Genomic DNA, 60,948 nt, shown 5'->3' with positions numbered 1-60,948 from the left:
ACTTAGGTTTTAGGCTTTGGAGTTACCACGGATACCAATGGCAAGTCACCAGTAACGTAGAGATAATAACAAGTCCCCTCCAGAGGCAGATTAGCTATTCTCTTCACAAACCTTATTCCAGACTACCAACCAACTTTACTTTCCTCTGTTCATTATCTATGCGAAACCATGTTTTAACTTCTGGTCCCCTCTAGAGCTTCAATGGCAACTTTACCTAAGATTTGCTGCTAGCCACACTAGTGTGAAATTTCCAGCTTCATAGTTAAAGTTTGAGAAGTTTTAACAGCAGAAAGCCAAGCATAATCTTACAGAAAAAAATATCTCAGTTGACTACAAACCTCGCTTTGTACTTGCTGAATTTGTTTCTCGGCATCAGAATGTTTGTCTTTTAGATCTGCATACTCTTCTTCTTTCCTCTGCAAATCTTTTTTCAAATTCAGTACAAGGGCAGAACTCTCAGAAAGAATATTTTCTAGCCTTATGTTAAAAATAAAGAGACAAAGAACATTACTGTTACACATCTCATGGAAACAGCAATTACAGCTTAATCCATGCCCTGCCTGTTGGTTTCTATTTGTAAATAGACTCTTAAATCTATCTAGACCAGTGACAAGATTTAAACAATTACTTTTGAATTTCAGCTTGCTTCTCATAATCAGATGCTGAAGCAATAAATTATTCAGATGCTATTCTGAGGGATGTACAACAAAACCACCAGCAATCCCCATATTATTCTTTATTTCCTTGCACACTCCTGTTTTCCCTTGGAACTCAAGTAGCATACCAAAGCATCCTAAAGTAGTAGTTTGGCCATTGATAAGCATGCAGATGCATTAAGTCGAAGGGATGTTCCCATTAACTATTTTTAACTCTATTTCCTTCTCAAAGGGCTCTAACTTAACTCAGTGGTTACTTACGATTCTATACATTGCACTTTCTCCATTTCACTCTTTTCCTTTTCCCGAAGAGAGTGTTTCATCTGCTCCAAGCTGTTTTTAAGCTGCATAACTTCTTGAATCAGATTTGCTTCTTTGCTACTTAACTCTTCAACCTTTTTGTCTGCATTAGCAGACTTCTCCTGCAGAGTTGCTGTAACTGTCTCCAGATTAACAATAATAGATTCTTTTTCTTTAAGTAATTCATTGAGTTTTGACACATTGTCTTCCATTATCTTGGAAGCCTCCAGGCGATATTCAAGCTCTCTTATTTTTACCTCACAGTTGGCAACTTCCTCCTGAAACTGTGCAATCATTCTCTGATCTTCTGCAGTCTTTTCTTCAAACTCCTGAGTTTTCTTCTCTATTTGCTCATGTAACTGATTCACAAGATCATCTTCCTGACTAGTGTGAGTTGTAATCTCACATAGCTTCATTACAAGTTGACGATTATGATTTTCAGCATTATTCAGTCCCGCCTTTAGGTTTTCATTGTCTTGAAGCAGTGCTTTGATGTGCTGACTTTTTTGTGAGGAAACATCAACAATACTTCTGCATACTTCCCAAATCCTTTCAAGACTATAGTTAAAGGAGAGGTCCTGCACAAGATCTGAGATGGAAGAAGTCTGTGACTGAATGCATGCAGAACTAATTTGAGATGTCCCTGGCTCATCTTTTTCAGAGTCTGAGGAATCCTTTACACTGACAAAGTCAGTACCGATGGCGTGAAACTCTAAGTGACATTTGTATAATTCATCTAATTTGGTCCGCATTTCTTTTACTTGTGACACTTTATCAATTATATATTCTTTGGCAACTTCTATGTTGTTAGTTAGTTGGGCATTTTTGTTTTCAAGTGTCATATTTATAGATTTCTGTTCATCCAGTTCAGAAGCAATTTCCCGATAGTCAGCTTGACCCTGCAGAATTTGTTCACGGAGGACATCAGCTGTTTCTTCAGAAAAAGAAAGCTCAATACGCAGGCTTGTTACCTGCTTACTGAAATCTTCTTTTTTATTTTTTTCTCTTCTGCATTGTTCTTCAAGCACAGTTAAATGATGTTCCAAGATTTCAGTTCTTTCCCTCAGTGCTAGTACTTCCTTTCGGTACGCGGAGCACTTTTGTTTCATGTGTTCAATTGTCCTTTGCTCTACAGTGTTCTTTTTCTTTCTCTCATTTACAACTACTGTAAAACAAACAAACAAACAAACAAAGAAAAAAGGGAAAAGGAATGTAGCTCAGATTGATTAAAATCATTATTACATAGCAGTTCACAACACCAAGTAGCAACTTCTAAGTGAAAAACTGTCACAAATATGCAAGCCATGCCCTCACATCACATAGTATTTGATACTAGTGAAGGAATTCAAGTCCTCTGAACACGTATTCAGGTGCCTCAGATTTCTATACAGAATTAACAGCAAAAGGTTTTCAGTCTGTAAGATCACTTTTACCATGGCACTACTCAAACCTTCCACTCCACACCAGTAGAAAATCTTATTAGATTTAAGAAACATGGGAACGAGATAGATAATTCACAGCTATATTCTTTCTATCTTCCGTGCTTCAGCAATCCCTATAAGGCAGCCAGGAATCACTCCATCTACATCTAAATGGTAGATAAACAGTTCTCTAAGAAATTTCATTCCAACTCACAGTCCTCTTACTTTCAAAAGAAAGATAAAATCCTGGACAAGTTGATCACTTAAGTGTTGATATCTGTCTCTCTTATTCAGTTGATCTCTAAACAAAATATGAGGATTCCTACTTCTGTTCACACTTACTCTTTTGCATATAAAGTTCACTCATAAAGTTGTACAAATTTGCAGATTCAAGTTTCCATAAATATTCCATTAGCTTGGGGCTGTTTTTTTCTTTAACTGGTGAGCAATTAGCTAAAATCACATGCATTTTCTTTCTATCAAAAGCGACTTCTGCTGTATTTCATCATTGCTTTAGAATCCAGTTATGTCCATTCCATAATATGCATACTTTAAGTATTAAAAAAAATAAATATAAGTCAAGACTTACTAGGGATTGGGTCACCACAACAATATATTCCATGGTGATTCTTGTACAGTCCTTTTATTACTACAACTACAGAAATGCAGAATTTTATAGCACCCACGTGCAGCCTGCATTACATACAGATTCACATGTACTGCATGGGAACAGCCTCTTAACTCATCTAAGCAGTTTTATATACAGCCCTCAACTGATTTAAAAGTCATACTGAAGAAACAGCAGTGGCATATTCCACCCCAAACCAGGTTTTGGGTTTGATTGCTGCTCCCAGCAACACTAGTGAGGGGAATATGATTTATAAGTAATCTAAACACTTTATGCTGAAAACAACAAGCAAGCACTAAAGCAAGATAAATAAGACTAGGGAGAAGATGTGTAATGTTCAGTCTAGAAGCTCCTTACACAGGAAGTAGGGAAAAAGCATTATTACAGAGCATAGGGAACAAGACCTAAAAGCTCAGAGAATGGTGTAAATACCCTGAACTTGAAGCTGAGATAACCTAGCATCTCCTAAAACACTTTTGCTTGTGCTACTTATATAACTAATTCTACAAAAGAACCAGCACAACATACCTGTGCTCATTGTTCTACTGTGTATATTTAACATAGCTAAAGAATATATATTAAGCGGTTTTTTAAATTGGATGCTATTAATACTCACAAATAGAAGAAAATTTTAACATGATTGAATACTCAGTACTTCTTAACAGAAAACTTCATGCTGACATTGTGACTATCAGCTACCCATTTTAATTCCCATGTGGAGCATTGCTGTCATTAATTTTTAAATGAGAGCTTTGGTCATATGATTATAACAAACCCACTACTATTTGGAGTATGGAGGAGTCCACATCCCTCAGTCTCTGGTAAGATGCTTATATGTGATGCCATTCAGTGGTCACATTAGGATTCAATATTTATGCCAAATAAAGGCAGCAGGGACAAATCATCCAAGAACAGCATCTCATCCAAAGAAGGCCTTGACTTTCTCCCTTGCACATATTTTGCAAGAGGAATACAAGAAAGGAAGGGAATACAGCTAAGTTTTAGATTTTCCCTTCTACATTGTATATGCCTTCCGTAATTCTAGGAACACTGATGCTCAGCTGTGCCCAGAAGTGAAGTTAAATGCATCAGAGCTTATCCAAACCATTCTGCTCAAATATTACCCATGAGCGAGCAATTAGCAGGTCGTCAACAATTTTGATAGTTGCTTCAGGAAAAACAAAACAAACAAACAAAAAAAAACACTTGAGCAGCTGATGCTACTCAGAAAATCAGCAACAGCAGTTGAAACAATCCTACAGAAACTGCTTTAAAACTATTACCAAATCTGCAAGTGCATCAACAGATGAGGAAAAAGCAGCAAAAAGGAAAAAAATAGTGCAAAAAACTTTTATTCTTAAGCATTCAAAAATGAACAGCATAGGACCTTCTGAAAAAGGGATATTTACATAACAGTTACTTCTATTTACAGTTTAACACAGTGGCTTTTCTCCTTATACCATAAGGTACGCGCTTCACAGCCTTTTGCTTCCGATTCGGAATAGGAAGCAATTTATTGTTTTGGAAGACACCCTGTTCAACGATGGAAGAAACTGTACCTTTCTTTGGAGGTGGCTCTTCCACAGTAGGCTTATCTTCATCAGTACTGCGCTTTCTTCCCACTTCCAACTCAGTTTTCTCTTGTTTCAGTGCTTCAACTGAAAGCACTGAAAATTGGCTGCTTTCAGTTCCTTTATTAGTGTTCTCTTCTGCCGGTTCTGCTTTAATGGTAGTTAAATGGTAGGTAGTCTTTTCCTGTATTGATATAAGATCAGTTACATTGAAGCTTAACAAAAGGAGCACTTAAGTCTCAGTAATCTTCTGTAGGCAAATATTTACACAAAACCATACAGCTAAAATATTTACCCGGTGACTCTATAGACATCAGTTACAAATCTCAATAGCAGACAGAACAAGTACACCTTCAGATAATGACAAGTGCAATACTCGGTAGAGTATACAAGGGAAAGCAAGAGCCTAGCAGGTTACAAAGTAAAAGACTTGCACACAATCAAGAGTTTACCAGTTTATCAAAGAATTTCCTGTTTCCAAGAAGTCAACAAAATTACAAACATGGTCAAAGAGCAAATGGTCAGCTCTCATACAAGTTCATCACATCACACTTCTGCTAAGCTGCTAAAATCACTTTCATCGTGACAGATAGAATCCAACCTTAAAGCTTAGTCAGCTCTGTCACGCATATTTTAGATTGTGTCCTTGACCACAAGTGAAGCTTCCTTACTTACAAGATGACGATTGTTAAGCCATGCTGGCACTGCCAAGGACTGATTATTCATCTTTAGTAACTTATGAAAAGAAAAGCCTCAGAAGTGTTCAGGCCACACAATCTCACAGATAGAGTTGGAGCCTTGTTCTTGGAAGAAGTAATAGGTGAGGACATGACTACTCATCACAGTCAGCTTTAATACCATGGAAATACTAAGTTGCAGTGATGCAGACAGTCAAAGACTAAGGAGGGTCAAGTTGCTAAGCTTACAAGGTTAGAGATCTGAGTGACAGAATTAACTATAAATGTTTTCAGAGCTACTTCAGGCTACCAAACATCAAAAAATGCACAAAAACCACCAGAAGTTGTATGCACACATACTTAATCAAGCTAGTCTTCACATATTCAGTAGCTCGCAGTACATTAGTCAGGATAAAGTTTTATGGACTGCATAGAACGTGGAGATATCCTGACCATTCATACTCGTACTTCCAACTCTACTCAGCATACTTTTACTGTTGCTCTTCCTCTGATGTAGGAGTGTGAGGCAGGAGTTAGTGGAACACACTGATATTTTTGTTGTTTGTGTTAACAACAACTACCTTCAGATAAATTTGAATTGTTTACAATTTCAAGCGAGTACCAGCTACATACAGAAAATCAGTTTTCCAAAAATGTGTTGATTACAAGCATAGAATTAGTGTTTTTCTTTTTTTGTATAAGGCTATGGAGATGTGTAAAACTCACATAATCTTTTATTTTTTCTTCTGAATGAGATTTTAAGTCTTGTAGCTCTGTAATAATGTCATCTTTCTGCACCACGATGTCCATTAGCTCTCGAATCCTTTCATTTTGTGCATTCATTTTCTTAGAAAAAAAAATAAAAAAAATTCAGTCATCAGTTTCTAATGTAGTGTTAAGTAGCTGAATTACACAATGCATTAAAGGCAAATTCAGTTAAGCTAAGCTCGGTAAGAAATCTATTAATGGAGCCTACTGGAATAGCATTTTAAGCTACCACAAGTTGGTATTAAAACAATTTTACACAACATCTTCTTGATAAAGTTACCTCAGTTGCTTCTTTAAGTTGCTCATCAGACTCATCCAATTTAATCACCTGCATTTCAAAGTCTGTAACACACAGAAAAGGTTGTATTACATAAGTAGCCAATAGATAGTTTATTAAGTAATCAGTTTTTCCAGATATTCTAATGTTTAGGTAGCTTTTGAACAGATTAATTAATTTGCATGTGGTCTTCACTTATTGGGAGTGATTCAAAAGTTTTCTATATTTCTTGGAACGAAAACATTGCATCAACAAGACATAAAGAAGAGTAGAGATTACAATATAAAAGTAAAAATCAAGATATAGATATATAAGATATATTTAACCCCATACTTATGAAAGCGTAAAGCTGCTAGTTGCAGTTTAAAGGAGAGGGGGGAAAAAAGAAAAGAAATAACCAAAAACCGTGGAATTGCTGAACCTGAATATACACAAGGAACAAACTATCACTTATCTACAGGCTATGGTTCCAAAGGTAGAACATCTCCTCTAATTCCTACTCAAACTGGTTATTTCTCTTTTAGATTAATGAACTATTTCTGTCTTCTACCTTTCACATCGCATAACTCACCTCTGTTCTTCTGCATCAGCTCTTCTTCAGTTTTAAGTAGTTTGGTGTTTTTCTCTGTTAGCTCTTCTTTGGTCTCCATCAGTTCAAAGTTAGTTTTCTCCAGCTGCTTTTCAAACCAGCCAGTATCTTCCTTTGGGTCCTCCAGGGATACAATGGAACTATGTGCTGCCTCAGCTTGCTCTTTAATATCCATGACATCATAATGCACAGAATCAAGAATGCCCTCAGGATCAACACAGGTGTCAGGCACTATGCTATGTTCTCCACCCTGAAACGTAATTTATAACCAGTTAAAACTGGTGAATAGCTGACTACATAATAGCTGTTATTTCTACAGATAGTCTGGATAGCCACTATGAAGACAGCCATACAAGAAGTTTTTAATTTCAGCTTCAAAACCCACCTCACAAATTCACATACAACACGACAGTGATTCGTATGGGGGGAAGATAAATGGCATTCTAGTAACAGCTAATATATTTTATAGTATTTGATGACCACACTCCCTTTTTTTTTTTTTTTTTTTTTTTTAAATATTACCCCAGATTGATCTCCTTCAAATTTAACGTACAAGTTCGGACTCCCCTTTTCTTTGTATACAGCGTAAATTTTCATTTTGTGTTGCAGAAACAAGGAAAACGCCCAAATTCCCAAAGCTTTCTGAAACTGTTGTTAAGGCTCAGCAACTATTCCTGCTAGATGAAGAATAGATGTATCTTGCTCATCATACAGCAACACAGCATGCACTTCTTTGTAAACAGCCTTGTGTTTCTATAAGATGTGCCCATAACATTTAAATAGTAAAAAGGAAAATATTTAAGGAAAAAAAAATGAAAATATTTAAGAAAAAAAAAAAGAAAAATACCAGGGTGTCATGGTTTAATAATTTTGTAATTTTGCTATCAGTATTCCACATCATATCATCATATAAAGCATGAATAATTTTACTGCTCCCGAACACTTGCAGTATATCGATGATATTGTCGTGTGGGGCCATACAGCAGCAGAGATTTTCAAGAAAAGAAAACAGATAATCCTAATTCTTTTGCAAGCTGGTTTTGCCATTAAGCGCAGCAAGGTGAAGGGGTCTGCCCAGGAAATCCAGTTCTTAAGTGTAAAATGGCAAGATGGGCATCGACACATCCCAGCAGATGTGATTGAAAAAATCACTGCTATGTCTCCTCCCACCAACAAGACAGAGACCCAATCTTTTCTGGGAGTAGTGGGCTTTTGGAGAATGCATGTCCCAAACTACAGCCACATAGTGAGCCCCCTCTATCAGGTAACACGGAAGAAGAATAATTTCTCATGGGGTCCTGAGCAGCAGCAGGCTTTTGAGCAGAGAAAACAAGAGATAGCCCGTGCCGTGGCCTTGGGGTCAGTACGGACGGGACAGGATGTAAAGAACATCCTCTACACTGCTGCTGGAGAGAAAGGTCCAGCAGAGAAAGGGAGTTTGTGGCAAAGAGCTTTAGGAGAAACCCAAGGCCAACCCCTGGGACTTTGGAGTCGAGCATATAAAGGGTCTGAGGAGCGCTACACTCCAACTGAGAAGGAGATCTTAGCCATGTACGAGGGGGTTTGGGCTGCTTCTGAAGTAGTTGGGACAGAGGTTCAGCTCCTTCTAGCACCTCGCTTGCCTGTGGCCCCCCTGTCACGGACACAGGTAGATTTTTGTTTAAACCATGACAACTACCCAGAATGCAGCATAAGGGAATTTTTGCCTAGAACTCCGGAGGACTATTTGTAACTCAGAAAGGTCAGAGATAGAAAGTTCACACTGATTTCTGGGTCACCAGCCTCACAGCATTTTTGGTTTTTAAATGATACATAAAGTTCTCAATAGCACTGCTCTAGTCGGTAGTTCTTTCCCTTTCCGTGCAGCTTGCTCTGTGCATGGCTTGTGAACCGCTATTCAGGTCAGACAGCTGCAGCCCCAAAGACCTGCCATAAATGTACAAATTCTACCAGGATAATGGCTTGGTAGTGGAGAAACAGGATGCGCAGTCATATGGCTCTCACACATACCTTGTACAACCAGCTTGGCTCTGGACTGGGCATCACCAATGTCACAGGTGTACACGTCACTGTCACTTTTCTCCAGATTTTTTATGCACAGCTGCAGGTTTCGTCCTTTCTGTGCCCTCTTGTATTTCCTGCCAGGCCTGAGCTCAGCAATGCCTTTCCTCCATATGACGAAGGATGCGGCTTTCTCGCTCTGACATGTAAAAAGTGCACTTCCACTTTCTTCAATTTTCACATCTGAAAGTTCCTTGATAAAGTAATTAGGTTTTTCTGGAAGGAAAAAAAAAAGGATGTGGGTGTAGGACAAAGGGATTTGTTACCCCAACAAGTCCCAAGCATACAGAGGTGTCTTGAATCTCCTTTGCCCTCATTTCAGAATATCACATAGAGATGCAAAGAGTCTAAGAAGACCACAGAGTCCACCCATTTACATAGGTTTGATAATTCCAGTAGATATCTGGAAAGTTCAATACCATTATACATGCGCTGGTAGGATCTCATCTGATCAACTGCATATAGTTTTGATTACACATATTCAATATAGACTAATTCAGATTGCCATCTTTTCTTGGCTCACTAACAACCAAGATCATAGAACCATAGAATGATCACAGAATCATATAGTGGCCTGAGAAGAAAAGGACCTCAAAGAGCATCTAGTTTTAAACCCCCTGTCAAGGGGCCACCAACCACTAGACCAGGCTGCCCAGATCCACATCACACTGGAGAATCATTCGGTTTCCAGATTATTTTAAGGAAAAGATTTTAATCCATCATATTTTCTGAAAACTAAGAATTGATCCTGCTCAAGGAAAGAGAAGAGAAAAACATCACCCACAGGCTGCAGATATTTACCTCGACTTCTCTACATGCCATCCCCAGTGTGCTTTTCAACTCACCTTGCACAGTGACCCTGGCTTTTGTTATGGAGTCCTCTGTCTCACAGGGGTACTCCCCACTGTCCTTGGCAGTAGAGTCATGGATGATCAGAATGGCCCACTTCCCTCCTGCTGCAAGTCGTACTTCTGGCTTTTTCTGATTGCTTTGCCATCCTTGTACCACCTGATGTTCAAATCCGGTTTTGACAGCTCACAGCTCAGGCTGATGTCCTGTCCTGCTGCTGCTGTCTTATCCTCCAGCTGTTTTGAAACCTCAGTAGGTTTTCCTGGAAGAAAACATTGCTTTTTGAGTAACATACAGTTAGGGTAGGATGCCTCTCTCAAAATACATGCATCTACATGCTGGAGATAAGTTAGAGAGGCACTTGCAACAGACGCCATCCTACAGCCAGCAGTAATCTGCAAAGTACAGACAATAGAATTCCAGGCAGCATTTATTCTCTCTTAAATCTACCCAATTGAGGATGATGAACCATGTCTGAAAACTGCCTCTTTCTTCTCTCCACTCATCACACTGGGAGCCTCGGATGATGCTCTCAGATGCACATGTTCTAGATAGGAATTTGTTGTACAGCTAGATGATGTGAAGGCCATCCCTTCAGCTTATACTTAGAGGATATTTGCTCCCACAGTTCCCTCAACAGAGCATTCCTGATTTACTGTTAATGGAACAAGCTGTAGTGAGATGCCCATTTCCAACACTACCCCAGTGCTTTGGGTAGTTCTCACATTTGTGTAAAATGTTTCCTCCTTTTACTTATTTTTAAGAGAAATTCTCAGTGCTTCGAGGTTCAAGTAGAAGGTTGCTATTCACTTTAACCATATTATGAGTTAGCTCTCATGACAATCTTATCAGAAGACAGTTGAAGGAATCAGACCCCAGAATCTCTCCCATCTCATTACCTTTCACAGACAGAGAGGCTTTGGAGGTTAGACCACGGGCAGTAAAAACGACTTCCCCAGCGTCAGTAGGAGTCACACTTTTGATAAGGAGAGTATATTTCCGACTCACGTTAGAAGCTTTAAATTGCCCACCACTTTCCACTCTGCTTCCATTCAGTGTCCACTTGAACTCATCAATGCTTTCATGGGACGGAATGCATTCAAAAGTACAATCTTCTCCCTCCTGGATTTCAGTGTTTTTCAGCCGTTTGGTAATGCCACTATTCAGCTCTGGAAGGTAAGAGATAGGTTAGTATGAGGTTTATATGGAGAAAAGGCATTTGTGACTGACATGAGTAGCAGTACTGGTGTTTTAACTCAGGATTTGCAGAACATGGCTGCATTCCTTACTGATGTATTCTCTAAGACATTCTCCACTCAGAATTACCAGAAAGCTATAAAAAAAAAAAGAGACGTGAATCTCTTGTCTTTGCTCTGGAAGAACTACAATTAGAGCAGCTCAGTCCATGGAGCAGAATGAAGATTCAATGAGCTACAGAGGGAACAACCTAACAGAGAGGACAACTCTAGGATGCTGCGTGAGAAAAAGGGTTTTGCCTATGACAAGAAATTAAATGTTTCTATTAGCTAATTTGTTACCATCCTACCCCTACTGGTGTTCAAACCATTTCTCCATTTTAGGGATGTTTAGAAAGGAAATATTTCCAGGACATTCTTGATGTGTTTGGTGATTTTCATGGTAAAATGAGATACATTTACATCAAAAGCAATGGGAATTTTCCAGACATCACTGTGCTAAATTGCAGTAATACACTTCTATTGTAGAAACTATTAAGGCTCGTGGGGGAATAGGTGTAAGACACTGAATGTGCTTTCAGCACTCCTTTACTTTCCACAGTACTTACCCTGAATGCCGACCTTTGATTTGGCAACATCACGGACAATATCACAGGTATAGAAACCTGCATCTGACTTCTCGAAGTCATGGATAAGGGGACATAGGGTCTTCCCAGACTGTACCAGATCATACTTGTTGCCAGAAGTGAGCACAACACCGTCCTTCTTCCACACTGGTTTGACCTTCTCTTTAGAGACTTCGCATTCCAATTTAATCACACCCCGCTCCTCACCAAAAACATCATCCAAGGACTTCATGAAGACAGCAGGCTTCTCTGCAATTAAAAGGGCAAAACAGAACAATGTGATACAGAAGTTGAGACATTTCCAGTTGCTTTCAGATTTTTAAAGAGGGATAAATAAATCTTTACCAGCACTGACGACACCAATATAGAACCTAAAGCGGTTTCATGTCTGTTGACTGAATGCACTTTATGTAATTCTGAACTAATCAGTAGGAGAATACAGGGAACAGGAGGGACAGCCTGCATTGCCTTGGGTGGGACTGATATCATATGAAGTAATTGGGATGCAGCTCTTCTAAAGCTGGAGAGCCGGCATTGCCCTCACGTACAGCAGAGCTCATACAGCAGGCCTCAGGATTAAGAGGATGAGCTGCTGAACAATTTTGATTTTCCTGTTTTATTGACTCCTTTTATCTATCTTCTATTTCACACATCAGATGTTTATAATGGGGAAAAAACACCCACCAAATGCAAAAGAAAGGAGAAAAATGAAATCCTTCAAACTCTGGAGTGCATAGAGTAAAAGAGCTTAATTGCTGGGGAGATCAGATTAGAATCATAGTATCCTTAGAATTGGAAGAGACCCTTAAAGGCCATCTAGCCCAGCTCCCCTGCAATAAACAGGGACATTCACAGCTAGATCAGGTTACTCACAGCCTGGTCATTAGTCATCCCAGAGGCAAAACACACACTGAATGAGCTCTCCCTGCAGTCATAAATACTTGGAGACAACAGCATTGACACTGCATGGCACTGAAGCAGTAAAAGAAATTGCTCTTGTAACTCTTCTTGTGTTAAGGAAAATGATGATAAAAAGCAATGGAATGCTATGGCAGGACACCAAAACCATCCTCCTTCGTTGATATCTGCTGCAATGGAACCTTCCACTAGAAGAAAGCCCCTGATGTCTTGTCACCCCAGAGAGGTGAGCTTTAGAAGCAGGACTGCTGCACAATAGAATGAACTGGAGCTCCTTAGCATCTCTTATATCCAGGAGGGGTGTGATCAGACCCACCTATCACCTTCAGGCACGTGCTTTCTGACACCTTGTCTGACTTCACTGTCACTGTGCCAGCATCCTCAGGCTTAACCTGCTTCATTGTCAGTTTGCAGCAATTGCCAACGTTCTTGATGTCCTTGTAATTGTTGGTGTAAATGAGGTTGCCATTCAGGAACCATTCCATGTCCTCGTCATCATGGGACAGCTCGCAGGAGAAGACAGCAGAGCTCTCTTCTTCAATTTCTACATCCTGCAAGTGCTTCGTTACTTCTACATTGCGGGCTGTGGGGAAACAAGGTGAACTGTTACCACTGTTACTATAAATCATACTGGGATGTGGTAGAATGGTTGGACTAGACGATCTTTGTGTAGTATTCTCAGTGAAGATTATACATTTATAAAGTTAGCAGGAGAGAACGGCAGAAATCAACCTCAAGAAAAGAAATCTGAGGTGAAATAGGACATGTAAGAGACCACTCCCCCTGCTCTTACCTTCAGCTGTCAGCGTGGTTTCAGTCTCTGCAATTCCTGCCTTGCACTTGTACACACCAGCATCATCGGGCTTCAGCTTCAGAATCTTGAGCTCTGCTGAATGCTTATCCCTCTTGATCTTGTACTTCTCAGAGGGCTTGATGAGTGTGTGGCCCTTGAACCATTTCACAACCTTTGGAGAAGGCCTGAAGTCACAGGACAGGATGACAGAATGACGTTCCAAAGCTGTCTTGTCCTCCAGCTTCCTGGTGATTTGTATATGGTAATCTGCAAAGCAGGGATGGAAGAGAAGAAAGGATGAGGACAATTGGAAGAAGAGGAAAGTCTCTTGCGTCTGCTCCATTTCAATTAATCTCATGTTCACAATGGTTTTTTGAACTATTATTGAATATTGAACTATTTGAACTAAAGATAAAAAAAACGATTGTCTATAGGGAATGCCATTGACTACATTTCTATAAAGTAATACTGTATATTATCTACCAAATGCAAGGTCCAGCTCTTGTTCTGTGCTTATTAAATTGCTCCAAATTGTTGAGGCTTTTATTCAAATAAGAGAGAGTTAAAAATATAAAAAGTACTTTAGGATGTTAATGGATAATCTTACGCTGGGGACAACAGCGGACAAAAAGCCTGGAAGTTTCTTTCAGATGAAATCAATGAGAAATGGCATCAAACTTATGTCCTACCAAACTTCAACTTGTCTAGTTCTGAAATACAATTAATTTCACCTGATTTGACCTCTTTGGTATAGCCAAGGACAAAACCTCAGCTCTGTAGATCTGAATAGTAAGCACATCACAGCTATTCAAACAGATCTTTTACTGAGATGCAGCTGTCTCATTTAGTGTCCGACGACTTTGAACTGGAAATGGAGCAGACCCTCCAGACACACACACAATATTTCAAAGACCCCAGTGAAGGAAGGCTGTACGTTAATTAATTCTTCATCTTCATGATGTAAACCAAGCCAGGATATGTTACCTCTGACGAGCAGAGTTGCTGTGGATTTTGATTTGCCAATTGAGAACTGAATGGTGCCTGTCATATCAGTGGTGGTTTTCAGTATGGTCAGCTGGAGGATGGTGCCTTCTTGCTGCATAATCAAGTTTCTGCCAGCCTGTAAGACTTCCCCACGTAGATACCACTTGGGAGGTTTCACAGAAGGAATGGATATCTCGCATTCAAATTTGGCTTCTTCAGGCTCAGTCACATCCTCATCACACAGCTCCTTTACTAGATTAATGGATTGCTCTTTAAGAAGGATGGAACAAGAGAAAGCAGAGATTTAGAAGGAATGTAAAATACCCTTACATTATCACCCTACTTACTCACGTCAGCATTACTGCAAAAGAACACTACACCTATCAGCACAAAATGCCTTAAAACGTCATTAAAAATAATAGAAAGAAAGGAATGTTGTTAAGAAGTCAGACAATAAGACTGACAACCTGAAGAGAGCCCAGATCTTCTGATTCCCAGTCCAACATCCAAATCAAACCATGACCTTCCCATACCGCTATCAAAATCCTCGCATTACGAAATGGAATACAGGTTCAATGAAACACGGACGTTGATAATTATTTTGGATAAATACAGCAACTTAGCTCTGAACAACAAGTTTTCTCCTAGTAAAGGTCTCTGTAGCTCAAATGTAATGACTCTACTTAGGAGAAATTCATTTTCCAGGATTTTCTTGCCCTTATAATTGTAACAGTGGCAAAGGTGGGGACTGAACTCTTGAGTAGTGTGCTAACTCAAATGTCTCCCTTTTCTTTATCACACTTAACATCATATATATACCTAGCATTGTATATATTAAAAAAAAAACAAACCCTGTGCTCTTTTCAAACATACAGAGAAAATGAAGAAAAAGTCAAGCTATGTTTTTATCCCTCAACGTTCAAACACAAATCTGAAGTCTAGAGGTAGAAAATCCACCACCTAAGAAAATAATCTGTTTTACTTAGCAAAAGTAAATTCCAAAAGAGAAGCTGCATATTTTGTGGGCAGAAAGGTAGGTAGGTAGGAGTTTTAATTTCTGTGAAAGGTTCTGGTGGTGTTTAACCTCCTTGACATTAAAGCAAAAGTTGTTGGCTGGTTTATAACATAAGATAATTTAAGCAAAATCGTCATCAGAAGCATAAGTACCTTTCACTGTAAGATGGGCACTTTTTCTGCTACAGATTTCATTTCTGCTGCATCCTTGACTTGGACACGTGTATAAGTCAGCGAGTAGGTCTTTCCTGAAGCAGAGAACCACAGAGTCACTAAGGCTGGAAAAGACCACTAAGGTCATCTAGTCCAACCTCCAACTCATCCCTACCAAACTGTGCTCTTGAGAGCAAACCCACAACTACACTTGGCTTCCTTGAGCAAAGAGCTCTGAGGCACATGGCCAGGCTGAGCATCATCCATCTGGTTTCACAGCATCACTGCCTGTTCTCTCATGTCAATGAAACCACCCATTCCCCCACATCCACATCCCCACCAAAGCGGAATCTAAACATGGCTTCTACAAGGACTGACCGAATGCGGCCACCGTCACCATTAAAGTACCTGAGACAGAAGGATCACACTCACTGTCAGACAAAACCTCTTTGGAGAGGTGAACTGACTGCCCTGGTCACCCCCACTTTGGAAAGAACTGCACTCATTTCCTACCTGCTCCTGGCAGTGTGGGATGGTGGGATAGCATCACACTTCCCACACTAAGCTTCCCACCTGTCACTTGTTCCACCCTAACCTCAGTCCCAAAACAAAAGGGGAACTCCCTTCTGAACAATCTTCACTTCATTTCAGATGTCTTATATGCTTGATCTCCAACCCACCCCCCACTCAGGAGAAAAATCCCCCTCTTACACCCTACCATCTTGCCGCATTCTGATGTTGTCATCAGCCTTCAGCTTGTCCTCTTTGTACCACTGGCTCTGAACCTCATCGAGTGAAATCTCACAGACAAAAGATGTACTCCCATATTCATTCACTTCCACATCTTCCAGTGCTTTAACAATCTTGATATCTCCAGCTGTGAAGCACTAGAGATATATTTGTCAGGGTATTTCCAGAACTGAGTGCAGCATCTTTTCCTTACACATATTTGCATAGAAAATAAGTAGGATTTTGTTTTATTCTAAACCATCATCCATTCCTGAGTCTTTTCTGTCTTCAACACAGTCAATGCATTATTGCCCGTGAACTTAAAGATAGACTTACTAGCTACAACGGAGCTCCCTGCAAACAGTCTTCATGGAAACCAGAATCTAATTTATTCTAAAACCTTCCAAGCAAAATTAAGGGTAGAAAAACAATAGAACTGACTGAATCTTTAAGGTCATTTAGTTCCAATCCCCCTGCTATAGGCAGGGACACCTCCCTCCAGACCAACTCTTCTCCTCAGGGTCAAGGCTTCTCTCAAATCATTCTCCTCTAAGCCTGTGCCTGTGCTTGGGATTGCCCTGACCCAGGTGCAGGGCCTTGTACTTGGCCACACTCAAGTTCATGAGGCTGCCAAGGGCCCACCTCTCCAGCCTGTCCAGGTCCCTCTGAGTAGCATCCCTTCCCTCTAGCACATCAACAGCACCGCTCAGCTTGGTGTCATCTGCAAACTTGCTGAGGCTGCATTTGATTCCACTGGCCATGTTGCCTACAAAAATGTTAAAGAACACTGGTCCCAACACCACCCTCCACCTGGACACTGAGCTATTGACTGCAGCTCTCTGAGTGTGACCATCCAGACAGTTCCCTATCCTGCAACTGGTCCATCCATCAAAACCATTGTTCTCCAGTTTGGTGACCAGGATGTCATGCAGGACGGGATCAAATGCTCTGCACAAGTCCAAGTAGATGATGTCAGTTGCTCTCCCATTATCCACTGATGCTGTTACTCCATCATGAAAGGCCACCAAGTTTGTCAGGCATGGCTTGAATTTGAGGAAGCCATATTGGTTACCACCAATCACCTCATCTTTATTTTCCAAACTATGCCAAGGAGAACTAGACAGAACTCTACAATGTCGTGTCACTACAAACCTGTCTGAATCATTGGCTTCTCTGCATGCTCATCACTAGTCTCTCCTTAGCTTGTGTGCCCACAATGTATGGGGAATGTCAGCCACAAATCTTACCTAGGGGACATCTTTGCTTCAAAATCCCTTGAACATCACACAATCCCTTTTAACTCTCCAGGTCTGCACTTATTTATGTCAGAATCAGAACTTATTTCTGTTCTACTATTTCCCTTTCCTTCTGAAGGGCCTGGATACAACTTGGATTAACCTCAGGAGCAGAGTTCCTGCATAAAACAGCCAGGACTGAAACAGCAACCCAACCTGGTTGCAGACTGAGAGAGAAAATGAGAGTTCACCACTTGTGAATAATGAGACTTCTCTTATTTCCCTGGGAAGTAATGCTCACTTTTTTACTTTGACGGAGCTCCTTTTCATCCTAGAAGGGAAAATATCAAAGTCAGATCTCCATTAGTCCTTCCATCTCTGCACTGAGCAAATGCAGCCTTCAGATCAATGCTTAATTCACCCACTCCCCTAGAATTAATGGAACTGTGCTTACTGGAACATATGCTGAAGCTTAAGCACAGTGCAGTGTTTTCAACATGTAGGAATGGCTATAGAACATGCAGAAATTCTGGCTGACCTATGACAGCTTAAAGCACTGCGGAGGACTGTTAACAAGCCCGTTTGGACATCACCTTGAATAAATGACGTTATCCTCAAGTAAGGGAAGGAACAGCTGAGCACTGGGGAGGTACACAAAGTGCCAGAGCAAATTCTCACACTGTCAGGTGCAAAGAAAACTGAGATTTCACCCAAAAACCCAGTTCACAACAAGGCTACAAAATCCTGGCTGAGAATTTCTGTGTTAGAGTTGAAGCTCAAGACTGTACTCCAACCAACAATATTTTGTGCAGCAAGACCTCAGGAGTTCACAAGAAACCCAAAACAAACTTCCATTTCAACTTGATAAATGAACTCAGGACATAATAACAAAGAGTGCTGATCTGGGCAAGTAAAAGAGCATAAAGAGAAGAGGGCAGTGCAAAAGCTATCAAGCAAAAGCTCAGACTCGCATCCCTTGGAAGTGAAATTAAAGCCTCTCATTCATTTCCAGAGAAGTCAGAAAGGAAAATACCATTACATGCCATACCTTGAACCACTTGACGTCCACGTTGAGCCTGGACAGCTGACACTCACCTCTTTCAGCACCTGCTACTGGTTTATAAACACAGGTTTTGGCTCTGAGGGAAAAAAAGAAAAAGTATTGACTGAGGGACTGAAATGAGACCATCTTGCAGCTTTGTATGCACAGGTTGGAACAGGTTTAGGTTACCACTTGTGCCCAAACTAATAGCCTTCACTAGAGAATATCAGCTATTCTGTTGAAACAAAGTGTCAAATCTAGGCAAGAAAGAACCTAGGAACTGAAGGAACCAAGAGGGTCCTTGAACACCAGTCCCATGGTTGCAAGTCACTATGCAAACATATTGAACCCAAAAGAACATCTGACCTGCAGGCAACCAAAACCTGAGTTCCTTTTACTTAAGACCCACTGTGAAACATCAAAACACATAAACATGTGATAGTTACCCCTGGGAAGCCTGTGCCAGTTAATTCTGGGGGCAGACCTGCCATTATGAAATATTATGCTAACATGACAAAGAGAGAGAAGAAAAGCAAAATTAAGACTAGCTGACAAGCCTTGGCAGGAAGTTCTTTTCTCCATAAATTTAGTCCCATTATTCAATTCTGTTTGGAGCTGTCTCCATGCCTCTCTGGAGTTTGGTCTTTGAGAAGAAGCAATTAAGTAAGCTCTCCAGTGTCAAAGTGCATACACTACTCTAGGGATTTGTTTTTTCTCCATGGATCAACAAGTGTGACAAGCAAGGAGAATATGATGAAGAGCCTCATGCATACTCAGTGTAAAAAAGAAAAAGGCAATTGTTGCTGGGAAGAAGGTTCATTTGCATTTGTGTCATCTGCAGAGGGTACTGCAGAAATGGAAAGTCTTCTACTGGAGCAAACAAAGGGCTCTCATTTATTGCAATCAAGGCCAAGCGTGTGGATCTCAGAGATCAGACCTACACCCTGAAGCAAAACAGACTTTCCCTGCGTGGGAAAGTTCAGTTTCTCTCTACATCTGTGTAAGAAAAAGCCCACCATGGAATGACAGCTAAGGAAACATCCCTGTGACTCTTCACAGGTCTCTTCTACATTTGGGATCACTGCTACAAAAAGAGCTGTTGACATCATCTCTCATGGCCACCCTGACAGAAGAGCAGGAAGGCTGGGATGTTCTTTTTCCTATCTTTCCCTTGACTTCCTCTATATCTTAGGGACGAATCACAGGACAGAACACAGAAATCAAATGGCTCTACAAAGCAGATTGGCCAGTTCAAGTCAAAACAGCCACTGAAAACACCCCAGATGCTGTCTGACAACAGCTGGACTGTCGGGGAGTCAGGTGAATGCAGTCTGCTGGCCCTGGGCTGGAAGAGGACAGCCCAGACTGTCACATACCTTTCACTGAAAGCTGATAGAGCATTTTATCCCCCTCACAGATGCACTGATAACTTGCAGCATCATCCATTGAGTCATTGTGAATTTTCAGGGTGTGTTTCTTCCCCACAATGTGCAGTTCATATTTTTCACTGGCCTTGAGCTCCTTCCCATCCTTCATCCACTCCACAGTAGCACCTGTGTCTGAAAGCTCAGCCTGCAGTTTGGCTTCCTCACGCAGCTGAGCGGAGATCTTTTCTACATCTTTGCCCTTATTGGTAAATCTCACTGCAGCACCTGTCAGGAGCAAAGGCCTCGTTATTTCAATTTAGATCAGGCTAACGTGGTCAATGTTTGCTGCAACATCTCTGAAAAAGTATCACCTTCTGTTCCTGCACTCATCATTGTGTCAGTGCTGAGCAATTCAAGATATTTCATTTGGTCTTCTTGCAGGATTTAGTAAGTAAAAATCAACCAAACATCTCCTTCTACTGATTAATAATGCTCTAAACATGCTTCTGCAGAGGTTTCCACCCAATGACAAACAGCTCCTCCCATCATGAATGTTTATTTGTTCTATTTGGTCACGCAAATCTGATTGAAAGAGTTATTATTGGAATGATTGCTCCCCTACTTCTAAACTATTCCAGTGCAATCAGAAAGGCTGTCTGAACCTGGAGCTGAAAGTACTGCTCTATGGTGATGCAGTGGTAAACCTGCTGACTGAATGCACTGGCCAAGAGCTGTGAACTGCAGACATTCATCAGCTGGCATGAAGCAATCTGGTTCAGATACCAAGCAGCTGGGTAGACTGGCTTACCCTACACTCAGTGCTATCATGTTTAGGTCATTACCAGGACTCACGTCAGTCCATGGGATGCAATTTCAGGTATTTGGTACAGTCAGTGAATGCCTGCAGCCCCAGTTCTAATCATCAGATCACAGCAACTATGCATTGACTGTAAGAGGAAAGGAGAAGGATCAAAGCAAATACCTCTCACTCTCATCTTGGTGCTGACATCAACATTTTTGGCAACAAATTTCACTTCTGCTCCATCATCGTTCTTGGTGACGTTCTTTATGATTAGGCTGGGAGTAGTTTGGGTTCTCTTGATGATGCAGGTCTCACTTTCCTGTAAGACTTTACCATTGAGGTACCAAGTGCCGCAACACGTTGTTGTAAGGTCAATAGTAAACATGGCATCCCCTCCAGGTACAGCTTCACCAGTTGTTAGGGGGGATTTCACAGCCAGGACTGGGTCTGAGGAAGAACAACATGTTTGTCTTAATGCTCTTTAGATGCAAGTCTGGTATCTCATTTAGAGATGGAAGATTAAATCATAGGTACATTTCTACTTCTCCCTTTGCATGAGTGCTGGAAGAAGCACTTCTGTGCTTAAGGTCTGTTACAGAAAGTTCTGCCTCTTGCACATGTGAGATATCAAAAGATAAGGATATTCATGTCTCTGTCACAGAAATAGAACTTTTATCACTTTAGTGGTAGCTGGAGGTTGATAGGAGATAGGAGAACTAGGAATAAAGGAAAGCCTTTGGTGTGTTAATGCACTACTATCCTTAAAGTCAAAGGAAACATCTTTAGGGAGCCAACACAGCTGCTCAGCACACACTGACCCATTTCCATTGGGGTTTTTGTGCTTACCAAGGTGCACGCTCCCTGGGAATTCCAGAGACGGGCTCTGTCCATGCGCATTGACTGCAGACACTCGGAACTGATCATCAGCCTCTTCAGACAGATTGCTCACCGTGAACTCTGGGACGGGGACATGAGACTCGTGGCACCTCACCCACGTGAAGCCAGTTAGTTTATTCGGTTCCACATGTAGCCATGGATTGGAATGGGGAGGTGCATCTTCGGAGGGGACCATGCCAGCGTCACTGAGGTTTCTGTTTTATTTTTCACCACGGGGTCAGCTGGGGGCTGGGTGGGAGGTTTTCTGGGAGCTGAACAGAAATAAATACAGAAATATTAGCATAAGGTCATTTAGGCTGGAAAAGACCTTCAAGATTAGCAGACTCAACTTTCAGCATGACCTACTGAGTCCCACCATTAACTACTGTGCTTCCTGAGGACATACATGACAAGCTTATCCCTGTAGGTATTTGCATAGTGAATATATTCACCCTCTGGTTGCTTTGGAACATTTTACAGGTTAAAATCCCATCAGACTTTTTCACTGTGTGCAGCCACTGATACAGGCAGGAGGCTGGGAATTACCTGATGGGCTCTAGTTACAGACTACTGACACAGTAAAGGATTGATTTCATTTCATTTTGGCCATCAGAAAGTTTGGTGTCTGGTTTCAGTCACCCATCTAGACTCCAATTATAATCATATGGAGAACAGCACATTTAGGAGAACTCATCTCATCTTAATAAACCTGAATGAAATCACAGAATCATAGGATCATGGGAGGGCTTGGGTTGGAAGAAACCTTCAAGATCATTAAGTGCTAGATGCCAAAGGTCCCACTAACATAGCATGAAGCCGAAAGCTAGACGCTGGTATCAGATCTCCTGACCTTACCATCAGAAACTGAGATGTCATATTTTGCTCAGAGGTGCCTGCTTGTAGGAGGGACAGCTTCCGAGCTTTTTCTGCTCCAGGAACCAGCTCGAGCTTCAGAATTTAAACAGCAGTCAGAAATTAAACTGAGCTTTGTCACCTCCATCAAATAGATGTGGTTGGGTGGTACAGCTTTCCAAATCACTTAGAAACTGTCACAACAATCAGATGCCTACCTTTAATTTTTAACTTGTTAATACATAGAGCTTAATAGTATCAGAATGCCCCAAGCACTTCAGATAACAGGACAGCTGTAAACCCTTCTTTAAGGATTCCTTTGTTTAACCACTGAGTAACTGTAATTCAGTGGTGCTGGTGGGAGAAGGGAAGTCCTAATCTTCCCAGATGGTGAATAGAGTTGATGTTCACATGCAGACTGGTGCTGAAGCAGAGCCAGAAACCACTCATTTGGGAAACACAGCACCAAGAAAATAATGTGAATAGCTTCATAAAATCAGGCAGCTTCACCCAAATTTCATGGCAGGTCCATTATTCTTCCTATTTTCACGAAGAAATGTTTTCCCTTATTCTTGTAGTTTTATTTTCTTTTCCTTTCCAGCAAGCAGCTTTGTAGCTTACAAATTGTTTTCTAATCACCTCCTGGTGTGGACAAATCACACAGGTTTGACTCCATGTTTTACATAGTTAGCATTTTATATTTGTTCCAGTATGGAACTGTACAGTCATAGAATGGCCTGGGTTGAAAAGGATCTCAAAGATCATCCAGAATCACACAGAATCACAGAATCCTTCTGCAAAAGAAAACACAAAAGCTACAGGGACTTGGAACTTCTTTGTATATCGAGATCAGAAGGAACTGAGAAGTTTTCAAGTACAAAGAACTTACTTTTCCAGATTGCCTTTTCCAGACTGCTGTTCCAGCAGTGACAACAAGCGCAGGCAGCCCGGAGGACATGGCAGACATCGATGATCGGCTGGCATGGATCAGCGAGGATGAGTTTGGGCACAGCACAGCTGGCAAGGGATGCTGGGGTGGCTGCAGCAAGACAAGAGCTCCTCCAGCCTGAAGATATCCATCACCAGAAGAAAAAGGACAGGATGAAAGTAAGGAAGACGCGCAGACGAGAAGAGCAGAAAGGGAGATGAGGAAGGAACTTGGTGCAGTGGCAATTCTGGGGGAGAAATTGTACTCTGATAATGTTACACTCTGAAATTCAGTGTTGCAATTTGGAGGAAGGAATTATTGGGGTGGGAATCTGGGGGGCCGTTGTAATACCAGAAGAATTTTACAGAGCAGCAGCCATGCATCAAGAGAAGGGCTTCACAGAGCAGCAGCTGTGGAGGGAGAAACAGCATGAGAACCAAGGACACCTCTAGGAAAAGAATGAGTAGCTTGTGGCTTTCAAGGGGGATCTTTGACCAGGGGTTGTTATTGCGGTAGCTTTCCTCCAATTGGTGTCTGTGGTTTTTAAACACCCTCGTCTGTCTGCTATAAAAGCATGGCTTTTCGGGCAGTCGATGGACGCAGCCATATTTAACCATACTGCTGTCTGGCTGTTTGTCCTAGCACGCTGACCTTTTGCCTTCAGGTTTGCCAACTACTGTCTCAGGAACCAGAGTTATTAGGCATTATCCAGGTTATCTTGTGCTTCTACTATGTTAATAGATTGGATGTGAATCCAATGGGGTCTGATGTTACCAATGGTGCTGGAATCTGCGGGATAATCATTGAATGTATTAGCAATGCTCAGTTATGATGCTATTACCTCTCTTATATCCAACTAATTTGGATTTTTCAAATATGACCACGCATCACTTGAGAGGAAGGCGCACGCTCATAGAACTGAATGGGAGAGTTGATTTCATTTTCCAAGCAGGTGTTCCACTTGGGCTCTGTATCACGCACTGGCCATGCGGATATGGAGTAAAACTGGAAGAAATCCCTCAGACCCTGAATGCAGGAGAGAATGTGTGGTGGGTGAAAGAGGAAAGGTGCACTTTGAAGCAGGGGACGCCCTGCTGGCACTGCCTGTCGCATCCACCACCAACACGGTTTGCTCTTTATCCTGCTCCACAGCTGCTGCTCTGTCAAGTCCTTCTCTTGATCCATGGCTGCTGCCATTCTTCTTGGATTACAACAGGGGGCTGGGAGGTTTTTGGCAGAGGGAGGGAAGTTGATTGGGGGTGGGAGTTTGAGGGGGTGGGATCAGAAAGGATTGTTAGGATGGGAAATGGTTGGGAATACTGTCATTTCTTGACTGTTTGCTATGTTCAATTATTAAATGTCTTTGCCATATTTCTGCCTGCCTGCAGCCGCTCCTTCAGTTACAAAGCCCACCTCCCCAGGCCCCCGGGCCCACCTTCAGGGCAATGTGAAAGGGCAGCAGAAAGGGCAGTGTCCCAGATCTGCCACCACCATTGGACCCATCCCTCCCCTCCTCAGTCAGTTCTGCGTGGGAATGGAGGGATGAGAAAGGGGGATGGACGGGAATTCTGGGAGAGCTGAGTGGCTCAGCCTGGAGTGGAGGAGGCTCACTGCCATCCCAGACACAGCCATCAGTCCCCAGGTGCAGAGAGGACTGAGCCAGGCTGCACCCTGCAGCACCCAGCAGCAGGATCCCAGTCTGAGGCCTGCCTAGGTCGTGTGGCTGCGCTGCAGGCTGAGCTATGGAGAAAGCCCCACTTGGAGATTTCTTCGCTCCCTGAATGTTCCCCCCTTTCTCCATCTTGCTCTGCTCCATCCCCAGCCGCAGCCCGGCGTCCCCGACATGTTGCTGTGCTTGCAGAGCTGGACTTGGCCCTTGACCTGTACAGGCCCCTGTCCCCACCTGTCGGATATCCACCTTGCCTTCTCACCCCTCTCTCTAGATCCAGTTCATGCCCCATCTATCTCACCTCCATGTCCCACCTACGTCCTCTCTACGTCTCTGCCCTGTTCCAGCAATGCACTTCCTTACAACTGGAGCACTGTCACGCTTGCTTCTTGCTTCAACGGAGCAATCGCCCACCGCTTTGCACACCTCTGTGCTCGTGCAAATGGCCACCACCCCATCCCTGCACACACACACACACACACACACACACACGTACCACCCCATCCCTGCACACACACACACACACACACACACACACACACACGTTCCACCCCATCCCTGCACACACACACACACACACACGTACCACCCCATCCCTGCACACACACACACACACACACACACACATACCACCCCATCCCTGCACTCACACACACACACACACACGTTCCACCCCATCCCTGCACACACACACACACACACACACACACACACACACATGTACCACCCCATCCCTGCACACACACACACACACACACACGTACCACCCCATCCCTGCACTCACACACACACACACACACGTTCCACCCCATCCCTGCACACACACACACACACACACACACACGTACCACCCCATCCTTGCACACACACACACACACACACACACATACCACCCCATCCCTGCACTCACACACACACACACACACACATGTACCACCCCATCCCTGCACACACACACACACACACACACGTACCACCCCATCCCTGCACACATACACACACACACACACACATACCACCCCATCCTTGCACACACACACACACACACATACCACCCCATCCTTGCACACACACACACACACACACATACACACGTACCACCCCATCCCTGCACTCACACACACACACGTACCACCCCATCCTTGCACACACACACACACACATTCCACCCCATCCCTGCACACACACACACACACATGTATCACCCCATCCCTGCACACACACACACACACACACGTATCAACCCATCCCTGCGCGCACACACACACACACACACACACACACACATACCACCCTCTCCCTGCACTCACACACACACACACACACACGTACCACCCCATCCCTGCACACACACACACACACACACGTACCACCCCATCCTTGCACACACACACACACACACACACACACACGTACCACCCCATCCCTGCACACACACACACACACACACACACACACGTACCACCCCATCCCTGCACACACACACACACACACACACACACGTACCACCCCATCCCTGCACACACACACACACACACACATACCACCCCATCCCTGCACTCACACACACACACACACACATGTACCACCCCATCCCTGCACACACACACACACACACACACACACGTACCACCCCATCCCTGCACACATACACACACACACACACACACGTACCACCCCATCCTTGCACACACACACACACACGTACCACCTCATCCTTGCACACCCTCCCACATGCGTGCACTAATGGACTCACCCATGCACACTCACATGTGTGCAACCCCAGCACTGTCCACGGCTCCGTGCACGCTCATTTGTGCATGAAGATGTGCACAGCCTTGCTCACAGCCATGTGCATACACACAAGTGGGCAAGAACAAACAGTCCACTGGCGTCCCTCTGTCTGTGTCTCACCGGCTGTGTCACCAGAAGAGAATTCAACTCTCAAGAATGAAGAACTCACATCTGGCTCCAAGGAATGTAACTGTCCTATCTCCCAGAGATCTCCACTGTCTCACCTGGTTGTGAGCGTCCCTCACAGCCAGCCAGAAAAGCAAGCAGAGGCTGAGACCAAGGAACCCCTCCCTGATGTGCAGCTCTCTGACAGTTTCTCTTTACACAGAGTGCTGGCGGCAGCCGCGTGCATTATCACACGCACTTGTATGGGCAGTTGGTGTCTAGACGTGAAGGAGACTTGCTAATTGCCCTGCTGACATATAGGGACAGACAGAAAATTTCAAGTAGGAGCTAGAGCATGTATATAAAGGATGTACGGACCTACAGTTAAGGATGTGGATTTGCATCTGAGTCTGTGCCTGCAGACGATGCAAGCGCTATGCATTGTCACCCAATGGAAATGATCAAACAGCTGCTTTGGGACAGACTGTCTGTAGGGCTCAGGAAGTGTGGCCTTCCAAGGTACTTCAGGTGTCCCAAAGAACAGAGGCAAGCAGTGATGATTCCTTTCTCTCTTGATTCTAATACTTGTAGGTAGAGCGCTTGAGAAAGACTTTGGAGGCTTTCCTCAGCCTCTACCTTTCCTTGTACGTTTACAAAAGCAGACTGTCTAAAAACAAGAAGACTGGACACACTTTTTGGGTTTGGTTATTTTTATTAGAATTTTTTTAATATTATAATATATATAATATATATTATATAATTTATTATTGTGTTTATTGTATTATATATATTATGTATATAATGTATATTATGTATATTATAATATATATATTATATAATCATATATTATAATATATAATATATATAAATAATATACAATATACAAATTTTTTAAAGTTGTTTTGGCGTTTTTGTTGTTTTTTGTTGTTTTATTCCAGTCCAGTGTAATAAATTCTCAGTCTTACAAGGGATGAATTTTTAAGGCCTTCCTGCTGATGGACCACACTCCACTTGAACGTCAAGTGGAGCATGAGGTAGCCTTCATCCAGAAAGGTGGAATCTTGATGGGATGTTGCTGTCTTATGGAGAGGAATCTCGGCGTCCCCCAGGCTGAGCCAACACACGGACACAGATTTCTGGATGGTGACCATCGCTTTCTGCCCCTGCTCCTGCTGCCTGGTCTCTCTTCATCATCGGTATCCAGCAGGAGATCACGAAGCCCTGGAGGCACGGTGATATCCAGGTCATCGTCTGAAACTTCTTCCACCAGATTGGAAGGGACCAGTCCTCTTGTGCCATCCGTCAGCTCTCCCAGAAACCAGCCATCCTCATCCATGTCTCCACAGATGTAAACGTATTGTCCAGCTGTCAGTGGAAGCTCGTTTTCTGGGTCCTCATTAGGGCCCTCATAAGGATTTTGTAGCTGTGACGAGCTAAGAATCTTCGTTTTGGTGGTGATGGTCTGTGAAAATGTAGATGCAGACTGCCACTGGCCACACTTTTGACTCCCCCGGCTTTTCCTGGGGATTGGGGCATTCCTGTTTGGGATTTCTGTGTGGCCTCAGCTTTTTCCCCATCTCCTGGAGCTGTGTGCATTTTTCCTCCAGACTCTTGCTGAGCACTCCAAGCTTGATGTCAGCCTGCTGGAGGTCTCTCAGCAGGTGGTTCTGGGCCTTCAGGGCCTGGCAGTGACTCTCCAGGTTGCTCAGGGCTTGTTGGAGGTAGCTGCACTGCTCCAGCAGCTTGCTGCTTGTGCTGCCTGGGAACCCCGGGTCTTCCTTGGCCGTCTCATTCTCCTTTTCCAGATGCTGTCCCTGCAGCTGGTTGATGTCCTCTGCCTTCTCTGTGGCCTCTTTGGATGTGGAAGAGGCCTCCTTGAGGTGCTGGACTATTTCCAGCAGCTGCTGGGTACGGAGGCAGAGCGTACGCATCTTGTCCTTGAGCCGCTCGACCTCCTCCCACATCTGCTGAGAGCTTCTGCTCCTCAGCAGGCAGCACTTCTCTCCAAGGAGGCTGCACTGTCTATGCAGCTCCTTTAGCTTCCTCAGCAGGTGGGTGTTCTGCTCCTGCTGCTCTCTGTGCTCAGGTGGGCAGGCCTCTTGTTGCTCTGCAGCCTCCTTTTCCAAATGCTGTCCCTGCAGCTGGTTGACCTCCTCTGCCTTCTCTGTGGTGTCTTTGGATGCGGAAGAGGCCTCCTTGAGCTGCCAGACTATTTCCAGCAGCTGCTGGGTACGGAGGCAGAGCGTACGCGTCTTGTCCTTGAGCCACTCCACCTCCTCCCATATCTGCTGAGAGCTTCTGCTCTTCTCTTCAAGGAGGCTGCACCGTCTCTGCAGCTCCTTCAGCTTACTCAGCAGATGGGTGTTCTGCTCCTGCTGCTCCCTGCGCTCAGGTGGGCAGGCCTCTTGTTGCTCTGTAGCCTGAACACCCACCTCTGCTACAGCCCGATGGCAGGCCCTGGCCCTGTTGAAGAAGACGCGTGGCTGCCCCTCCACGTGCTCCAGGATGTACTGCAGGAAGCGTCTTCTCTGCTCCTGCAGCTCACACTGGAGGCGCTTGCTCTCCACGGCCTGCTCTGCACGGGACTTCCAGCAGAGCTGCCGCTGGACTTCCTGCTGCATTCTGTGGTCTGCTCTGCTGCTGTCGCTCCTCAGCAGCGCCTCCGCCAGTTGCCGCTGCAGTTGCCATGCCTGGCGGATGGTGTCGTTGCGCCGCTTCTGCAGCAGCTCCTGCATCTGGTGCAGCTGGGCCTCCTTCTCCTGCAGCAGTTGGCAGATCTCTGCTTGCCACTGCCTCAGGTTCTGCTCCCGCAGGCGCTGCAGCTTTGACACCCGCACCCGCTCCCACTTGGAGCGCAGTTTGTCGGCCAGCAGCTGCCGCTCCCGCTCTGCCGCCTCCTGCCGCTCACATCTCTCAGCAGCGCAGCGGCGCTGCAGCTCCTGGGAGCGGAGCCGCTCGCCCTCCAGCTGGGCCTGCAGTGCCTTCAGCTCCTGCCTCTTCTCCTCCCGCTGCGCAGGGCAGGTGGGGGGCTGTGCCGGGCCCCGGCGGGGAGAGGGCCGGCTGCCCGGGATCCCCAGGTCTTCCTTGGCTGTCTCTGGCACCTAGAACCAGAAAATCATAGAATAACAGAATGGTTTGTGTAGGAAGGGGCCTTCAAGACTCTCCCGTTCCAAGCCCATGCCAAGGGCAGGGACAACTTCCACTAGGTCAGGTTGCCCAAAGGTGCGTCCAGCCTGGCCTGGGGCATTGCCAGGCGTGTGGCAACCACAGCCTCTCTGGGCAGCCTGTGCCAGCGCCTCTGCCCCCTCATGGTGTCCTGTCTTCTTATATCTCATCCAGATCTCCCCTCTTCTACTTTCAGGGCACTGTCCTTTGTTGTATCACTACCCTCCCTTACAACCAGTACATCTCCAGCTTTCCCCAGTTCTCCTTCAGGCACTGGAGGGCCGCTCTGTGGTTTCTCCAGAGCCTCCCCTCCCCAGGCTGAACAATCCCCACTCTCTCAGTGTGTCATCTTACCTGGACGTGAGCGTCCTTCACGGCAAGTCGACTGGAGCCCTGCTCTGCACGGTGGCAGTGCAGAGCTCCCTCCTTTTCTTGGGAGCAGGACATTGCGTTACGGAGCACATCTGCCCAGCTCCCCACGATGTAATAGGTGAAGAGCCTCCTCTCCAGCTCCAGCTGATGCTGGAGGTGGCGGATGCAGGCGGGCTGCTCACCATCCGTCTCCCAGCGCAGCTTGCTGAGGACGTCCTGCAGCTGGGCATGGGCCGCCTCGCTGCTGGGGGGGTTCCTTAGCACCTTGGCCAGCTGCTGCTGCAGCTCCCGAGCCTGGCGCAGGGCTGCATCGCAATCACGCTGCAGCAGCTCCTTTGTCGCGCGCAGCTCGGCCTCCTTCCAGAGCAGCAGCTGCCGGGTCCCCGTCACCCGCTGCCGCTGCTCCCACTCCTTCAGCTGCTGCTCTTCCTGGGCCTGCTGCTTCTCCCAGGCACAGCGCAGTTGGTCGGTCAGCAGCTGCCGCTCCCGCTCTGCCGCCTTCTGCAGTTCACATCTCTCGGCAGCCCAGCGGCGCTGCAGCTCCTGGCAGTGGAGCCGCTCGCCCTCCAGCTGGGCCTGCAGCACCTCCAGCTTCCAGCTGTTCTTCTCCTGCTGCACAGGATGAGCTCACATAGTGGTGCAGATGAAGAGGTATTGTACAAGCCATTCACTGTGCGGGCTATATTCATCTCTATAGCCGAACCATGCCAAGTCAGTGAAAGAAGTAACTTGCTGGATTCTAAAATAGTTTTGCTTGAGAACGGCGCTGTTGCCAACTCTACTTGTTACAAAATGAACTACACCAGAGAGAGAAGGAAAGGGCAGCAAAGTTTTATATTTCTTTATGTTAGGAAAAATGGTAAATTTCTCAACCAATATGCTACTCAAGTATCCCCTGTATAGCCCTGAACCATGACCCATGTAGGGGTGTTAGAGTATTGTGAAGTTATGAAACAGCAGAGGTAGACAATAATAGTGCTGACATTGCTATTTAGTAGTTAATCAGTTAAAATGTATAGTTTAACCATAAGACAGATGGAATGGACTGGTCTAGCCCGGATGGCTCGGATGAAAGAAGATAATGAATTTCTGGACAAGTTCAAAAGAAGAGTAACACGTGAAGCATGAAGCCTGGGCCTAGGATGAAACACGAGAAAGAAGGACTGAAGATGTATTGATTAATCACGAGAAATGAATAACATAAATGATGTAATGTTTACCTAATCATATAAATATAGGACGTTTGTAAAGCTTAAGGGTCATTCACTAGGAGTGACCCAAGCTCTGTATGCATGTTTCACCTGAGCACTGAGCTTGTTAATAAAATCAACCCTGGAGTACCCACGAGTTCGAGTCTCGACCTGGTTCCTTTCTGCAACAGTTTGGCACCCCAGATGGGACTCTAGGCGTTGATTGGGGTAAGTGCCTAAATTTTTTATTATATCCAGGGGGAAGTGCATCCACTCTTTTAAGGGTTCGAGTCCTATTTTTGGGGTTCGAGTCCCCGAGGCTTCTTATTTTTGGGGGGTTTGGGGTTCTATTTTTCTGCGGTTTATTTTCCTCATTACAGAGTGGCTGCAATTCTCACTGGACCTTGGATTTCTATTTGGAGAATAGTTATGGGGGGATCGCCGTCTATAATTAAGGGTTCACCCTTAGAGGAAATTTTGTGTAACTGGAGTAAGATTGAAGGTGTTGTGGGGTTAAAAAAGAAGCGAGTGATCACTCTGTGTCAGGATGACTGGCCATTCTTAACCCGGGTTCGTGGGGCTGGTCCCGACGAAGTATGGCCACCTGAGGGGACGTTTGATGATAAACGTCTTGCTACCATGCGGCGAATACTCCAAGATAGAAATCCTTATCAAATGGATTATTTATATGTGTGGATAAATTGGGCTGATAAAAGAAATCAAATTAAGTTGGGGAAGGCTACTAGCAAAACTGAATTATTAGCATATTTTGATGAATTACATCAGGGTGGGTATAATTCTGATCGGGAAAAAGATGGAAATAATAAAGAAGTGGGGCAGTATCCGATGACTATTGAATTTCATTCTAATCCGAGGGTTGGTCCTGATACCGGCCCTGATGTACCACCTCTATTAGCAGCAGCAGTACATCAGCCTTGGAAACCGGGAGATTTGATGCTATGGCAAGAGAAAATGCCGCGTTTATGGGAGGATGCGGAAAAATGTGCTAAGATGTTGTCTAGTATTTTCAGAGATTATAAACCTAATTGGGAGGACATACAGACTCTGTTACAGGAATTATTTACTGTAGAAGAGAGAGAGAAGATCATGGCTAAGGATAGAGAGTTATCAAATACTAATCCAGGAAGACCTGTATGGCCCATAGCTGATCCGAAATGGAATATTGTTAGACAGGATGAGCTTCAGGCTTGGAGAACGGCTACACAGGGTTTGCTAGAGGCTGTACGCCAGTGTGTCGAGCGGGTTACTAATTGGTCCAAAGTACAGGAATGTCAGCAACGGTTGGATGAACATCCCAGTGATTATTGGCATAGACTTCGTTCTGTTTTACTTAAGTATGGGGGTATGACAGAGCAGACTTTTCAAGAGCCGCTTGCAATTAGTGTGTTTGTAAATCAGGCTGCACCCGATATTAATAAGTATTTTAAGAAACATATGCCGGGATGGCAGGCAGAGGGGTTGCAAAAAATATTATCTGTTGCTACGTTTGTATACAATGGGCGAGATCAGGAGAGACAGGAGAAAATGCAAAAAGAGAAGGATGAGGAGCGAAAGCGACAGGAACGAGAGAGAGAGACCGAGAGGAAACGTGAGAGGCAGGAAAAACGAGAAGATATGGCTTTTTTGGCAGCTGCGATTACTCAGTCAGCTCAACAGAATAGGTGGCAAAATGCTAGAGGCAGAGGTAGAGGAAATCGGGGAAGGAGACGAGGATTTCCACCCCAGATTGGTGGAGAAATTGTATGTTATTGGTGTGGAGATTTTGGACATATGCAGCGAGAATGCCCCCTCAGACCTCGACCTTTTCTAACCCCCCAGGGTTATCCGGTGACAGACGCATCTGGGCCTCATATAGATTCAGGAGTGGGAGGCTTGCGACGAACTCACTCGCAATAACAGGAGGATGGCTGTTACTCTGAGTCCAGAAGGTCATGTAATCGCAGAAGTAGATGGGCTAGAAGTTGCATTCTTAGTAGATACAGGAGCAACTTTAAGTTTGTTAAATTTTGATTTGCCTGAAAAATCACTAGAAACTGTTACTATCAAGGGAGTTTTAGGGGTAGAAGAGAAATACTTGAGTAAACCACTGCCTGTAACCTTGTCAGGACGGATGACATGGGCACAGTTTGTTATTTCACCCACTTCTCCAATATCCCTATTAGGAAGAGATGTCCTCCGAGAACTAGGCACTAAATTAGATTTGAATTCAAAAGGGATGAAACTTTACTTTTTGGGGAATGTACTAGCTGTAGAAAGAGAACAGAAACAGAAAATTGAAATTCCAGATGACTTAAAAGACATACCCTCCGGTTTGTGGAGTCATAGTAGTAAGGATATAGGATTTTTGAAATCTGCAAAACCAGTGGTAATCAAGACAAAAGCTGGACCACCGCCCTCAATTAAACAGTACCCGATTGCGACAGAAGCATTACCTAGTTTAAAGAAACAAATTCAGTATTTTATTGATGAAGGGATATTGAGACCCATTATTAGTCCATATAATACTCCTATTCTGCCTGTTTCTAAAAATAGAAAGGATGAGGACGGGAACCCTGAATATCGTTTTGTACAAGATTTAAGAGCAATTAATGAACATGTTGAAGCCCTGCACCCTGTAGTTCCTGACCCTTCACTAATATTAACTGAAATACCAGAATGGTCCAGGTGGTATACTGTAATGGATCTGACGGGAGCTTTCTTTAGTATACCTATTGCTGAGGAAAGCCAAGAGATCTTTGCTTTCACATGGGAAGGGAAACAGTTAACGTGGACTCGGTTACCTCAGGGGTTTACGAGTTCACCAACTTTGTTCTCACAGATTTTGAAAAATGATTTAAAGGATGTTATTTTACCTCAAAAATCGGTGTTGGTTCAATATGTTGATGATTTACTTATTGCTAGTGCAACAAAAGAAGCTTGCATAGAAGACACAAAGTATTTATGTAATAAATTGTATGAAAAAGGACATAAAGTCTCCCTTTCCAAATTGCAGTTTTGTAAGCCTGAGGTAAAGTATTTAGGGTATGTATTAGCTTCAGGGGTAAGGAAAATTGATCCAGAACGAATTAATGCTGTACAAGCAGTACCTAGGCCAATCACAAAGAAACAGATGAGGGCATTTTTAGGACAGGCTGGATTTTGCCGACGATGGATTATAGGGTATAGTGAAATTGTTAAACCTTTACAAGAAGCTACTAAGGACCAGGCCATCGAACCGATACCATGGACTGATGAAATGCAGCAAGCTTTCCAGGCTATTAAACAGGCGCTGGTATCCGCACCGGCTTTGGGACTGCCCGACTATGGTAAGCCGTTTACCTTATATGTTACCGAATCAAGAGGAATTGCAAAAGGAGTTTTAGTTCAAAAATTTGGACCTTACGAGCGGCCTGTCGCCTATTACTCACAGTCATTAGATCCTGTTGTGAGGGGAACTCCCTATTGCATTCGAGCTGTGGCTGCAGCGGCAGAACTCACCGAGAAAGTCCGGACCATTGTCTTGGGACATCCCCTGGTTGTAAAGGTTCCGCATGAAGTAGAAATCTTGCTTAAAAGGTATGCAGAAAAATCCCTTTCTCCACAGCGCGCTCACCGCTACGAAGTCATTTTGCTCCTAGCTGATAATATCACCTTAGAGCGATCAAAACCTTTGAATCCAGCCACCTTACTCCCTGATTCAACTGGAGAACAAAATAAACACGATTGTGTGCAGGTGATTCACTCAGTCTCACGACCGAGGGAAGACTTAAAGGATGAGCCATTAACAGAGCCTGAGTTAAACTTGTTTACTGACGGTTCTAGTTATTACATTGCAGGAAAGCGATACACCGGATTTGCTGTGACAACTGAGACAACTGTTCTACTAGCAGAATCTCTCCCAAGCGGGTTGGGAGCACAAGGAGCAGAACTTATTGCGCTCTGTAGAGCGGCACGATTAGCACGCGGCAAGAAGGTAAATATATACACGGACTCAAAGTATGCTTTTGGAATTTGCCATGCTATCGGCATGCTCTGGAGAGAGCGAGGCTTTCTGACCTCTGCAGGGAGAACAATAGCTCACGGTGAGCTAATAAATGACCTATTACTGGCTATACAAGAACCACGAGAGATTGCTGTAGTTTACATACCTGCACACAGCTCTAAAAAACATGCGTTAGCAAAAGGAAACCAACTTGCAGATGCGGCAGCTAGAGCAGCTGCTGTGCACCCTAATTATAGTGTTCCTATTATGACTGTACAAACTATACCACTGCTATCGGACCCTAAGACACTTTATACAGAAATGAATAAAGAGGAACTGGAGGTGTGGATGCGTATGGGAGCTGTTCAAAAGGATGGGATTTGGATGATTGGTGATAAACCTATGTTACCACATAAATATTTGCTAACTTTAGTAAGGTGGTATCATGATAGAAGCCATGGCGGTCCAGGAAATATTGCAAATCAGATTGATCGTTTGTGGATAGCACCGGGAGTATATGCAGCAGCTAGACGAATTGCTGCAGGATGTGAAATATGTCAAAAGTACGGGATAACCAGACCCAGGATGGAAGAAGGGAAGAGACCTCCAGCTGAATATCCTTTTCAGAAACTTCAAATTGACTTTGCTGAAATGCCACCAGTATTGGGATTTAAATATATGTTAGTTATTGTGGATCATTTGTCTGGCTGGGTGGAAGCATTTCCTACACGAAAGAATGATACAAAAACTGTGATTAAAATTCTGTTACGAGACTTAATTCCAAGGTACGGAGTCCCAGAAGAAATAGACTCAGACAGGGGAACACATTTTGTTTCCTCAATGATGGCCGAATTGTCAAAGACACTGGGAATTACTATGGCGGCACATACACCGTATCATCCACAGTCATCCGGAAAGGTAGAGAGAATGAATAGGACTATTAAAGATAGATTAGGCAAAGTAATGTCACAAACAGGACTCAAATGGCCAGATGCATTACCTTTAGTCTTATGGGATTTGAGAACATCCCCTAGGGAGCCTTTAAAAATTAGTCCAGCTGAGGTTTTATTTGGGAGAGTAGTGGCAGTACCAGGAACATATGTCTCAGCAAAAACTGCACTTTTGGAAGGGGAAGAGAATATTACTCAATATTTGTTGTATTTACAAGATTCTTTTAAGAGAATTCAGCAATATGCTTATTGTTATCAAGGATTACCAAGAGATGTTAAAGTACATGATATTATTCCAGGAGATATGGTAATGGTGAAAGTGTTTAAACGGAAACATAAAATGGAGCCCAAATGGGAAGGGCCCTATTGTGTGTTGTTAACTTCTCTTTATGCTATCAAGGTCAAGGGTAAAGAGGCATGGATCCATCACACTCATGTGAAAAAGGTCTCTGCATCCTTTTCTTCCTCGTCTGCATAGCTTCAGGACATCGGTACCAGTATGAATTCTCCTATCGGGACATTTTGACTGGACATCAGGTAACTCTGAAAACGAAAGAGGTTTCTACGACTCAGCGTGAATTCATCATAGAAGGAGAAAGAAATACTGACTTATTACAACTCAACAATGTCCGAACCCCTTTTGGCACATTTCGATGGTATATCCCCGGTAGTACTCGAGCTAATTTTAGTTTTTGCATTAGAGCACGATTTTCTTATCCTTCATACCCCAGAGTACCTCCTCCTCGGCTCCGAGCGGTATGGGTTAACCATAATATTAATTTTAGAGAACCAAGCAGTGGTACTGGAATCTGGTGTGTGGGTATGCTCCCCGGCTTCAACAATTCGTGCTGTCATAAATTCTCCATTGCGTACCCTCGGGACGGGTTTAAATTAGTTCATACACATTGGCAAGAGGTAAAATGGGGACCTATGTCCTGGCATGACACAAGTAGCCATACTCAGCAGATGAGACACCGAAGGTCTTTACAGCCACATGTCTCTTATGAATTAGGCCACTATCGTTATTGGACAGATAATTCTCATGTATCAATAATGCAATCGTTTGCCCAGAATCTAAATGTCAGTGATTGTTGGATTTGTTCAGCCTTACCTAGATCAGTAGCACATGGAGTAAATTTGATTGGTATCCCTATTCATGTTAATACTACTATTGGTCATATTTGGAATACAACAATATTAAGAAGTAATTTTACCACTCATGCTTTATCATTGGCTCATACACGATTGGAGAACAATACTTATATTCATTGTGTTGAAAATCGTGATTCTACTGGAACCTATTTGGGAAATTGGACTTTACGATGTGATAATCTCACTGCTATTAAAAACAGAAATCAATTGATTTTGAGTCTCCCAGGAGCCTATTGGCTGTGTGGAGAACATGCGTACAAAATTTTACCCAAAAAGTGGCGAGGAAGATGCACTTTAGGCCTAGTTGTACCCGATATGGAGATCATTCCCAGAGAAATAAATGGAACGTTATGGCATAGGTCTTTCTATGGACGTACTAAAAGAACTATTTTAAATCCTTTAATTGAACGACCAACAGGATTCCATGCATTTGTGCGTTGGTTTATACCTGGTTTAGGTGTTAGTGAATTGGAAAAAGCAATACTGAATGTGTCAGGGGAGGTGGAGAAGTTAGCTAATGCAACGGCTTATGGCTTATTAACTATACAAGGCGAGCTTACAAACTTATCTAAAGTAGTTTTGCAAAATAGAATGGCACTAGATATGCTTTTAGCTTCGCAAGGGGGAGTGTGTACTGTATTGAATGCTAGTTGCTGTATGTATGTTGATCAAACTGGAGAATTATTAACTGATGTTGGGAAAATATGGGAAGTAAGTAAGACAATGCAAGAAATACAGAAGGATGATACTCGATGGGGTTTTTCTGAAACATGGCATTGGCTGACATCCTGGTTGCCAAATCTTTCTGCTATTGCTAAGAAAATTATCTTGATTATAATTGTTGTGATTGTTCTGATTGTTATTGTTTATGTACTAATACAATGCTGTATGCGAATGGGGTCTGCTTTAACTGTAAAGGCACCACCGCCACCTAAGATAGTTTTTGGTGGATATCAGTAGAATACTTGGGAAAGTAGCTATTAGAAAAGGGGGGACTGTTAGGAAAAATGGTAAATTTCTCAACCAATATGCTACTCAAGTATCCCCTGTATAGCCCTGAACCATGACCCATGTAGGGGTGTTAGAGTATTGTGAAGTTATGAAACAGCAGAGGTAGACAATAATAGTGCTGACATTGCTATTTAGTAGTTAATCAGTTAAAATGTATAGTTTAACCATAAGACAGATGGAATGGACTGGTCTAGCCCGGATGGCTCGGATGAAAGAAGATAATGAATTTCTGGACAAGTTCAAAAGAAGAGTAACACGTGAAGCATGAAGCCTGGGCCTAGGATGAAACACGAGAAAGAAGGACTGAAGATGTATTGATTAATCACGAGAAATGAATAACATAAATGATGTAATGTTTACCTAATCATATAAATATAGGACGTTTGTAAAGCTTAAGGGTCATTCACTAGGAGTGACCCAAGCTCTGTATGCATGTTTCACCTGAGCACTGAGCTTGTTAATAAAATCAACCCTGGAGTACCCACGAGTTCGAGTCTCGACCTGGTTCCTTTCTGCAACACTTTAGGCAGATCTGACTTCAGCTAACCCAGCACGAGGTACGATCCCAACAACTGAACAATGCAGGGCAGCAGCTGCTTTGAAAGTTGCTTTACCAATCTGCCGATTACTTTTTACGTCTAATTGCAGTCTTTATCTTCTGACCGGGAACTGAAGATCCGGAGGCAGAGAAAATATTTTTTCCATTAGTCCTATGAATAGAAACCGGTAGCACAGAGTTAGGACAACGCAGAGTTAGCGCAACGACACATCATCAGTAGGGTAAAACTAACCTGTCTCACGACGGTCTAAACCCAGCTGACGTTCCCTACTGTTAGCTGACAGTTCAGTAGCAGCACTGAGCAGATATTCCAGAACAACTGTTTTATCATCTGGCTGCTCACTACTCAGCAGCTGGCAACAGACAACGTATGATGAATGGGAAGAGAGTTCCAGAAACCAAAAGCAATGAAATCTCTCTCATTCAGCAGGTAAGCAGCAGCGTAACAGCTCAATTCAGATCTTATTTTTCAAGAACACTTCTCATGGCTGCATGATATTTCTGAGAGCTGTGCTGCTATAAAGCCATCGTTGCCTACTTAGCCAGTCACACTAACAGAGCGAGGAGAGATGCTGTCCTTAGACATAAATTCCGAAGTACATCTGAGCACCTCGCAATTTAACATCAGTAGAGGCTGCCTGCGCTCCACAGATAGTACCAAAAGCTCAAGTGAAAATCTGATTTGGTCTCTTACCCCACTGTAAACGTTGCAGGTTGGCTGAATGAAAATCCTGAAGAGCCGGAAGGTAGTACCGATGCTGCCGGTGCAGGAGGATTTGCACCAAAAGTAAATACTTCTGGGTTACTCGTGAAGTTGAAATTAGAAGTACTACTCCCAAACTGGAATACGGGACCTGAGAAAGACGGGGTAGAAGGAGAAGGGAATAAGAAAGTTGAAATTTGAGTTTGTTCTTTCCAGGAAAGTCCTCCCCTCCTTCCTCCCACCACCTCTAACATACATTGCTTAGACCTTGCTCAAGGCGGCACAGCTTGGGGTGGGAGGGAGGTTTACCAGAAATGCTAAGTTACAACAGGAACAACACCTAGACAACGTCATTTGTTTCAGTAGAGCATCATAAAGAGATTTTTAGACTGCTGGCAAATTGCTAAGGAACTGTCTGCTGCTACCTGTACTGCCATTAGTCTATGGCTGCATGCACCACAATATACAACAATGTACAACCTATTGGTGAAGGTAGTGTACCTCTCCGGCAGTAAGGAATCAGATGCAAAATACTTAACCCTGTGTCTACTCCCTCTATGGAGGGCAATTCTTACAGTAGAGTATGTACAAAAGGCAGAAGTAATTTCATTCACTAAACTTCAGCTGCACTTCATGGAAACCAACTCACTGACTAACCAAGCTCTCTTTGAGACCTGAAACGAAAAGGATGGTCAACACTCACCAGCATTGGAGGCGCCAGAGCCAAAACCTGGCTGTTGGCTCAATTGCTGTCCAAACACAGTACTGCTTGTCACAGAGCCGAAGGCAGGAGGCGCAGGCTGAGAGCCAGATGAAAACAGTGATGTCGACAAAGATCCAAAGCTGGGAGCATTTGGCTGGCCAGGGCCCTGGCTCTGGCCAAATGCTGGTAGCTGACTGGCACCAAATGCTGGTCCAGCAGCAGGCGCTGAAGACCCAGACCCAAAGACAAATGTAGAGGATGACCCTAAAGGAAAAGAAGAGAAATTTCAGTATGTGCTGAGTTGTTTTGTTTGTTACAGAGCTTTATGTTTGAAGCCAAGTAGGTAAAACAACAAACAGCACCTCATTCATGATAGGAATCCTACCTTTTCTTGTAAGTTACATGAAAAACAGCATACTTAAAGGAGTCAGACAACGCACACCTCAAACACGGGTTGTCTAGACTCAAATTACTGTTAGCCATTCATGCTCTAGAAGCAGGCTCCCACAAAGAGCACAAGCTGATTTGTATTACTAAGACTTATTTATACCACGGGTAAAGAACACTCACTCACTTATTTGTATTATTTTAAGCGTTCAAAACACAGCTCCTGATCTATTAGAATGAGGAGAACGCCAATCTTTCCTCTCATAAGCAACTGCTCCCCTTCCTCATCCAAATGTTTACAATTATCAATTTCTGGAGACCACATCAGGCTTGCAGGGACCTAACTGAGCTACCAGAATAATTCTGTCTCTCCATATAATAGCAAACAAGCTCATTCAATTAGCTGCTTTGGTTCTGCATGGCAAGCAGAAATAATGAGAAAAAAATACAGGACTGAGCTGTGACTTCAAACATACACACTTCTGCTGAGCAAAAAGAGACCTTCTAAATAGCGCTATTAATCTAAATGCAATTTAAGCAGACGTCACGCAACACAAAAATACCAACTGCTGCAATGTAACTTGGAATGGCTGATTGTTTTTCCAGGAAGGAAAACAGAAGTTAAGACGGACTAAAAGGCATTCCAGTACTTTTATGAAGATTTGAAGATTATGAAGACCAAGAAAATGAAGGACTGGCTATCGTGCTCATTAGAAGTCACGCTTTACAAAGCAGCAGCTGCATATATCAATACTGTGTTTGTAATATACACTTGTGAAGGGTGGATAGTACAAATCTTGATGTTATTTACAACGCTCGAAGAGTTTTAGGTATGGGAGAGAAAAATTCAAGTTAAAACTAACTTTTAACCTTCAGCACTGGATTGATACTGAGAAGAGGGAAATTCATTCTCACAATGACAAGTTCCTATGCAAATGAAAGCCAGTAAAGGATTATCCAATGCACAAAATATCACCACAGCCAGTTGATCCCTAAACTGTATTTCCCAGACTGCCTCAAAACTTGACCTGAGCCCCAAGCATTAGCACTGTTTATATATTGTTGGATGTAAATATTCACTACTTTTCTCAATTTCCATGCATTTTCCCTACCTGTTCTCCAGGAAACACTCTTTCCCTGCTCCACTTTTGTGATCTAAGAGCAAAAACAAAAGCACCTGCTTAAATGTACCTGTTGAACTCGATGTGGCCGTGGCTCCAAAGGTAAAGCCAGAACTTGCTGCATTGCTACTGTTGGCTCCTGAACCGAAGACAAATGGATTAACTGCTGCACCAGTGGTGGAAGATGTGGTGGTGGGTTTGTTTTCTTGAGAGAAGCCAAATGACTGAGATGCTGTAGATTCTGCAGAATTGCCAAAAGCGGTGCTGCTCACAGTGTTGCTGGCTTGCCCAAACACAAAGGGAGTGGGAACTGGTGCAGGGTTGGAGGAAGAAGTGACGCTGCCAAACAGGCTGCTGCTGTTGGCTGAAGTGGCAGGTACGGCTGCGCTGGAGGAACTAGAGCTCAAGAAGCTGAAAGATGGCTTTGCTGCTCCTTGATCTGAGAGGGAGAACAGAACATAAAACACTGCAAGACAGCAAACCAAGCGCAACAGAGAGACCCTGTTCCAGCCACTGTACAAGGAGAAATGCTGGACGATGTCTCAACTATTATCCAGCTACTGTGGATTACATAAAATCCAGGTTTAATACACTGAACGCTGCCATGTGCAATTAAAGGAATGGGAGAATTGTGAAGAATGATGACACCACCACAGTTCTAGGCTTTAGTAGTTACGGACACCAAGCACTGGCTATAACAACTGGAACCAGAATGAACCAGTACATCTCAGCTCCTCAAACAAAACTATTCTTCAGATGCTCTGAGAAGAACAACATGCATTACCTGCAACACTTCTGTAGTTTGCTAAATAACACAGCAAAAAAAAAAAACCCCACAGTGGTACAGCTGCTTTTGTAGCCTCTCCTGAAATTACAGCCCTGTGCCTACAGCCCTAAAGCTGGCTAAGCCCATCATCCTGCAGCCTCACTCTTTTGGCTTAAGCTCACTGTAATTCAGTACTTTCAAGACCTGCTTTTGGGAGCCACGGAGAACAGCCCCCTGTTACAGAACTGTCACAAAGTACTGAGTGCAATTTTACATTTAAAGTTATCTTTTAAAGTATGCAGTTCTTCAGCTTTCCCTAAGCTTCTGCTCTCTCATTATTACACCTGACCCTGTTCTTGATTTCCCACTGCTGTTTTTCCAGAAGTTACGGACCCTTTTCATCTATGCCACTTTTAAGGGACTCTCTACTGTGCTGAAGAAGGCTCGTTAAAATCTCATTTTTACACAAGGTGTTTCATCAAATTTCCATGGTTAAATCAAACTCCAGAACTTCAACTCAATCATAAGAACCATAACCCCATGCGCTGCTTTTATTCTCTCTGTTCCTTCCCTTATAACTTCCAAAGTTAGTAGAAGTGAGTAATGAACGCTGTTCTGCAAACCATGGCTGATAAGTCATGAAATCAGAATCAGAATTCTTCCACATGGCAATTGTTACTAAAATCTTTCAGCCCGCTCTTTCAGAAGGTTAAAGATGCACAAAACTGTGTAGTACCTATTAAGCAATTTCCACACCTTCATGGCAGTAAATTGCAGCAGCACAGCTGCAAGAACACATGAATGAGACACCTCCTCACATCCCCTTTCACTATGAAAACCATCGCATGAGGCCTCTGTCACCACGCTAAAGACTGTACCACCAACTATGCTGCTAGCACAGAAACCATACAAACCATCCATGCTCATGTGGGATGCAATACAGGTTCTTTAATGTGTGACAATATGTATATATTTTTTGTCTAAACCTAGTCTTAAAACTCACTGAAATCAAAACAGGAATTCTACTAATTGTCTATACGTCAACAACTGGAACACAAATCACACTGCACAGAGTAATTAAGCTTTTTCTAAAGCTCCAGTACATGAACCCAGCAACTCCTACAGATTCTGTAACTTATGACTTCAGAGGTACCATCTGAGGGACTTAGACAACTGAAGACAAAAGATATTCTGCTTACCTGAAGTATTGGCTTGGGCCCCAAATGAAAAAGTTGGCTTTGCCTGCTCAGTTTCTTTCTCCGATGGTTTAACAAAGCTGAAGTTGAACATAGGTTTTGCTGTGCTTTCTTCTTTGGTACATTCAGGCTGCCCAACGGAAAAGACAGGTTGTGCCTTTGACTCTTCATTCTCAACTTTCTTCCCAAACAGTAACGGAGGAGCAGAACTGACAGAATCCTGTTTCTCTTCTGTCCTTCCCAAAACAAACTGCGAGGCAGGAGCCGACTCCACGTTACCAAAAGAGAAGCCTCTCTTTGCTGCAGGAGTTTCGTCCTTTTTCTCATCTGATTTCTTAAATGCAAAAGAAGCTGATGCAACTTCATTTTCTGCCACAGTTCCAAAACCAAACCAGACATTTGCAAGTCTAAGACTGACAATCAAAAAACTGCATTTTTCTCTCCAAACTGCAATACAACTCTGACTTACTCAACTCAGTATGAACTAACACCAGTTAATTTCATGAGCACCACAGAAGTTAACTTGCAAAAGAGCAGATACAGACTCATACAGGAAAGCATTTATAGCATACAACATAGATTCACCTTGTTCATCACTGATGTTGAAACAGTGCTTGGTGACGATGAGACAGTACTGCTAGTCAGAAAACTAAAGTTGAATGGTGCCAGAGATGCAGTACTGATGGGTAGGGATATTTTTGGGAGTACCGGTTCCTCCACTTCCCAGAGTTGTAAAGTAAAATTTTTCTCTTTTACAAAACATGCTACTTTCTCATCCTGCTCCGCTCTGATTCGCTACAACAGCGAATTTGGAACAAATATAACATTTAAAGTATTGTGTACTGAACCCACACAACAAAACACAAAATACCTACAAAGAAAACTACAGATGAAAGAACATTTACTCTGGTAAATCCAGCCTATACCACATGTAAGGATGCAAATCATATATCAGTACATCTTAAAAACAACAGCGTTTGTTCTTGCCTTTTAAGCTATTTGATAACCAAGACTGAATGAGTTAGGGTTTAAATGAGAACTGCCAATCTAATCACAGGCTGCACAGAAGCACCAAGATCTAAATAGAAATGAATGACTAAGCAGAGGGATAAATTGGTACTACAGACATTCAAGCGTATCCTACGACTTACAAGTGTTTCACTATTATGGTCTGAAAAGTTAATGGAACTTAGCTATTTTTATCTGCATCACTATTTTATTTGAATTACATAAACATACTCCATTGTTTATGATTTCTTTATATTGCATCAGCTAAAAGACCAACATAAAGACTGACACTAAAGATACAGTCATAGGCAGCTCAGATAACATCCAATCAGAAAAATAATCTTGAATACTTGTGGCTACAGTTTGATAAAATAGATCTTTTCCCCTTAAAACAGGAAAAAAAACCTTTCACTACAAGTTCAGTAAGTATCAGCAATCCTAAGTCATCATTAGCAGACATGCAGAACACCATTTTCTAATTCTCTTTTGGACTCCTGGCCCGTACAAGACTTAAACAGCAAAGAATAAATTCAATAAACTTTGTTTACATACTTGACACTTGTTTCAAGTATCGCTGCATTATAGAAACCATACAAACCTCCACCAAAACATTCCTACTCTTTGGATACCTTGAAAATTGTAATACCAGGCAGAGGAGAGACATGGTTAAGCAGATAAATCAGCATATTCTTTCATATAATTTAAACTATAGAAATGAAATTGCAGTGAAATTCATGGCTTCCATAGCAGTTGTTACAAGATTTCCTCTTCTTGTATGGTATTCATGGGAAAAAGAAAGAAAGAAAAAAAAATAAATAGTGTGTTATTAAAAGCAATGGGAGATTTAGTTGAGCAGTGAAAATATTTAGTTCAGCATCTTGTTATGCTACACACTATTTTTGAGTTCCCTCTAATCATTTCCTATGGTGGAACATGATGAAGAACTGGGCCCCCTACTTAACATATTTCCCATTGCTACCAAGGTAAAAGGTCACCAATACACAGGAATGTTCACCTAACAACATGAGTCATGCAAATATCATCCTTTAGCTGAAGGCAAATTCCTGCCCCTTAATATTTAAATCCTATCTAGCTTTCACTGATTTCTAAACATCACATCCTTCAAATATTCAGAACACACTGAGGGACAAAAAGTCCCTCTCTTTTTTCCTTCCCCTGTCTAATAGGATTTTTCACTTATTTTACCAAAGCAAAATGTTGGCAGAGAAAAAAAAGTCAATTAAAACAAGTTCCCTCCTTTGGCAAAGATGTTCACACTAAAGACAGAGCTGAAGACAGCCACTACTATATCTGACTTTAGAGACCTCAACTCTACTGAGACATCTTGTCTAGTACATGGTGCATTTAATGCATAATAGCAGTATATAATGCACTCAAGCTCACTAACCAAGGGACCATGTAAAATCCACTCTCCTCCACCCTTATCTAACAACTATTCAGTAAGGATAGAGTAATTCTTAAATCTGCATTCTCCTCCAACTTTGTCATGGCCGTAGTTGATGCCACTGTCTCCTTGGAATTCACAGCTCAAAAATTTCTCTTTAAGACTGGTGCCCTTTCTCTCTCTTCTGAAGAAATGAGACAAGTAGGTTTGATTATTTGTTTTTAAATCGCTGCCAAGTGGTACAACTTTTCAGATGACCTTCTTGGAACAGGACCAATATGGGAAGTTGGTTCAGAGCCTTGTCAGGGTAGTCTGCTCTTAGACAGGTGAGGGAGAGCAACGAATGAGTTGAATTCCAAAGAAATATTCCATTTACCTATATTTGTCCCCAGAAGCTCTGTTCTTGTTCTGACACTGTTAGAAACAAACAATAATACAGCCACAGAAGCCTGCTGGCATAAACACATCAGATGGAGAGCAGAATCAAGCCCACTGAATCTTTTATTGCAGTCACTGAGATGATACAGCTACATGGCAGTGCTATAGCTATCAGCTGCAACAAAGCTACCTGGAACACAGTCATTTTTCATAAAACATTCTCTATCCAAACAGTGGAAGAAAATAGGAACAAAGAACCATTTCTTCCAGATCAGCAGAACTTCGCTTCTACCAGGTCTGAACCACAGTGCAAGTCTGCTTTCACAGACACAAAGGTTAGTCCACAAAATACTAGTCCAGTTTCTAAGGCAGAGACAAAGCTTGCAGTGGTGATAGAGTGTTTAACTTGGGTTTCCAGTATGGTAGCACCACAAAGGTCCAAAGGCTTTTGGCCCTGAAGACCTTTTACTCCATTTTGAGTATAACATACAGAAATCCTTCCTTTAGACTTAACACCAAAACTTTGGAGAGCTCCAAATAGTTCGGGGAATAACAAAACCCAGCAAAGAAAAGTCAGGCCAATTACAAGCATGCCTTGCTCACTGTAGATTCAACCAAGTGCTTGGATCAGATCAAGAAAAAGCAGAACGATACACTTTTCCCCGATACTTCTGTCTGCTCATTCCCTCTCTGCCCTGGAGCAGTCAATTACGCATTAAGAGAGCACAGCAAAGACACCACTCTCAGCTGTAACTGCTTTTGCAAGGCCACATCTTCTGTCTCAGAAATCCCAGGCCACAGTCTGCTAATTGCTAACAGGCTGAAGAGAGCTTTGCAACCCCTTAATGATAATAACCCTGACAAGCCAAAGAACAAGGCCGACAGTGAAAGGAAAGAGACCTAAGTGTCACTCGTTTCCTTGCAGAGGCATTGCCAAGGAGAAAGTGTTTAAGAATTTGCAAATGCAACTGAGCAGGACAGCTTGCAGAGGTGTTGGAGAGTGTTCACAGTCAGCCTAAGGCATGGTGGCAGCACCCAGGCAGGCATGGAGGACATGGGGACAGCACCACTGTGCTACGTGGGGCTCTTACACCTCATCCTGAGATTGCTCTAAGGGTCAGCACCACTCATTCCTGCCTTATCCCTGTTTCTGACCACATTTTGCTTTGGTTGTGATGGCTTTGGGATCCTTTGACTGACTTCCAATTGTTTTTCGGCCACTCCATATCTGACATTTTGACTCCTCAGATGTTTGATTTTGGCTTGTATGTTCTGCAATGCCCTATTCCTACATCCACCCTCACTGTGCTTTCCTGTGTTTCTTTGAGTCCTAATCAGGAGGCTGTCTGAACTGATAAATGCCCCCCAAGGCATGGTCCCAGCTGCAGGAATACAGTTCTGCAACCTTTTACTTTTATGTTTCAGCTGCATCCTATTCTGTCTCAACTCAATTTATAAGCCAGTGTTCATGGAACACCGGTGGAATTTCTGAAGTGCATTTACATGTGATTGTTGGCTTGTACTTCAGGCAACAGAAGCAAATAAAAACTGAAATTCATTGCAATGACCTAGAGGTACAGGAAAGCAGACCTTGAGTCTTAATCACTTGAACACGCCATGAATGACTTAACAAATTAATATTAAAAACTGTAGGAAATACAAATCCTTCTCAAAATAATGTTCTAAACAGCAGAGAGTGGTAAAGAAGAGTATTTATGCTTCTGTTCTACACAATTAATATTATTTACTACTTCAAAAGAAAATCACTGACAAAGCTGGCTACAACATAAACATAATCTAAATTTGTTGTCAGCTAATAGAGGCCATGTGCGCCATCACCTGGATGTGAGAAAATGATCAATTTTCCTGTTACTTCTGACTACAATGTCTCAGCAAGATACAGAAAATAAGAAGTTTTCCTGCCTTGTCCTTCTCCTTCAGAGCATTTTCATTTAGTTCATATTCACATTGTTTAAAAACAGAGCAAACTCACGCTGGTCATGCTGGAACCACTTAACCACTCTAGTGTTTTACTGGAGCCTATTCTCCCTCTGCATTGGAGACTTCTGAGCTATAGGGAAGCTGGAAGAAGATTCAAAACACTGAACAAAAACAGATGGTTGAGAATGGTGTGCTAGAATAACTCCCAAACACAAACACATAGGAGAAAAGTCATGTTAGGTTTAAAAAGAGAGAATACTAACCAGGTCCCAGAAAAGTCTGAAAAGCTGTATTATGTTTTTAAGTATAAGAAACAATAATTCACCAAACTTTCCAGACATAATTTGATGATGCTTCTGTCTCAGGTGCAGAGAGAAGAAGAATTTGTTTAAAGTGTGCCAAATAATTCACCATGATATTAAGTTATGCCATCTGGAAATGGGATATAGAACTCAGATTTCTCTCAAGATCAGATTTAGAGAAAGCATCTCATACTTTGATAGGCCATTTAAAAGCAAACATCTTACAGCCGACCCCAGATGCTTTCTCTATTTGTATCAAGTGCTTATTAAAGCTCCTCATCATAAGTAGGTTTTTGTTTTCCAGTCTTTTTATTTCCAAGGGCAAACACAGATGGTGCACAGCAGCATAATGCAGGAAGGACTCAGGCTGAGAATGAGCAGCAGTGTGGCAGAGGGCTGTCCCACGTGGGGTGAAGCTCAGGCCTTGCAAGCAGGAAGATTTCTGGTCATGCAGCATTTGCTAATAAGCAAATGTCCTGTAAGCACAGTCTCGTGGCTTCAAGGTACTGCAGTTTTTCCTCAGAGTCCAATAAAGACCCATCAGGGATAAGCAGCATCAAAGAAAATTCTAGTTAAATAATAGTGAAAAATGTGGATCAGAACTGAAACTGGGGCCCATAAAGGGTATGGAATACTCATCCTTGGAGATTTTTAAAACTTGATTAGACAAGAATTCCAGGAACCTGGTTTAGCTTTGAAGCGTACCCTCCTTTGAGCAAGGCATTGGACCAGAGGACCCAAAGGTCCCTTCCAACCTGAATTATTCAATACAGCTAAACGGCACTAGCTGTACTGATGCAGAGCATTGGGAAAAGACAGGCAGGTAAGATTTGCAAAATCTGTCAGCCTCAAGATATCAAACTTACACTTGCAGGGCAAAGCAACAATGGAAGTAAGTTTCATCATCCTTCCCCACCAACAGCAGTATCACAGGTATCCCACTGATCCTTCTCCCCAGCCTCTGACTCATCCATAGCATGCTCTTTATGGCAGGGCTGAAGTAAGAAAATCCATTTCCCTATACCCTTTCTCTGCTCTTTCCTCCAGTACCTCCCCAGCAAAATTTTCACATTCCCACTGCGTTCACCTGAGCTCCGAATGCCTAACAAGAAATGCAAAAGCATCTAGCAATCATAATAGGTGTTAAAATCCTGCACGTTGTTTTTACCTGGTGTAACAAGCAACCATGAGGCATTATGCAACTGACCCAATTTGAGGCATTTAACATACCAAGGCTTAGCAAAGAGTGCCTGCTACAATCTACAGATTCTGTTCCCAATGAAAATCAGTAACCCTGTTACTGGAGGCAGAGCCAGACCCGACACCTCAGTGCCGCCTATCCATATTTCTAAATAAGTTGTGCAGGAAACATATTAGTTTCTAATCTTGCTGCTTCAGTGCCTAAATGAGCCTCATCACCATAGCAACAGATGGCTTCACAATCTTTAATGCCTTTATTTTCACAAGTCCTCTGAGAAATAGAGGAGGACAGCTGTCCCCATTTCACAACTGTGTAACTGCCAGGCAAAGAGGCAAAGTAATTTGCCCCAAATCCTGCAGGAAATGTATGGAGAGCAGGATGTCAGGGCATCAGGTTTCCCAGCCTTCCTACACATGCTCCAACCTACCCCATCCTTACTGCTAAAAGTACTTCCTACATCTATGGATACAGGAGCATGGCCTTTAAAAAAATGGCTTTTCTATTTGAAAGCTTGGGTCTCCTAAAAGGCTGGCCTGTCTCTGCAGGGAGATGACCTACAGAGGAGGTCCAAAGGGCAGTGGAAAATGGACTTGGCCAATTCATTAAGCCGGAAAGCAGTGATGCCATGTGTAAATCTCACAAGTTTCATAGCGTTTTAAGAGGCTGCTAAGGGTTCTAATTCTGTAATTCCTTTCTGTTGTATTTGGCAAGCATCTGGCTTTTACTCTGTCCACAGTGTGCACTCCAGGGAACAACACATTAAGGAAGCCAGCAAAACCAATACTTGTCCAGTTGTTCTGGATGTGTCAGATCACAGCAGATTTTCCCAGGCAGGCGCAAACTCTGCAGAAAGCCATATCTCCCCTTCCAATGTCATCTGAACTTGTATTTTGTTTTAATTCAGTCTATTCTCCTTCCCAGGCATAAAACTTAAATTTCCAAATTTGGGATATTCTGATCATGTCCTTCTATGTTGAGCTGTTTCAGCACAATTCATTGCCCAATCAAGATAGGTTTCTAAACCCATTTTACGTTGTTCTGTTTCCTCTCAAAGTTCAGACATTCTCTTGATTCTCTTATTTATAATGGCTTATAGGTAAAACAAATTTAACTCATGCAATTTGTACCTCTATTTTATGAGGGGAAAAAAAAAAAAAAGAAGAAGAAGAAGAAGAAGAAGAAAAAGAAGAAGAAGAAGAAGAAGAAGAAGAAGAAGAAGAAGAAGAAGAAGAAGAAGAAGAAGAAGAAGAAGAAGAAGAAGAAGAAAAGAAGTAAGACAAGGTTCATTTATCAATATAATCTTTTTCGTTTACAATTAGCATCGGAGTTGTATACAAAACATCTCAGCCCTAAAATGCCTCTACTTATCACAGCAGTCTACACTGTTTATATTTATGAGGCAATTTGCATAAATGCCTTCAGATTGATGCGGCATTTATATTTATTTCATTTTTCTATTTCTGGTATTTTGTGTTCCTCTTCCCTTTATATTGCCTTTTTGAGAAACCTGCTTCATTCATCTCTCAGGAAGAACTGCTTTAAGAGAGGCAGATGGGAGCACCTATAAAGTGAAATATCGAAACTGTCTCAACATGACATAAGCGTCCTCCTGGTACTGCTGAATATTACAGCTTTTAAAAGTCATGTTTTACTTTGGAAATAGAAGCAATTACTTTTAATTGTAGTTCTCAGCATGAAAAACTTGGAAAAGGGATGTTTTTCTCCTCTTCAAGTCAGATCCTTATATTAAAAACAGAAACACTTCAGCACACACTGAGAAACAGGCCATAGTTACCCTAGGAATATACAGCAGCAGCACCGTTAAGCATGACTGCATTAAAAAGATATGTTAAGTGTGAAGTTGCCTTAGGTTTATCTTGGCTGTCTTAACTCTGATGAGATTAGAGTTGCAGAAGCAAATGCAAACTGCCTGTCCCTGTTTTACTACAATAAACTTGGAGCTTCTTTAAACTACCAAAACATGTCAGTGCTTCACTGTATTGCCCTGTTCTGAATGTTATAACTTGGTTCTTCAGTTATGGAGAAGGAGTTGAAAACCACGACAGATGCTTTAAACTAAAGATGGATTGCAGAGCTACACCACTCAAGACAACTGATGCTAGGAACAGAGTTCAGCTCAGGCTACGCAATTGACCTCTTCAGTTCAAATATGCTGTGATGAAGTCTATCAAGCAGTCTGCTACCAAAGAAAAAAAAGTCAAGGCAGCACAGAGGACAACACGAGGATGCTGTGGCAAAAATAGACATAGAAACCAAAGGATTCATGTCTATGGTGTGGAACAGTTAAACAAATGGACTTCTTGATGGATGTCCCAGCAATGGGGATTAGTGTTGCTTTTGTAACACTAAACTGAAGGTTTAGTTCAAAGGTTGAACGTCCACATGCTCATATACAGAAAGTGTAAAAATGACCTGTCTCCCTTCATAGGGGTGGAAATTAAACAGCATTAACTAGTAACTACTTACTGTGGCATCACACACCATCGAAGAGAGAAAATAGAAGTACTTTAAAACATATGAGGCGCATAACAATTTGATGAACAGGCAAATTCAGCAGCCTTTGCCTGAAGTTGAACAAAACAGGTTTCACGTGTCAGTTTGCATTTATGGTTACTAACAACAGCTATTGGCAAGGATTAGGTCACCAAAAGTAATTTAGATGATAGAGCACGGCTGGAGTGGCATACTCCCAATCCATTTTCATTCCGTGTATTAAAACAAACTTCCCTTAGATTTCTACTTGCATTTCTCTGAAACAGTCTCACTAGAAGATAGCACAATTGAATTAACAACTGCTTATATCAAATGCATTTTTCTTGCATGTTCTACCTGCCCAGAGGTATGTCTGAAAGTGGACCAGAGTTTAATGGAGATGAATTTAAAGAGCACCTGGAGACAAGCAACCACTAGTCACCATTATCCTTCATTTAAATAGGTATTGGAAAACAGTATCAAAATAAATTGCTTATTTGAAAGACCTTGGAATCAGTTTCCTATCCATATTCCGTACTATTTAATTAAGGAACAATACCATTTAAGTGTGGGTTGTCACCCTCCGACACTGTGTTCAACAGAAAATTGAAAACCAGAATGCCTGCCTACGCTGTTGAAACCCAGTGTCAAACACATTAGAGATTTGCTGATTTATTGTCACGGGTTACTTAGATTTACCTATGCCCGTGACAGGGGAAGCCACCCCACGCCCCCCCCCCCCCGGGGCCTGGAAAGGAGGGGGAAAAGGGGAGTGGGATAAAACAGCGACAATCTAAGGAGGAAAAACTTATTTTACTAAATATGATATCGAAATACAAGATAACACAATATAATATAATTAAGGCTAACAAATCGAACGAAACAGAGAGAGAGAGAGTCTCCGAAAACCGAGAGGCCTACTGTGAACTCTAGGCGACACGGCTGGAACGCTTCCCACTCTCCGAGAAGTTCGAGAGAAGAAGGAGGGCACTCCAGCCTGGGAACGAGATTATATAGAGTCCTGGTCCCGTGACTTATTGTTACTCCTGTTGTTCTCTGGGATATGTAGTCTTCTTCTGTGGACTGCACATTCAACAGAAGTATCCATACTTGACATGATGTTATGATGTGGAATACTGATAGCAAAATTACAAAATTACAAAACCATGACATTCCACCCCTTATTCTACATTATTACATCATGGTTAATATATACATATATATACATATATATACACGTATGTAAAATTGTGATAGCTAAATAGTAGAATTGCATGTAACATAACTAAATGTACAACTATAATAACTAAAATACACTACACATGCAAACATATATATATATATATAGATACATAAAATTATTGACTGCACTCCCCCAGCATCAAATTCCCTTGTGGTACACATTGAACATCCCCATCCTTCTGCATTACCCACCAAGTGCACCCAGGTCCCTGGGCAAAGACAGTTCCACGGATAGGTTTGCCCTTTCCAGAAGCTGGAAGGACCCAAACAGCTTTTCCCAACATGTTCTTTACATGTATAACAGGGACCTTATCTCCTTCTACAGTGTGTAGGGGGCTAGATTGACTAGGACCATCACGATTGACAGATCCTCTAGTATTGACCAGCCAAGTGGCTTCTGCCAGATTCTTCTCCCAGTGCTTAAATGTTCCACCACCCATTGCTTTCAACATAGTTTTCAACAACCCATTATATCGTTCAATTTTACCAGAAGCTGGTGCATGGTAGGGAATATGATAAATCCACTCAATGCCATGATCTTTGGCCCAAGTATTTATAAGAGAATTTTTGAAATGTGTCCCATTATCAGATTCAATTCTTTCTGGGGTGCCATGTCGCCACAGGACTTGTTTCTCAAGACCTAATATGGTGTTTCGAGCAGTTGCATGGGGTACTGCGTATGTTTCAAGCCACCCAGTGGTTGCCTCTACCATAGTGAGTACATAACACTTACCACTACGAGATCGTGGCAAGGTGATATAATCAACCTGCCACGCCTCCCCATATTTATACTTTTGCCATCGCCCTTCCTCCCAGAGAGGTTTCATCCTTCTGGCTTGTTTAATTATGGCACATGTTTCACAATCATGAATAACCTGCGCAATAGCGTCCATGGTTAAGTCCACCCCTCGGTCTCTGGCCCACTTATATGTTGCGTCTCTTCCTTGATGGCCTGAGGTCTCATGAGCCCATCGAGCTAGAAATAATTCGCCCTTATTCTGCCAATCCAAGTCGATTTGAGCCACCTCAATTCTAGCAGCTTTATCTACCTGATGGTTGTTTTGTTGTTCTTCAGTAGCCCGACTTTTGGGCACATGTGCATCCACATGACGCACCTTTACAACCATATTCTTTGTTCGGGAAGCAATGTCCTTCCATAATTCAGCGGCCCAAACAGATTTTCCCCTCCGTTGCCAGTTATTTTGTTCCCACCGCTGTAACCACCCCCATAAGGCATTTGCCACCATCCATGAGTCAGTATAAAGATACAGCATTGGCCACCTCTCCCGTTCAGCAACATCTAAGGCCAGCTGGACAGCTTTTACCTCTGCAAACTGACTTGATTCTCCCTTACCTTCAGTGGCCTCTGCAACCTGTCGTGTGGGGCTCCACACAGCAGCTTTCCATTTGCGATGCTTCCCTACAATGCGACATGATCCGTCTGTGAATAGGGCATATTTCTTTTCATTTTCTGGTAATTCGTTGTATGGTGGGGCCTCTTTAGCACGTGATACCTCTTCTGCTGGTGATGTTCCAAACTTTTTATCTTCAGGCCAGTCCATGATTACCTCTAGGATTCCTGGACGATTGAGGTTTCCCATTCGCGCTCGCTGTGTAATCAGCGTAATCCACTTGCTCCAGGTGACATCAGTAGCATGATGGGTGGAGGGAACCTGTCCTTTGAACATCCAGTTCAGCACTGGCAGTCGAGGTGCCAAAAGGAGCTGTGTTTCAGTCCCGACTACTTCGGAAGCAGCCCGAACCCCCTCATACGCAGCTAAGATCTCCTTCTCAGTTGGAGTGTAGCACTCTTCAGACCCCTTATATGATCGACTCCAGAATCCCAGGGGTCGGCCTCGGGTCTCTCCTGAGGCTCTTTGCCACAAACTCCAAGTGGGGCCTTTCTCTCCAGCAGCAGTGTAGAGGATGTTCTTTACATCCTGTCCAGTCCGTACTGGCCCCAGGGCTACAGCACGGGCTATCTCTTGTTTAATCTGTTCAAAAGCCTGCTGCTGCTCAGGGCCCCATGCAAAATCATTCTTCTTCCGCGTTACCTGATAAAGGGGGCTTACAATGAGGCTGTAGTTTGGAATGTGCATCCTCCAAAAGCCTACTGCACCCAGGAAAGATTGTGTCTCTTTCTTGCTAGTTGGTGGAGACATGGCAGTGATTTTGTCGATCACATCTGCTGGGATGTGACGACGTCCATCCTGCCACTTTATACCTAAGAACTGAATTTCCTGGGCAGGTCCTTTTACTTTGCTTCGCTTAATAGCAAAGCCAGCTTGTAGAAGAATCCGGATTATCTGCTCTCCTTTTGTGAAAACTTCTTCTGCTGTATCGCCCCACACAACAATGTCATCAATGTACTGCAGGTGTTCAGGAGCACCACCCTGTTCCAGTACAGTTTGGACCAACCCATGGCAAATGGTTGGGCTGTGTTTCCACCCCTGGGGCAAACGGTTCCAAGTATACTGAATGCCCCTCCAGGTGAAGGCAAACTGTGGCTTGCATTCTGCGGCCAAAGGAATAGAAAAGAAGGCATTGGCAATGTCAATGGTGGCATACCATTTGGCTGCTTTTGACTCCAGCTCGTACTGGAGTTCCAACATGTCCGGCACAGCAGCGCTCAATGGGGGTGTGACCTCATTCAGGCCACGGTAGTCTACTGTCAGCCTCCATTCTCCACTGGCTTTACGCACTGGCCATATGGGACTGTTAAAAGGTGAGTGAGTTTTACTGATCACTCCCTGATTCTCCAACTGGCGAATCAAATCATGAATGGGGAGCAAGGAATCCCTGTTGGTGCGATACTGCCGTCTGTGCACTGTCTTTGTAGCAACCGGTACCTGCTGCTCTTTTACTCGTAGCAGCCCCACAACAGACGGGTCCTCTGACAGGCCAGGCAAAACAGACAGCTGCTTAATGTTGTCCATGTCTACAGCAGCTATCCCAAAGGCCCATCGATACCCCTTAGGATCCTTGAAATGCCCCCTTCTGAGGTAATCAATACCCAGTATACATGGAGCCCCTGGGCCAGTCACAATAGGATGTTTTTGCCAGTCTTTGCCAGTGAGGCTTATTTCAGCCTCAAGCACAGTCAATTCTTGAGAGCCCCCAGTCACTCCAGAAATATGGATTGATTCTGTCCCTTCATGACTGGAGGGCATTAGGGTGCACTGTGCACCGGTATCCACCAGCGCCTTATATTCCTGTGGTTCTGATGTGCCAGGCCATCGAATCCACACAGTCCAATAAACTCTATTATCCCTTTCCCTCCCCTGACTGAGGGCAGGGCCCCTCTATTGGTTACCTGTGATGACTGGAGCAACTCCACTGGTGGTTGGTATGTCTAGCAGTTCTTTCACCCGTGCTCGTAGTGCAGAAGTAGGCTGATCATGCCACTTCCTCATGTCTTCTCCACGGTCACGTAGGTAGCGCCACATGGAAACACGCGGTGCAATCGTACTGTTGTTCTTTGCTCGAGCTGGGAAGCGTGTGCGTTTAACAGCTGAGACTTTTGATGATGCAGGTGGGGAGTAGGACTGGACTAGTTTGATCAGATCCTTCATTAGACCTGGTGGCCCGTACGAGGATTGACCTTCATCAGTTGTTTCTGATACTATTACAGGATCATTACAATTAGTTGATGGAAACAATTTCTTGCACATTTCATCTACTCGGTTTTCTAGCCGTGAGATGGCAGAAACTGCGGCATGCAGTTGGGGGAGCTGCTGATCGATGGTTTGAAGCATTATAATCAGCTCAACAACTCGGGGCCATCTGTCCACGAATCCTTTAGATCCTGATACCAATGACTGTGCAATTCTCTCTGGTGCTGTACTTGTGATTTTCTGCCACATGTCAGGATCGGCCCTCACTCTCTCAGGGTCAAGTTCGCTTGGATCAGGGCTGTACAACATTTTCGCCATGGCCAATTCCCTCAGGCGCTGAATACCTTTTTGGACGGTATTCCAACTATCAAATTTAGGCTTCAAAGCATCCTTATAGGGGTACCTTTCTCTCACGGCTTCTAACAGCCGCAACCAGAGAGTGGCAGCTCCATCCGAACATCTGCTAATCCCTCTGTCGATACCTGCATCTTGGGCAATGCTTCCTAGTTGGCGAGCTTCATTACCATCTAGAGACAAGCTGTTGGCCCCGTTGTCCCAGCAGCGAAGCAACCAAGCAAGGATACCTTCATCTTGACGCCGTGTGAACTCCTTTCTTGAGCCTTGGATTTCAGTCAGCTTCAGAGGTCGACAATAGGTGATTTCCTCCTCATCATCAGTCTCTTCTTCATGCCTCTTGGTTTTTGCCTTTGCTTTTTTCGGTACTGCTCCATGCCCGGCACCTGGGTCTTCTGCAGCCCCCCCCTGTGCTTCTCCTTCTTTTCGTTCTAGACGCGTGGACACCCGTTTCCATTTCTTGCCTTCCACAGGGGCAACTGATATTGCTACTGATGCCTCCTGTGACTGATCAGAATTAACTTGGGCTTGAATCTCAGATCGGAAACTCTCTCTCTCCAGAATAGTATGATACAAAGCACGGTATGCATAAGCCAAACCCCACATAAGGTTTACCTCCTTAGATCTCTGACCCAAATACTCACTTAATTTCTTAGGGTCCCTTAGGTGTTCAAGAGTGAAATCCCATGACACTGCGGGTCCCCATGCTTCTAAGACTTTTCCTAAACCTTTCCATATTCCCTGCCAGTCATCATTCTCTGGTTCTGGAGGGGACTTCCGCATAGAACGAATGCATAGGAACATATATGCATGCATTGATAGTGATAACATGAGTGCAAGTATGAACCCTATCTCAGTTATTGAAAAGCGTGTGGAAATCTGAGAGTACAACCTAAATAAAAAGGGTTTTTTTAGCCTGTACAATGAATTAAACATGGTGGTTTTTGTAAAATTGCCTGTTCCATCTGGGATGCAAGTATTTGTAAAATTGCCTGTTCCATCTGGGATGCAAGTGTTTGTAAGATTCACAATTCCATCTGAGGTGTAGATGCCAAAATTCTGACCATACCACATCTCGTAAAAGTACCAGGCAGGTGTCTCCATCAGTATCCACCTTATTAGGCTATATATCTGCACAATTCCACAACACCAAATTATGGTGTTAATAGTTGACCAATACTTTAAGAAGATCATAATTGCTTTCAATCCCTTAAACAGAGCAACTGGGATGAAGAGTGGATTCATAGCTGGCAGGCTCTGTAAAAGTCAGAGCTAGCTAGCTTTGCTCTAAGGGAGAAAGAAATCCCTTTGTTTTCTACACAAAAGTTAGATAGCAATGCTGAGAATGTGCAGCAGCCCTTAATGTTGACAATTTGTCTGGTATTTCAAGGTCACGTTCTCTGTGAGCAGCTACGGAAAGATAACACTCCCAACACTCCCGTAACGAAGCTCTTTAAGAGCAAAGAGAGAGTTGTTCTAAAAGCTAAAAAGCTCTATGCCCGCATCCTCCACCAAAAAATCTGTCACGGGTTACTTAGATTTACCTATGCCCGTGACAGGGGAAGCCACCCCACGCCCCCCCCCCCCCGGGGCCTGGAAAGGAGGGGGAAAAGGGGAGTGGGATAAAACAGCGACAATCTAAGGAGGAAAAACTTATTTTACTAAATATGATATCGAAATACAAGATAACACAATATAATATAATTAAGGCTAACAAATCGAACGAAACAGAGAGAGAGAGAGTCTCCGAAAACCGAGAGGCCTACTGTGAACTCTAGGCGACACGGCTGGAACGCTTCCCACTCTCCGAGAAGTTCGAGAGAAGAAGGAGGGCACTCCAGCCTGGGAACGAGATTATATAGAGTCCTGGTCCCGTGACTTATTGTTACTCCTGTTGTTCTCTGGGATATGTAGTCTTCTTCTGTGGACTGCACATTCAACAGAAGTATCCATACTTGACATGATGTTATGATGTGGAATACTGATAGCAAAATTACAAAATTACAAAACCATGACATTTATAAAGCAACAGACAGAGAAAAACAAAAAATAATACAATTAGAAGCCTTAGAAACTATCCTATTTCATGAAAATAGTTCTGTGTATCTCAATAAAGAGAAACAATGGTTGTAAAAAGAGATAGTGTCTCAAGAGGTTGCCCTCATTTATATGAGATTGTCATCACAGACGCATTTTATGAAGGAGTAGACAACTTATTCTCACAAACACACAAAGAAAGGATATACGTGGCACTCAGTCTGCCCTCTTGCCTGAATGGGACTGGGAGAAAACAGCTGGTGCAGACTGAGACTATGAACATGGAACAGCCAAAACAGATGCATCTGTCAATTCCTGACAGTCTAAATGCTATTGAGAATATCTCACACGTTGGAAGGAGCAGTGCAGAGCATCTCAAACATAAGTCAAGCACTTTGAGCAGAGCTGCCTACTAAGTTGAGCATAGTGGCTTTGGTTAGAAGGTGACAATGAGCAGCACACTGAAGGTCACCTCTCGATACATTTTCTCAAAAGAGACACATCTCAAAAGATTTACATGTATGGTTGGTGTTAGGAACAACGGAAATTTAGAGCTGGTACAGTAGAAAAGCCTGTTCAGGTAAAGGTTCAGATGCTGTACTCCCTAGTATTAATTCAGAATCTCTGTTTTATTCTGTGGCCTAAATTCACACTCATACTTATGAAAGCAGTAGAAAACTTCTTGATTTACTTATTTTTCAATCTTGCTCCTCACAACAAAAAGCAAACTTAGCAGCTTCTGACCAAAGCAAATTGGAGGTTCTGCAGTTAATATTGCCTTCACATTAGTGCACATACATAAAATGCCCCTTGCTCTTCCCACTGCTCATGCAGTC

The 60,948-nt window shown here is 43.1% G+C and overlaps 7 protein-coding genes across 9 annotated transcripts; 2 read left to right on the top strand and 5 right to left on the bottom strand.

Moving 5' to 3' along the window:
- Positions 1–305: 305 nt before the first annotated feature.
- On the bottom strand, positions 306–9,160 carry LOC146755042 (uncharacterized). The gene is made up of 7 exons (XM_085526361.1): positions 8,898–9,160; positions 6,870–7,137; positions 6,302–6,363; positions 5,980–6,099; positions 4,565–4,760; positions 918–2,121; positions 306–477 (listed from the first exon to the last, which is right to left on the bottom strand). Exons 1-7 carry the CDS (start codon positions 8,928–8,930, stop codon positions 306–308), a joined length of 2,055 nt encoding a protein of 684 aa, XP_085382487.1. The 5' UTR covers positions 8,931–9,160.
- A 633-nt stretch (positions 9,161–9,793) lies between these two features.
- Positions 9,794–13,203, bottom strand: LOC146755041 (obscurin-like). Of its 2 annotated transcripts, none has more exons than XM_085526424.1 (4): positions 12,854–13,203; positions 11,602–11,868; positions 10,806–10,966; positions 9,794–10,059 (listed from the first exon to the last, which is right to left on the bottom strand). In XM_085526424.1, the coding sequence occupies exons 1-4, from the start codon at positions 13,164–13,166 to the stop codon at positions 9,991–9,993; spliced, it is 810 nt and encodes a 269-aa protein (XP_085382550.1). In that variant the 5' UTR covers positions 13,167–13,203; the 3' UTR covers positions 9,794–9,990. The 2 variants fall into 2 exon arrangements, with proteins under 2 accessions (XP_085382550.1, XP_085382549.1); XM_085526423.1 differs by having other exon boundaries at positions 10,697–10,966; positions 12,854–13,190.
- A 133-nt stretch (positions 13,204–13,336) lies between these two features.
- Positions 13,337–20,139, bottom strand: LOC146755040 (titin-like). Of its 2 annotated transcripts, XR_014938455.1 has the most exons (6): positions 19,864–20,139; positions 18,494–18,584; positions 16,200–16,368; positions 15,482–15,576; positions 14,315–14,584; positions 13,337–13,597 (listed from the first exon to the last, which is right to left on the bottom strand). XR_014938455.1 is itself a non-coding variant. In XM_085526422.1 (5 exons), the coding sequence occupies exons 1-3, from the start codon at positions 18,632–18,634 to the stop codon at positions 15,485–15,487; spliced, it is 402 nt and encodes a 133-aa protein (XP_085382548.1). In that variant the 5' UTR covers positions 18,635–18,916; the 3' UTR covers positions 13,337–13,597; positions 14,315–14,584; positions 15,482–15,484. The 2 variants fall into 2 exon arrangements, 1 of the variants encoding a protein (XP_085382548.1); XM_085526422.1 differs by lacking the exon at positions 19,864–20,139 and having other exon boundaries at positions 18,494–18,916.
- Positions 20,140–27,673: 7,534 nt separating this feature from the next.
- On the bottom strand, positions 27,674–31,277 carry LOC146755039 (uncharacterized). The gene is made up of 2 exons (XM_085526420.1): positions 30,400–31,277; positions 27,674–29,981 (listed from the first exon to the last, which is right to left on the bottom strand). Exons 1-2 carry the CDS (start codon positions 30,490–30,492, stop codon positions 28,314–28,316), a joined length of 1,761 nt encoding a protein of 586 aa, XP_085382546.1. The 5' UTR covers positions 30,493–31,277; the 3' UTR covers positions 27,674–28,313.
- Positions 31,278–31,281: 4 nt separating this feature from the next.
- Positions 31,282–33,578, top strand: LOC146755038 (uncharacterized). The gene has a single exon (XM_085526421.1). It carries the CDS (start codon positions 32,037–32,039, stop codon positions 33,522–33,524), a length of 1,488 nt encoding a protein of 495 aa, XP_085382547.1. The 5' UTR covers positions 31,282–32,036; the 3' UTR covers positions 33,525–33,578.
- Positions 33,579–36,945: 3,367 nt separating this feature from the next.
- Positions 36,946–39,189, top strand: LOC146755037 (endogenous retrovirus group FC1 Env polyprotein-like). Its single transcript, XM_085526419.1, has one exon. It carries the CDS (start codon positions 36,957–36,959, stop codon positions 38,649–38,651), a length of 1,695 nt encoding a protein of 564 aa, XP_085382545.1. The 5' UTR covers positions 36,946–36,956; the 3' UTR covers positions 38,652–39,189.
- Positions 38,816–51,021, bottom strand: LOC146755036 (nuclear pore complex protein Nup153-like). The gene is made up of 8 exons (XM_085526360.1): positions 50,931–51,021; positions 50,222–50,273; positions 45,698–45,774; positions 44,141–44,605; positions 42,246–42,614; positions 40,668–40,931; positions 39,956–40,115; positions 38,816–39,412 (listed from the first exon to the last, which is right to left on the bottom strand). The coding sequence occupies exons 1-8, from the start codon at positions 51,019–51,021 to the stop codon at positions 39,328–39,330; spliced, it is 1,563 nt and encodes a 520-aa protein (XP_085382486.1). The 3' UTR covers positions 38,816–39,327.
- Between the last annotated feature and the right edge of the window lie 9,927 nt (positions 51,022–60,948).

Source organism: Coturnix japonica, chromosome 36 (genome assembly GCF_054131305.1).
Source record: "Coturnix japonica strain WE chromosome 36, WE-NBRP24, whole genome shotgun sequence".
Taxonomy (NCBI): domain Eukaryota; kingdom Metazoa; phylum Chordata; class Aves; order Galliformes; family Phasianidae; genus Coturnix; species Coturnix japonica.
This window is presented reverse-complemented; position numbering and strand designations above follow the sequence as displayed.

Coding starts and splice junctions, on each gene's coding strand:
- LOC146755042 (XM_085526361.1), bottom strand. CDS start 8,930: ATGCCCAGTCCAGAGCCAAGCTGGTTGTACAAG. Junction 7,138..8,897: donor AGCCAAGCTGGTTGTACAAG/GTATGTGTGAGA, acceptor ATTACGTTTCAG/GGTGGAGAACATAGCATAGT. Junction 6,364..6,869: donor GCTGATGCAGAAGAACAGAG/GTGAGTTATGCG, acceptor TGTGTGTTACAG/ACTTTGAAATGCAGGTGATT.
- LOC146755041 (XM_085526423.1), bottom strand. CDS start 13,166: ATGATTTATAGTAACAGTGGTAACAGTTCACCTTGTTTCCCCACAGCC. Junction 11,869..12,853: donor CACGTGCCTGAAGGTGATAG/GTGGGTCTGATC, acceptor TTTTAATTGCAG/AGAAGCCTGCTGTCTTCATG. Junction 10,967..11,601: donor ATCAAAGGTCGGCATTCAGG/GTAAGTACTGTG, acceptor CTTACCTTCCAG/AGCTGAATAGTGGCATTACC.
- LOC146755040 (XM_085526422.1), bottom strand. CDS start 18,634: ATGGTCTCATTTCAGTCCCTCAGTCAATACTTTTTCTTTTTTTCCCTC. Junction 16,369..18,493: donor TGGACGTCAAGTGGTTCAAG/GTATGGCATGTA, acceptor ATATATCTCTAG/TGCTTCACAGCTGGAGATAT. Junction 15,577..16,199: donor CATCAGAATGCGGCAAGATG/GTAGGGTGTAAG, acceptor TCTCTGCTTCAG/GAAAGACCTACTCGCTGACT.
- LOC146755039 (XM_085526420.1), bottom strand. CDS start 30,492: ATGTCCTGCTCCCAAGAAAAGGAGGGAGCTCTGCACTGCCACCGTGCA. Junction 29,982..30,399: donor TGAAGGACGCTCACGTCCAG/GTAAGATGACAC, acceptor TTCTGGTTCTAG/GTGCCAGAGACAGCCAAGGA.
- LOC146755038 (XM_085526421.1), top strand. CDS start 32,037: ATGGGGGGATCGCCGTCTATAATTAAGGGTTCACCCTTAGAGGAAATT.
- LOC146755037 (XM_085526419.1), top strand. CDS start 36,957: ATGGATCCATCACACTCATGTGAAAAAGGTCTCTGCATCCTTTTCTTC.
- LOC146755036 (XM_085526360.1), bottom strand. CDS start 51,021: ATGAAACTTGTGAGATTTACACATGGCATCACTGCTTTCCGGCTTAAT. Junction 50,274..50,930: donor CTGCCCTTTGGACCTCCTCT/GTAGGTCATCTC, acceptor ATTTCTTGTTAG/GCATTCGGAGCTCAGGTGAA. Junction 40,932..42,245: donor GGCCACATCGAGTTCAACAG/GTACATTTAAGC, acceptor CTTTTCCTTTAG/GGTCATCCTCTACATTTGTC.